Below are 68,923 nucleotides of genomic sequence, written 5' to 3' on the forward strand. Positions count from 1 at the left end.
CACTTGGGAAGTTGTCACGTGGTAAAATACCCTTGGGATGTTGCCAATTAGGAAAAATCCTTTGGGAAAGTACCTTACATCCTATTTATACAATAATTTTATTGTAGAATTCCTTTGATATTTTTCGTCGTTTTTTAATAATTCAAAATTACACGTTACTCTAGGAAGTATGCTGGTCCTGCAGTAGATGTGGAGAACTATGAAACCCAGCAGAAGGTTCCTCTTACAGCTTACGGAAAACCAGGATACTTTTCCATCCTACATAATCTTATTTGGTTAGCTTTTAAATAAAATATTTACGCGGCAATGCCATGTTACAACTTGTTGGGATACACAATGGTTTTCCATGGAAAGTAAAATTATGATATTATCTTCTTATTATTTTTGGGTTTTCCAGTATCTGAGATGTATAATTCTAACACAATGTATGTTATTGATAGAAATCTTGATCTGTTTGATTTAGGAGGTTTTGGGATCTTCACAACCCACTGCGGATCTCAGGATTGAAGACGATATTTTTAAACTTCTTACTTCTTCCATCCTTCTTCTTTCTTCTCTGGATCTTCTACTTTCATGCTCATAATGTAAGCAGCACTGGGAATTAAAAAATTTTTAAGGGACTTTTGTTGAATTCATAAGAAAAATTCTTGTAGCGTGTCTTTTCTATAAAAGTCCAAGACTGGATTTTAAGATTTTAAGATAAAAATATATTTTTTCAAACTTTTGAACAAAAAATTACACTATAGAATCCTTAATATTTACATTGCAACCCTGAAACCGGGGGTTGCAATTTTACATTGCAACCCAAGGGATGCAATCTAATTGATTGCGAATTTTTCTGCCAAGAAGTTGCGGGTTTACAACTCTGAAAACATGAATTAGATTTGATTTCTGAACTCAAAAATATGTGATACAAAACTAAAAAGACTTTTCAGTTTTTAAAACGTGAAGATGGTTGATTTTTATGTAAATTAAAATGTTACATTTTGATTAGAAGTGGAAAAATCTCCATAAAATTTGTTTAAAGGTTGAAGCAATAACATATCTGTTCATTCACGTGAGGCAATAGGAATGCAATAAATAGAGGAAGGATGTTTACATTGCCTTGTCTTCCCTATTGCCTTCCTATTGAAAAAAGAAAAATTGGTGCACCTATCAAAACCATATTTACAATCTACAATTTTACTAACGTTGCCTTCTATCACATTTATAAAGATCCCATGTTCATTGAAACTTTCCGTATATATATAATATATATCTGTTATTCTAGAATACCAAAGAATACCAAAGAAGTTTTGTCACGAAGAACGGTCTTATCTTCAACAGTTTGGCAGGAGTATACTTCATGTCGATTATATCAACAGTAGAGACATGTAAGTGTTTTCTAAGACTACTGCAGACAAACAAAATAGGAGTGTGCCTAGCTAGCCATCTTAAACTGATATATTTTCTAGTTGGTAAGCTCCGGACTAGATACTACCAGGAGTCAAGAGAAGGATTATACTCAGGACCGACCTTCCTTCTCTCATACTTCATATCGTCTATACCAGTCTCAGCCATCACATCATTCCTAGCCTCTCTCATCTTATTCAGGTACCTTGAGGAAATTTTAAAAACATTTTTAGGTTTACAGAAAAAAGATACAAAATTGTTCAAACGAAGATTATTATTACAAAATGTACTCACTTTAGGAACCTATACAATTGTACCTTTTTTATCAACAAGCCTAAAATTGGGCTCATTCATTCAGAAATTGTACGTAGATTTTAAAAATGGTCTCAATCTTGAAAATCCGATTACAAACGAGTCTGTAGACCCTTATTCCCCGTTTTTTTGAGACACTCTGTATATCGGATCAATAATGTTAAAGATATTATCGTTTTTCTAGCTTAAAACGTGTTTTATTCCCGCCACTTTTTCCGATTCATTTAAACAGAGACAACACAATTGAAAATCATAAATTTTCAAAACGAAAAAAAGGTTATCTCGTTCATTATTGATCATTCTTAATATTTTTTTGGGGAAAAAACTTATATTCAGGATTTATTTGATTGATAAAACTGTTTAGAGGATTGAAGAGTGAGATGATCTGTACCGGAGAAGAAAGTTCAACCTGTTCCCGTCTCTCTACCTACACCTACACCCAGATACAAGACCTAGAGAACTACACCACAGAGAACGCATGGTATCCCGACTTTCTTCTGTACTGGCTCGCCATCTGGGCCTGCTCCCTCCTCTCCCAGCAGCAGACGGTCAGCGTCCTGCTCATTGTGAAGAGCAGCTACAGTGCTGGACTGGTCAGCGTGTTTCTCAGCATAGTTTACCTGACCCTGGGTAGCTGTACGGTTAGATCACATACTGGCCTTCCAGAGCTGATATATCATCTTACATACATCACACAGGCCAGGGTAGTTATGGGTTAAGTGTACACCGATATGAAAATTTGTTTAAGATTGAAAAGTGTGCCCCTTAAAGTTTTTTTTGGCAATAATTATGGTGATATTATTTACTACAGGGTAATCCACAAATATGAGACTTCAGAGACGACTCTACAGAATTTATTAGTTTTTTGAAAAAGACTGTTTTTAAGACAGAAAACTAAATTCAACCCTCAGATCTTAATATTGGTTTTAGATCGATAATAAAGCTTTAGTGGGTAACCCTGTATCTAAAAGTTAAATGAAAAAAATCCGCGGTTTTTTCCGAGGCAAGGCAAAGACTCGTAACAAGCAGTTTGCAATTGTGAAGCATTAATTTTATTACTAAAAGTACATTTTATTTTCATGTTCTCAACCCATTATTTCCCATTTAGATACAGCGGAGCAATCTTGAACCGCCTTGAGTTCTATGATAAGAAAAGCTTGGTTGGGTTGGGTTGGAGAAATGAAACTACGGGACAGGAGTTCCCCTGTATCAAGGACTCCTATGGAGTTGTTTGCAGGTATTTAATATATCTACAAGTGGGAGTTCTCCTGTTTTAAGGACTCCCTATGACGTAATGGGAGATTTCGCAGATTTGTCTGTTTTCAGTGCAGGTAGATTTCCTAAATCTGATAAAACAAAATAATTTTGAAACTATCATCAGGAAATCAATATATATACTTGGCCTGTCTGTTTCTTTGTATCCAATAAACGTCAAAACGGATGAACCGATTGGGCACAAATGACCCCAGGAGGCAGGGATGCTCAGAAATTAAAATTTAGAAAATCCAGGAAAATATATAATTAAATCTGCGAACTTTTTTATTTGTTTTTGTTAATATTGTACAAAGAGAAGATGCTCACAGTTGGAGCCACAATTAAAATTTTAAATATAAGATGGCCAATTCGCGAAGCGCCCTAAAATCCAATTCATCAAAATAAAATTAAGAAATTATTGAATACGAATATATATTTTATCGTGAAATCTTTTGAATTGAAATAAGATTTAGAGGAGCAAACCATCTCTGTTGAGCTTAAATGATTTTAAAGAATTAAATCTACGCTAATGCTTTCACTGACAACATTTTCTAACATTCTAGCAGGAAATAAATTCAATTTCGTAAATTTCGTAATTTGTAAAGTTGTCTATATAATTATATAATTAAGGAATGCAAAATGTTTACTCCGAAATCGTTTCTTTAGCAAAATAAAGTTTGGATCGTCGTTTTTGCGGCGGGGTAGTTAATCTCAAATACTCTTTTCAAAACATCAGATGGAAATAAGAATATCAACAATTAACTTATATTATAAAGTTCAGGCAAAATTGACCAAATCGTCGTTTATTTAGTGATTTTTTCCTTTGATTTATTTTTTTTAAATAAGAAAGGCAACAATTAATAAGACGTCAACAAAACAGACCATATCAATTGACGTGATAACCAGAAAACTATGGAATAAGAAGACGACATCATAGTAATAATTAAGTGTATTTGATGTTGTTTAAAAGTCAAATAGTTTTACTACACACTTATTATATCGCTAATTTATGGAAATGGGTCTGTTTCCGCTACACAATTGCCTTGTCTCATACTCATTGAACTTTTAAAATATAAAACTTGATTCTAAAAGTCGACTTCCTATTACAGAGTTTTCTGGTTATCACTGTATTTAGTTTCTTTACTATTTAATAATACCCTAGATATATCAATGGAACCCATTACCTCGGAGAGAAGTATTCCTACCCTGGGACAACCCTGGAGCAACTGCTTGAACCCTGGACCAACACAGCAATCAACTTTGCGTTTCCAGCAGCTCTAGGAGTTATCAATCTAGTTCTATACCTGGTTCCCCTCCCAGCATTTATCAAAGCTAAGTTTAGAGAATAGAAAATAGAATTTTGCACTTATTAAATCTATATTTTTTGTGGTTTTGGATAAAAATAAACTTAACGTAATTTATTTAGACTTTATGAATATATTTTTTTATGAAGAGATTTGATTTGAGAGAGCTCAAGATCTAAAATAAATTTTAAGTGGTATTATGTGTGTTGCGTATTTATTTTTGATACTGTAGTATGTTTTATGTGTTTTTTTTCTATACGATATTTTGTTCAGATGAGGAATCCTTATTTAATATTTTACCGCCTTTTGACCAACAATTAAAAGGAGTGCTCGTAATAAGATAATCGACTTCTACAAATTGTACTTCTATCTGAAACGTCTGTCGCTTAGTTTTTCAAGAATTGATTTAATGATTGTGTTATAAATATAAATATATCAACTCAGGACCTAGACTTCTCTGCTGTGGGCAACAAACGTTTTTGAAAATTGTCTTATTGTAGAAACAAAAGATAGAAATAAAATTGGCGGATCGATTTTGGATTCAATTCAGATTCAGCCAATTCATCTTTTTATTTTGGAACAAACATTCCCTTTAATTTGTCAGGAAAATAGTTCAGAATTAAAATTAAGGCTGTTATCTTTTTTTAATGAACGAAACTGTTTTGATCAGAAAAAAAACAATTCAGCAAAACCTCTGGACTTTTCACAATATTTGGATTAAAAATAGATAAAGGGTATGGACCACAATTTTAAAACCCCTATACTGGAGGAGGGGGGGGGGGTTGATTTTCTAATCTTTAAAGGAATAAAGTAAAAATGTGGACCTTAACTTCACATGAAATTACGACACAATCCCTTATAATGATGACACATTTTCTAACGTAACCACATGTTACATGTTAACAAATCAATACTTATCTCTCCTTGTTCTCTATAGGACCAGGGGCAACAGAAAACATATCATTCATGTTTTTATGTTAATCGAAGAGAAATGTTTGAAATAAGAAGAAACGATTAGATCTAGTTTTCTAGGAACCAATTAGACTCAATTAGATTCCCTAGTTCTGGTTTACTACGGGACCCCTGGGCCGGGATTCTCCTGAATTGCAGAATCCGGCAGAATCATTTCAATAGTTTTATTCAGTTCTTTACAATGAAGAGATTAGTTAATTTAGTTAAAGTCCTGACCTAAAATAGTCTGGAATTCAACGACGACTCGAATTCAAAGAAATCGGTCTTATATGATTTAAAAAATGCGGCAATAAACAACTGATCAGTGTACACTGTACACTATCTTAATTCTATTCATCGATCAATTTCCAAATTATTGAAGGACTGGTTTCTAAAATACTACTGCCAATGGTTGGAAGTTTCCTTGCATAATAAAATAAGAACTTGAATAGCAAACACTTTTAAATGTCGTCTTCTGACCTGAGCCTTTTGGATGTGCACAGTGCACATCCAAAAGGCAGAGACTTCAGAGGCGACTGTACGGAATTTGTTCAGTTTTAGTTCTTGAATTCAAGGTTCCCTACAACTGAAACGTACGTTTTTTTCGCCTTACAATAATTATATATGATTAAAGAATAATAATGGAGAAATAATTTGAAACTTCAGATCGCAATGCTGAATTAGGTTTAGGTCGTCATTAAAGTTTCATCCTTTGTGGATAACACTGTACTGTATACAACAAAACCCCTGTACATTGCTGTAACAGTGTAACACTGTACTGTATACAACAAAACCCCTGTACATTGCTGTAACACTGTACTGTGTACAACAAAACCCCTGTACATTGCTGTAACCCTGTACTGTATACAACAAACCCTTGTACATTTCTGTAACACTGTACTGTATACAACAAACCCCTGTACATTGCTGTAACACTGTATTGTATACAACAAAACCCCTGTACATTGCTGTAACACTGTACTGTATACAAAAAAACCCTGTACATTGCTTTAACACAGTACTGTATACAACAAAACCCCTGTACATTGCTGTAACACTGTACTGTATACAAAAAACCCTGTACATTGCTGTAACAATGTATTGTATACAACAAAACCAATGTACATTGCTGTGACAGTGTAACAGTGTACTGTATACAACAAAACCCCTGTTCATTGCTGTAACACTGTATTGTATACAACAAACCCCTGTACATTGCTGTAACACTGTATTGTATACAACAAAACCCCTGTACATTGCTGTAACACTGTACTGTATACAAAAAAACCCTGTACATTGCTTTAACACTGTACTGTATACAACATAACCCCTGTACATTGCTGTAACACAGTACTGTATACAACAAAACCCTTGTACATTGTTGTAACAATGTATTGTATACAACAAAACCCCTGTACATTGCTGTAACACTGTACTGTATACAAAAAAAAACTGTACATTGCTGTAACACTGTATTGTATACAACAAAACCCTTATACATTGCTGTAACACTGTATTGTATACAACAAAACTCCTGCACATTGCTGTAACACTGTACTGTATACAACAAAACCCCTGTACATTGCTGTAACAGTGTACTGTAAACAACAAAACCCCTGTACATTGCTGTAACACTGTATTGTGTAAAACAAAACCACTGTACATTGCATTAACACTGTACTGTATACAACAAAACCCCTACAGTTTTACAGCAATGTACAGGGGTTTTTTTGTATACAGTACAGTGTTACAGCAATGTACAGGGGTTATGTTGTATACAGTACACTGTTACAGCAATGTACAGGGGTTTTGTTGTATACAGTACAGTGTTACAGCAATGGACAGGGGTTTTGTTGTATACAGTACAGTGTTACAGCAATGTACAGGGGTTTTGTTGTATACAATACAGTGTTACAGCAATGTATAGGGGTTTTGATGTATACAATACAGTGTTACAGCAATGTACAGGGGTTATGTTGTATACAGTACAGTGTTACAGCAATGTACAGGGGTTTTGTTGTATACAATGAATTGACATTATCGCCATAGCATAACATGACGTCGTTTAATGTCTTTGAACAGAACGGCTCTTGATCGGTATAATATTTACATGTTCAGTTCTAGTCTAGTCTAATACCGCATGCCTTTGTCCTATTAATTCAATAAATTATAAAGGCAACACTTGCGTATACCAAGCCAGTGCTTATCAAGTCTTTATATCCAGCCTGAGATTAGTAGCTGGCTTTACCGCGGCGTGTTCACGACTCTATAAAAATACAAGTTATAGCCCGGGACGACCGGGACTTATGTCTCGTTTGTGAAAAATGTTTAAAAAACTGTTTGGGAAACAGAAAAAAATAAAAATGGCAGAAGGTTCCACAAGTGTGTCTCAGGATAGAGCAAGTTCGTCCGAGCTTGATGAGAACTCATCTAACCATACGGAGAATTGGTCCCAGGAGACAGAAAACTCGTCCAAGGGACCGAAGACGATGTTCGTCCAGATTAAAGAATACCTGGACCAAGTTCAAGTATCCGAGGATCATAAACTCGATAGGTTTATTAAAGGTTGAACTAATAATATTTTATTTAGGAATGAATATAGTATTATATTATAATATAGTATTATATTGCGGGAGTTATTTAGAATAAGATGAACATTAGATAAACCATTCTCGTGAATTTTATTATTATTAAACACGAGTTTACACTCCAGAATCCATGCAGAGTTGGCACGTTAGGAAGAAAAATGCACGTTCCTCGGTCCTCCGCCGTTTACGTTTTGTTAAATGTTTAAATCGTTGAAAATCAAAAATAACAAAAGGGTCCTCTAACCTCTCAAATGTTTACAATTTTATATAAAGGGCCATATACTAAGAAAAAAGTAAGTATGCTAAGTACTGACGTGACGTAGCCAAGGAGTATGAAATAGAAGGGAGATACAACTGACGCGGCCCGCCCAGCGCCCTACCATATGATTATGCATGCTTTGCAGACAGTACTCCATTTGAATAAGAAATATTTGTTCGATGTACAATTACCACGTTTAAAATAACCTATTTCTTATTCAAATGGAGTACCCGTCTGCAAAGCATGTATAACCATATGGTAGGGCGGGCCGCGGCAGTTGTATCTCTCTTCTATTTCATACTCCTTGGACGTAGCCTTATTGTTTTCAACACTCTTGTTATGCTCAGAATAAAGTTTAGTCACAACAAAAACATTAAATTAATTCACCATTAAACTAGACCAAAATTTCTTTTCAAGAAGTCTACTTAAAGATTCTGTTGACGGGATTACAAGTGATCCTTTATAATGTCTAGAACTGTAAAACTGTACAACTCTACCGGAGTAATAGTGAGGAATTTTTAGTTAATCGTTTTTATGTTGAAAAGTGTCAAATTTTCACAATATCCTTCAAACTTCCATCAATATTAAGAAAAACTAAACTATTTCATTTATACATACAGAGCGTCCCATATCTTATTAGATTATCTCCAATCGTTCTCGGTCTAATATGATATGGGACACCCTGTACAAAAATATACAATGTTCTGTCCTCAGTTTGATTATTTGATGAGAATCAAGGATTAAATGCTGTAATAATAAGTAAATTATTCAAATAAATCTTTATTTTGAATTTCAGGATTATGTTTGGTTGGAGGAGCCTGGTTCCTGCTGGGTCATGGTTCAAGTTTACTCCGGGTACTCATTGCATTCCCATTCCCGGCGTACAGGTCTCTCAAGGCTGTTCTATCACCATCAAAGGAAGACGATATTTCATGTCTCAGGTCAATACTTTATAATATTTAAAATTCACCTTATTTAAATAATATACAATTATACAAAGAGAAGTTATCATCATTAAATCCAGCTATAATGACGGGGAAGAAAATAGGTAAGAAACCCACGGAAGAAAAATTCGTTGTACCCTCGAAGTAATTAAGATTTTGAATTAACAGTTATCCAAAAATAGATTTTTTTTTGTGCTATAAGTTTACAGATGTTGCCTCGTTCTGTTTGTGAGTAACTCAAAGAACTGTGTTTCAAGTGACCCTCCATTAAAACGTGGCGTCTCAGATTAAAAACTGTATCGTTAAAATCTCTAAGATTTTGTCGTTTTTTTAAATCTTAAAACGTAGTAAAACTGGAAAATTGTCTCTATAGAATAGACCACGTTTCACTTTTGAAAAGAAAAATAAGGATATACCATTCATTATTTAAGGGAGTGTTTGCGAATAATGAAGGGGGTATAAGCCTATACCCCCTTTCATAGTTCACGAACACTTTCCTTAAAAAAATCATTTTTTCTAGGTACTGGATAGTATTGGCTCTCTTCTCCTGTCTTGAAATAGTGCTGGATATCTTCATAAACCTTCTCCCTATACAAGGTCTATACATGAGCTTGAAACTGGTTCTTCTTCTCTGGTTTATGGCTCCGATTCAGCTTAATGGGACAGATCTTGTTTTTGAGAAGGTGAACAATACAAATTTATTTTTAAAAACAAGTTCACCGGATATTTTTTTTTCTTTTTAATTTTTAAAAGTTCACTGTAAGAAATAATACCGGTGTCACGTTAAAAAACGTCCAGGCTACTTCTTTTCAGTCTTAGACATCAAATTTCAAAATATTTAATCGATTATGGAAAATCCTACTCCATGATAATCCGACTCCTATATTATCCTTTTCCTAGAAAATGATAATACTACTCCTAGACAATCCTATTCCTAGATAGTTCTACTCCTAGATAATCCTACTCCTATAATAGATAATTCTGCTCCTATATAATCCTACTCCAATATAGTTCTACTAGTTCTTCACCTAGAAAATAATACTCCTAGTTAATCCTACTCCAATTTGGTTTTACTCCTATATAGTTCGGTCCACCTATAATTCTACTCCTAAATAACCCTACCCCTATATAATTCTACTCCTTTATAATCCTATTACTATAAAGTACTATCCTATATAATCCTACTCATATATAGTTCTACTCCTAGATAATCCTACTCCTATATAGTTCTACTCTTAGATAATCCTACTCCTATGTAATTCTACTTCTAGATAATCCTACTCCTATGTGATTTTACTCTTAGATAATCCTACTCCTAGATAAGCTTACTTCTTGATAATCCTACTCCTATATAGATCTACTCCTATATAGCTCTACCCCTAGATAGTCCTACTCCAGTAAAGTTCTACTTCTAGATAATCCTACTTCTATATAGTTATACTCCTAGATAATTTTACTCCTATATAATCCTACTCCTATATGGTTCTACTACTAGATAATCCTACTCCTATATAGTGCCACTCCTAGATAATCCTACTACAAGAAAATTTTACTCCTATATAATCCTACTCCGATATAATCCTACTCCTAGAAAATTCTACTCCTAGATAATCCTACTCCTAGATAATCCTACTACTATATAATCCTTAGGGCGGCCCTGTAAAAATTGTTCAGAGGTGCACTTAAATCCTACTCCTATATAATTCTACTCCTAGATAATCCTACTCCTATATAATTCTACTTCTAGATAATCCTACTCCTATATAATTCTACTCCTAGATAATCCTACTCCAAGATAGTTCTACTCCTATATAATCCTACTCCTAGATAATCCTATTCCTATATAGTTCTACTCCTAGATAATCCTACTCCTATATAATTCTACTCCTAGATAATCCTACTCCTATATAATCCTACTCCTATATAATCCTACTCCTAGATAATCCTACTCCTATATAATCCTACTCCTAGATAATTCTACTCCTAGATAATCCTACTCCTATATAATCCTACTCCTATATAATCCTACTCCTAGATAATCCTACTACTATATAATCCTACTCTTATATAATCCTACTCCTAGATAATTCTACTCCTATATAATCCTACTCCTATATAATCCTACTCTTATATAATCCTACTCCTATATGTTTTTACTCCTATATAATTCTACTCCTAGATAATCCTACTCCTATATAATTCTTCTCCTAGATAATCCTACTCCTATATATTTTTACTCCTAGATAATCCTACTACTATATAATCCTACTCTTATATAATCCTACTCCTAGATAATCCTACTACTATATAATCCTACTCCTAGATAATCCTACCACTGTACCGTGAGAATGAGCCCCGTCTAGATGAACTAGCAGATCTAGCAAACCTTCAAGCTTCACGTCTACTCTCTGCTACTAGGGAAACTAGGCATCTATATATTCATACAGTGAGACAAATATCATACGAAATTCAGATTTTTAAAAACATTTTAAAAACGTAATTTTAACAGAAACAATTTCAATAACAGAACCATTTAAACCGTTGGTTCCTAAAAAATAAAGTCGTCCTATTAGCTCTGATTCTCCTTTACAAATGCGCCAATAACGAATAATCGTTTTTACGAAACAAAAATTGAGATGTTGTCGTTGTTCAATATGGAAAAAAACTTTCCATACGTCTGGCTTCTCAAATAGTGGATTTCTACAGATAAGATTTGTCTCATTTCTGATGTTTAAAAATGACAAGATGGCCACATATTATTTCTAGGATAAAAACTAAACATGTTTCGTGGAACACCACACCTGAAGTATTTCAAAATTATGAACAGAATGCTAAAAATATCTCACAAATTATAATATCCCAAAGATTCTGTTCGCATTTTCAAAACAAAAGCTTTTGATTACGTAATTGTTTGTGATTTCAAAATAAAAATGTTCGTAATTGCGAAAAAAAAATGTTTGTAATTACGAAGAAAATGTTCGTAATTACCAAAAACGTTCGAAATTTAGAAAAGAATGTTTTTAATTTCGAATTTTTTTCGTATCTTTGATTTTTTGTTGCTATAATATCTAAATGATCTCTGTCTGTTTTGTTTAACGAAGAAATCGGTAATGAACGATCCATAGTATTATCCTTGCCTATGTTCAGAGGACTGGAAACTGGTGAAGAAATAATGAAGAAAGTATTCTAATCTGTTTCAGCAGTATTTACTAAAATGTATTTTATCTGAGTTTTAATTTAACATATTTTTAATCTTTTTATGTTTTTATATCTGGGGAGATGGATATTAAGAAATAATCTGAAGAACAAATAATATAAAAAATGTTTTAAGGCACTGAGTATACTAATAGTAATGTTCTTAAGGAATTAAGAACATGAGCGAAAGGTTTATAAAGAATGAATAACACGTGAGGTTTGAACGAGAAATTAAAAAATGGAGTCCAGAACTTTTTCTAAGGTAAATCTTTTCCAAAACAATAATCCGTTTCTCTGCCCCTTCAAGGGTTTAATATAAACGAGGAATCTTGATATTTCTAGACTCGATCAGATTGACAGGATTAATTGAATACTTGAAACCCATCTAACAGGCCCGTTTTCAAGATTTAATCGGGGAGAGGGTGGGGCAACTAGTTTTGGTTTACATTCAAGAAATTTAATCTCTCTTTGCTTCATTTGGGATTTAATTTAAACCCCAGACATACAAGAATAAGTGAAAATCCTGACAAAACAAAATGTAAAACACAACGTCATGATAGATATTATTTGACCGAAGGATGTCGTATTTTAAAGCCTAAATATTGGTTGGTTATTGGCTAGAGCAGACTACTAATATTTAATGCGCCAGGGGATTGGAAACTACTAATGTATACCAGGGTTACCAACTCTAGAAAATCCTTAAAAAGTTTAAAATTTCATAATCTTCTCAACCTCTGAATGATAACTACAGGTCTATTTCTCATAATTGGATTGTTTTATTAAAAGTAACATACTTAACCCTAAACAGGCTTGGGGGGGCGTTTGCCCCCACCCCCTGTAGTTTTTTGTCCTAGCACTCTCATTTTTGACACTATCTGAGATTACTCCTGGATTACCCCTTGATCTGACAACTTGTACCAACATGTTAGCATCAACTTCTCTAGGTTAGGGAGAATATATCTGCAGTATTATTTATTTCAACAATAGTAATAGATATTAGATTAAAATGTGAGAACACTGTTTGAACAATTTCATTCTCATCCTTGGCACTTCTTAGACCATAAAAACAGACCTGGAGTAGAAACAGAGATTTTCAAATCTGAGAACAAAAAATATTTCATATAGTTACTAAGGAATCAAATAATAGATATTTTTTTTCGGTAAAAAGGACAAATAAAACATTTGTTCTCCCATTTTTTAATGTCGTTTTCGGTCTAACATTCCGCACAATTTTTAAGGTTAATATGTTTCGAATCGTACTCTTAATGTAGAGTTTTTCAGGAAAATAAAGATTATTTTAAAAATATTAAAAATCCGTTTAAAACTTTTCTAATTGGGTATAAAATGCACTTATAAGTAGTTCATACCTTGAATAAATTATTTGCTGAGATTAGATAAAAAAATGATAAAAATGTGAAAATTATATATTCAAATAAATTTCTATTCAATAAATTCTACCTTGAATGAACTTTATCTCGTCAACTATTCTTCTCAGGTTGATATAATCTACTACTCCACCTATCCTCCAAACCTTGAATGTGTTCTCCAACTCATCAATCCGACTCAGCAATGTTGTACTTGATGTTGTTCTTGGTGTCTTCTCCTTCTTACTCCGTAACTAAAATATTACCGCCTTAATATTTTTTTTCAACTATGTTAAAAATGTAAAATTTAAATTAGGTTTAGTCTCTTTAATTCGACAAATATTTAACCGTTGTTTAGTTATGTGTAGTGTTTAATGTTGATCGTCGTAGATTGATGAACCTACAAATTGGCACTACAAGTGTATTTCGGGTGACCTGACCAACTATTAGAGATAATTACAGGAATTGAGTCTTTCCCACTAAGACCGATTTTCTAATCCCTTTATAATATATTTAAATATTTTAAACTATGGATTTCATTAGATCAAATAATCAAAGGTTGAAATATCAAATGGAGTGTTCGCGAAAAATGGAGGCTATGTTGTTTGGGTAAGTCGTTTTCAACAATTTTCGCCTTATAGACGCAACAAATAGAAGTAAGATTAGAAGTAGCAATCAAAAGCGTCTATTTTTCGCGAACACTCCCTTTAAAGGTTTACACCTCTAAGTTGCAAATATATGGGGATTAGAAAATTTGAGTTTGTGGCAAAGACTCTCCATAAACTAAGTTGCTTACCAAATTCATAACGATAACCGTAAAATTAATTCTTTTCCAGGTTGGATTAGCTCGTCTCCTCTCTTCTTAAACATTTCTTTATTAGCTCGTCACCTCTCATCTTAAACATTTCTGAACAAGAATCTGAAGCAAATTTTAAATTAAAACAGAAAATTCCCACAAAATAAAAACGATGAAATATCAATGAATTTACAAACTATCCTTGGAAACAGGTTTAACATTATGGATTCATTTTGACACAAGGATAAAAAAACACAAATTAACATGAAATCCTTTTGCAAAATCTTTTTAAAGATTGTAACAAATTTAAACTAGAGAAGCTAAATAAATTTCTGTCTTAAACGTTAAAGTGGAAAAAGAAAATTAAAGAAGAAAAGTTGAAAATGATTTCCAAAAGACAACCATTTTTAACAACAATAGAAATAGTGAAACTAGAAATTAGGAGATTAATTAATATATTGATAAACATGCTTCGGAATATTATTCATTAGTTCTAAATTATCTTTGTTTGCAGGTTACCACTCAAACTGAATAGAAGGATATTGAATATTTTTTTGTAGAATCATGCAGAAGAAAAAATATAAAAAACGTGAAGGAAAAATTGAAAACTGGATTTTTTCTACAACTTGGAAAACTAATGTTAATGAAGGATTGGTTAGAAATCAGTTCTATTTGCGTATTGGATCAGAATACAAAATTAAACTGAATAGAAGGATATTGAATACGGAGAGTTTCTTCAGCAACAGTTTCTCCATTTACATGAACAGTCTTCAATCTATTCCCTGCTGTGCTTAGTATCTCCAGGAGTCCTCCTTCAGTCAACTCATCACAGAATGCCAGCCATAGGTTTTCCAACATAGGGAGAGATTTTACTCCGTTCTTGAATCCGACTCCAGTGATACTAGTCCAGGATACATCCAGATATCTGAGTTTACTCCCAGGTATACTCAGTATCTCCAACAGTTCTCTATTTGATAACTCTTTACAACCATTCATGATCAGTGTTTCAAGGTTTGGAAGTGACTTAAATATCTTATCTAATCCTAACCCTGGGATACTAGTATAGGAAACATCCAGATATCGGAGTTTACTCCCAGATATACTTAGTATCTCGACTAGTTCTCCGTTTTCCAGGTTACTACAGGAAATTAGGGTCAATGACTCGAGGTTTGGAAGAGATTTTACTCCTCTCTTTATACCAACCCCTGTTATGTTAGAACAATCTAACTTCAATTCTCTCAGATTACTCCTATATCTTCTCAGTATCTTCATCAGTCCTTTATCTGACAGCTTATGCCAATCTGTCAGCTGTAACTTCACTAGGTTAGGGTAAGTACTAGGAAGACGACCAGTAATATCTCCTGTATTCTTCATACCATAAATAGTAATAGATTTTAAATTGTTATGAGAGAGTGTTGTCAGAACGATTTCATCCTGATCCTTATTTTCATCTGTATCCTCATGTCCAACAAACTCTATGCTGATAGATTCCAGCTCCTTGTGTTTCTCCACCAAATAGTTGAACACTGGACCACAACCAGGAGTAATAAGAGGATAGATTGCCAACTCTAAAAAATATATATTCACATATTTACTTTAAAGTTAACATCGACTTTTTCAACAATTTTGAAGTCCGCTCAACAACTGGGAGAAATCTGATGGAAAAAGTTCTATCAACTATTTCAATTACAATTTGTGATTTTGTTCAAAAGTTGAACACCAAGTCATGGCAGGACTATGCAGAGTTTAACTCCACTTTGAAACTAGTTGTTCCATCCAGTTCTGATTGATGGGTGACATAAACAATTTTTTTCTCAATTGCATTTAGAAGAAAAAAATTGACATAGCTAAATATTGATAAAAAATAAAAAAAACCCAACAAACTACTATGTAGTATGTATTTGCATAAATAAACTATGCATCTGGGGGGAGCACACCCCCTCCACACCCTACCCCGGTCAAGCCAATATAGAAACCTAACAAGAATAGAGTCCCAACAGTTCTGAAGCTTATTAACAAATTTTAACCATGAAGGAAAGTAAAATTGAAATGTGTATCACGGACTATCTGCTGAAGGTGTTACCTTGAATTGTACATATCTCGTCTGATAATCTTCTCAGTCTAACAGAATCAACTTCTCCGTGTATCCTCCAAATCTTAAAGGTTTTCTCTAACTCATCAATCCGTCTCCGCAAGGTTGTACTTGAAGCTCTAAGTGCTCCCTTGTCCTTCTTATTTAAATACTTGAGCACAACCATTAGATCATACACTACCATGCTCTCCAAGTTAGACAACTTATTCTCCATTCTTAACTTGTTTCTATCCTCTGAAAATAGGTGTACTATTAACATTAATATCCATTGAATAAAAACTGGCACACAGGCGGGGGGCAGTAGTCCTCTTGCTCCCTTTGACATCCCAGGGGGAGCCTGTACCCCCCTGGGATTTATGGGCAAAGGTTAAAATCAGGTGAGGTGGGTTTAAAAGAAGCTTTCCCTTTTTATCAAAATTGTGTTTTCCCCTTTGAAAATTTTCTTGCCGCTTCGCGCCATTTATTTCAAAATTTTACCTTGGTTTTTCCCTTTTATCTAAAATCTCTCCCCACCCTACTTGATAAACAACTATAGCTATATGCATTATGCAAGTGTTTGGGATGTCTTCCCATAAATACAGAGAAATACATAATAATATATACAAAAGTTTGTGGACTACAAAGGAAAGTAGTCTCAGGAGACTACTCAGGACTTCAGAGAATAATATGAAACTATACAGAGGGATACATTATATATAGTCCTTGAATCGATACTACAGTGGACTACAAAGTAGTCTCAGGAGACTACTCAGGACTTTGCAGAGAGTAAAACAGAACTATACAGAGGGATACATAATCCTTGAATAGGGACAACAATGGACTACATAGGTGACATGTACATAGTAGACTTAGTGTAGAATAACAGCATTTTTAAGGCCAGGGGGTGGGCAAAAAAAAATTCGCGCTAAATCTTGTCCACCTTTGACTGAAATCCTGTGTACGCGCCTGTGCACTATAAAGCTAATAAAAACAAACAATTTTTTTACGCGTATTTCCAAGTTTACATTTATTAATATTTTAAAGAAATGCATTTCATATCTTGCGACATGATCTGCTATACTCTGCTGTTCTTAAATCTGAAGCAGAAGCAGAAGGATGAGGAACCCTCTCCTCCCTCTTAACAAACTCTCAAACAGTGGTATATACTGTAAATGACAAACAGTAAACTAAGATGTACATTGTACAAACTCTCAAACAGTGGTATATACTGTAAATGAAAAACAGTAAACTAAGATGTTCATTGTACAAACTCTCAAACAGTGGTATATACTGTACATGACAAACAGTTAACTAAGATGTACAATGTAAAAACACTCAAACAGTGGTACATACTGTACATGACAAACAGTTAACTAAAATGTACATTGTAAAAACACTCAAACAGTGGTACATACTGTACATGAAAAACAGTAAACTAAGATGTTCATTGTACAAACTCTCAAACAGTGGTATATACTGTACATGACAAACAGTTAACTAAGATGTACAATGTAAAAACACTCAAACAGTGGTTTATACTGTACATGACAAACAGTAAACTAAGATGTACAATGTAAAAACACTCAAACAGTGGTACATACTGTACATGACAAACAGTTAACTAAAATGTACATTGTAAAAACACTCAAACAGTGGTACATACTGTACATGACAAACAGTAAACTAAGATGTACAATGTACAAACTCTCAAACAGTGGTACATACTGTACATGAAAAACAGTAAACTAAGATGTTCATTGTACAAACTTTCAAACAGTAGGATATTATGTACTCAATACACAGAAAACAGTAAAAAGAAATAATATTTTGACGCATGTCCTCCCCTGAAAAATTGCTCCTCTCCTGCAGTTCCTTGATCAAGGTAAAGTTGCTCCTCTCCTGTAGTTCCTTGATCAAGGTAAAGTTGCTCCACTCCTGTAGTTCCTTGATCAAGATATAGTTTCTCCGCTCCTGTAGATCTTTGATCAAGATATAGTTGCTTCTCTCTTGTAGTCCATTGATCAAGGTATAGTTGCTCCTCTCCTGTAGTTCCTTGATCAAGATATAGTTGCTCCTCTCCTGTAGATCTTTGATCAAGATATAGTTGCTTNGAATGAGATGTATAGTTGAACTACTAGCTCAACTATATCCTGGAATATTATGAATGAGATGTATAGTTGAACTACTAGCTCAACTATAACCTATCTTGTGTCTCATAAATTTTTTAAAAACTGTTACAAGGACTTGAACTACTAGCTCAACTATATCAACTATATAAGTGACCCTTGATTAAAAATGTTTTGTCTGAACAATATTGATGAGAATATTCTTGTACTTCTCACAGTAAACTCATTATTTCCCATTAGTTTAGATTACAGTTTCTCAACAAAAACCAAATTTATGCAGTCGTGACAATCGAAGAAATCAATGTACAGCTACATTTCGTATAACAGTTGAGAAATCAGGCTAAAACAAAAATAAATAAATCAAACAATGTAAAAATATATAATGAAATATCCTGCCTTTAGCTCCGCGATCCTGCTTTTTCTTGTCTCCAAGTTAGAGTTCAATTTCTCCAGATTCTCAGCTTCAACTTCAACATAATCTTCCTTCTTTTCAAGAGTATATTTATGGAACTTCTGAATAGTTTCCAACCCTTGGAGGAACAAAACAAAACTTTCCTCCAGCTCAATTTCCTCATTCTTCATTGATTTTAAGGAGACAAGCTCTAGATCTATGTCAGAGATGGTCTTGCTCTGGAGAGAGAGACAGTTCATCCCAGTCTCTAATTTCTCCTTCTCCTCATCCATCTTGTTCCGGAGAAGGTATATTTGCTTGGTTAGATCATTCCTCTTTGTGAGAGTTGTTTTTATCTTCTTCTGTAGATGGGTTCGGATATACTCCAGGCTTTTCAAAGATACATTGTCGGCTGAATAGTTTTTCGGCAGAGGTGTTAATTATATCCGTATATATATATAATTCCATAAGTATCAATATTTTTTATGCAGAAATGATAAATTAAGGAATCTTGTATTGTAAATAGTTTCATAAACCCCTTTGTAATTATCAAGATATAAAATCAAATTCTCAATGTATATTTCTCTACAAAATTGGGGGAACTAATTACACCCCTCCTCTTCGGACTGATACACTTGAGCCTTCCCCAGTCTCAGGTTTCTTTATCTCTTCTCCAGGCATTTTTATTCACTGATCTGAGGATAGATATATTAGAAAAGGAGACAAGAAAACCATGGAATGAAAATTTTTGAGATTTCTAAAATCCAATAAAATTTTACATTTATATTAAAATCATTAATTTTGTGTGAGAATTTGTTCCACAACTGTTGTTTTTACTTTCAATAATTTCCACAGAACAACCATTTTCAATATTCAAAATATTCAAAATGAGCAAAAGGATGTTGAATACGAAGTGCTTGTTTAACATCAGCAGATATTCTGGTTCGGGATACACGAACAGACTTTAATCTGTTTCCTGTTACACTCATTATCTCCAGGAATCCTTGGTCAGTCAGTGGTTCACACGCTAGCTCCAGGTACTCCAACATGGGGAGAGATTTGACTCCTTCCTTGAATCCAATCCCAGTTATATAAGTATAGGATAAATCTAGACTTGTGAGTTTACTCCCGGATATTCTCCGAATCTGATTCAGTCCTTCAGCTTTCAAATACATACAACCAGACAGGTTTAGATCCTCCAGCATTGGTAGATATTCTACTCTCTCCTCTAAACCAATCCCTGTAATCATCGTCCAGGAAAGATCCAGACACCTGAGCTTACTCCTAGATATTCTCAGTATTTCAATCAGTCCTTCGTCTCTTAACTCTTCGCTCCTATTCAGGTCCAAGATATCTAGATTTGGAAGAGACATTACTCCTTCCTCTAATCCAATACCTGTTGTATTAGTATTTGATATATTCAGAACTTTCAGTTTACTTCCACATATTTTTAGAACCTTCACCAGTCCTTTATCTTTCAGTTTATAACATTCAGCCAGGTTCAGTGTCTCAAGGTTTGGAAGAGATTTGACTCCTGACGCTAAACCAATCCCTTTTGTGTCGGAATCAAATAAAACTAGTTCTTTCAGACTTATCTTGGATTTACTCAGTATCTTTGTCAGTCCTTTATCTGACAAATTATACCACTGTCTCAGTTCCAGCTTTTCTAGACCAGGAAGAATACTGGTAAGATCCAATATATCTCCTGCTTTCTCCATATGAGATAGATAGATAGATCGTAGATTAGAGAATACTGCAAGTACGATTTCGTCCAGATCCACTGTAGAAATATAAACATTTAACCCTGACAGTACATCCATCATATCCACAGTAATACGGAAAGATTCTAGTTCCTGGTGCTTCTCCATTAAATCCTTGAACACTGGACCACATCCAGGAGTAGAGAGATCGAGATAATGGATTGATAAATCTAAAATACAAAAGGGTTTATTATGCTGGATAAAATAATCAAGATTTGACATATCGAAGTCAGTTCATTAATCAAAAAAGTCGTTAATTATTAATATTTTTTTTTTAAGTTTAAACAAAGCTATCTGTATCAATTAGTTCGTTTTTTCGGTCGTTTTTAGCATATATTTTCTTTTAGGGTTAAAATTTAGCATAACATAAGAAAATGATTTCTAATTCTTATTTCTTTAAGTATGACAAATTTTGACCGTGGCAAAGATATATGCGAAAAAAAGATCCCAAAACGATGCAAAAATGACCCAAAAACGATCGTGTGGTAACGATCATTTTAGATAGTTTCTTCAATTTATATTTTTATAGGATAAAGATATTGCAAAAATTAACAAAAGAAAACTTTAACATAAAACAGTTTTTAAATCCTGAAAGTTTTAATTATTTTTTCTAAAAGCAATCCAAAACTATTAACATTTCACTATCTTTCATTCTCACTGAATTTTAAGTCTTTTTTTTATACATAGACCAAGAGCGTGCACATGGATCACATGGGACTGTAAAGGTTTAACCCTATTGAATCGAATCTAATATACATACTCATTAATAAAATTTCAAGATTCTAACTTAAAGTTTTCAATATCAAATTTCTAGATTTGAAAATTTTAATTACACGTTTCTGGAGTAAAAGTTTACTATTGTATTTCTAAACCTAATGACTTTACTGTCAAAAAAATTCGAAGGTTTAACCCTATTGAATCGAAGTTAAAAATTTCATTGCTATAAGTCTTGACTTAAACAGGTTGCTGTCATATTTATGCTACCTCAATTTTCCTATTCACCTAATCTCCTTTTTAATTTAAAAATAATCTTCTGTATATAATGTTTTTAAACCTGAATATTTGAATTAAACACTTTGTTCTTCTCTAAACACTAATTCCTTATAATTACTGTTACAAAATTCGTAACTATTCAGAAGTATATGTTTTAAAATCGGAATTTACTCGGGTTGATTTAAGCTCTACCAGTTGCTAGTTTTAAATAAACTAAAACTAATAGTTTCTTTTAATTATTCAGTTTGAACTGAACTGAAACGCCTCTGGAACTAGCAAGATACAACACCGAGAAACCAAGATGTCACAAGATAAGGGGACAACGAAGAGTTTGTCCCTTTCTGTCGGCCATCCATGTTTACATAGATGAAACGTTATCTAGGAACCTAAATGATCCTAGTTATTATATTTCATAGAAGATGTTGCCTCAATACTAAATTGCTAGCATATTTGCTTATTAGCTAAAAAGATACTAACGAACCATCAATGTTCGTAGTTAGTATATTTTTTCTTAATTAATTATTACGTTCCTTCTGACACCTTGCTAATGAAGTCTCAATATTATTAAGACGAACCATCAATGTTCGCATTTATTGCTTTTCGTTCCTTCGAGTACTTCTTAATTATTCCTTATTTCACCTTGCTTATGAAGCCTCAATAATAACGAATTAACACATGTTCGCTTAAAATGTAGCCTCAATATTAACGAAGAACGTATAATGTTCCTCGTTATGAAGCTCAAAATAATTTTCTTTAATGTAAAAATGGAAACTCGCTCCCGTGTATGGTTATGCGAAAGTATACACACTGATAATTGTAGCATTTTCCAATAAGAGATAACACTCACTGTGTTTGTAGTATCTCCCAGTCAGATTTCATAAAAGTATCACTTTTATACATAATGTAGTTTTTTCTCTCGAACTGCTGCTTTACCAATACTTGAATACAAATTTACCAGCAATCCAGACATGAAAAAACGAAAATAAATGTATCTGTTAAAATTAAATCTCGAACTTAATGATTATAACTATATGTAAGAAAGTTTTGTGTTAAATCCATATTAACAATCTTGTAAACTATAATGATACATAAAATAAATATCTAGATTTTAAAAAACATTTCACTATCTGTATGCAACCTTCTGGATTTAGATCTTTAAGCTAACCTGTAATAAATATAGTAGTAAACCCCCATATTTGTAAACCTTAACATACCTGTATATATTACGTGATACATTATCTGTACCCTAACTGCGTTAGTAAATTCTGTGAAGACCTATCGGTCCTTACCATAAAACTCAAAATATAGATGAGTTGGAATAAGAACTCTGCTTGATAACGGTATTAGAGTAATAGTTCTCGAGAAGAGAGCGAGTTGTATCTCGGTTGATAGATACAGACTAAGAAATACAGAGAGTGTTGTATCTAGATTGAATACAGACTAAGGATTATTGTAGAACAGTTGTATCTCGATTGATAAATACAGACTAAGAAATACAGAAAGTGTTGTATCTGGATTGAATACAGACTAAGGTATTATTGTAGAACAGTTGTATCTCGATTGATAGACACAGATTAAGAATTACAGAGAGTGTTGTATCTGGATTGAATACAAACTATGGTATTATTGTAGAACAGTTGTATCTCGATTGATAAATAAAGACTAAGAAATACAGAGAGTGTTGTATCTGGATTAAATACAGACAGAAGGTATTATTTTAGACCATTGAGTTTTATAGTGCGTGGTATCTCGATTGACGAATACAGAGGTTGTATCTCGAGTGATAGTTACTGACAAATATAGACTATAGAGGTAGTATCTCGATTGAGATACTGATAAATCCCGAGGTTTTATCAGTATTGATACAGACTTAAAAGACCTTCTTGGACAGATCTTTGTGACATTATTTAAATAAAAATGTCTAAATATAGATAAGCTGAAAATTGTGTTTTCTGAAAAATGCTTATACCCTTAATTTAAAATATTTACATCCTGATATCTAAATGTTTAAACAACTATCTTAACATAGCAATGAAAAATACAATTTATTTCCTCCATGCATTTCACAATGTTTAACTTTTAACCACTCAGACGTCTAGACTTTTTAACCCACTTTCTAATAAAGCCTTTGCGCCTTTTAGCTAAACCAATCATAAACCAGAATTTTACGTACAATTCTGAACCAACCAATGAAACCATGTATATCAAGGAATTAGGTTATCTATATTATATTTTTCGTTATATATTGTGCGCCATTGCAACCCTTTGTGATTATTTTAGTATAAAAACTATGTATATTATATGTATTGTCACTCTATATTGGCACTTCATATTGTACACTCTATTCTCTACTCTTGTGAAATACATGCTGACAGATAAAAGTAAGTATTTTTATATAGTTCTGTCTTTATAGAGTCTATAATCAAAGAGTTTCTGGCTTTATGAGTGTTGAATTAAAGAATGTTGAATTATTGTAAATCAAATATCTAGAAACAGTTCCTAAAGATCTTAGCGTAAAGAATAAAAGTTTGACTTTTAGATAAACTCTTCGTATTTTTTTTTAAACATTGCGTAGCTGTAGTCGTTAATCTGACAATCTTATGCAATAGCTTAAATTTAAAAAAGGGTACAAGTATAAACAAGGATAAATACTCTTATAGTTGGACATTTTAACCTTAATATTCAGATTTACATCACTCTAAAAATTAAGACATTTTTTTATTATAAAAAATATATTAAAGCTTATTTTCTAGAAAAAAATCAATAAATATTAAAAGCTAGATTTTTTGCACCATAGACTTTCAATGGACAAGTCTAAATAGGTCATGTAATATTAAGCTAAATCAATTAATAAGAATGCAGATACTTTTGTATAATAGGTGTTATAACTAAAGGAGCTGGTGAAGATCTTCTATTTGAAGGGGTGTGTTGGTGGTTTGGTCCCTGTCTTTATTTTTGGTTCAAATCTTCCAATTTTTTGAGTTGCATGCCTAATTAGTCATTCTTTTCCTCTAAAATAAAAAATTGGACACTAAGTGACTAATGACCTATAATGACCTTGACAAATAGAAACTATAAACTTTATGCTTATCAAACGAAAACTAGGAACCCAGGAAATACAGTAACAGCAACGAATTGAAAATGTTTTAACTGTGACTTAATTAATTTCAAACGAAAGCTAGGAACCCAGGGAATAAAGTAGCAGCGATGAATTCAGTGTTTGACCTTCTACTGACCTTAAATTACATCCAAATTAAAATCCATTTCTTATCTGGTTCCTAGCTTTCGTTTTATACTCCTGAAGTCATTGTTGAAACATTCTCTATTTGTCAAGGTCATTAAAGGTCATTGGAGGTCATTATTGTCCAAATTTTTAAATTTAAATAGATCCCTAATTAGGCGTGCAGCCAAAACGTTTTAAGATTTTAACCAAAAATGAAGGCAGGATCCCCTCCTCATCAAATAGGACATCTCCATCTTCCCCATTATAAAATAGTGAATTCTATTGATAATTATTTAGAGAAAAGTTTGGAATCTAACCCAAATTAGATAATTGATGAAATCTATGTAAAACAACTTTCATGATAAATTTTGATAATTGGCAAATATATTGATAAAATTAATATAATGAAAATAAAAATAAGCTAGCGCGCAGGTCAGAGTATAATAAGGTAAATTTTGAGAAAAACTGTGTTTTGATGCAAAATTATATGAGAACATAAGGAGACCACAAAGAATTTTTAATGAAAATCTGAGTGCGGGTTTTTACAGAATCCCTTTAACTGTTGGCAAAAAAAATCTACCGCATTTAAAATGGATTTACCTTTTATGATCTTAATCTCGTCAGATATTCTCCTCAGCTTGGCAGAATCTACTAATCCACCTATTCTCCAAACCTTGAATGTGTTCTCTATCTTATCAACCCGTCTCCTCAAGGTTGTACTTGAAGCTCTTAGTGACATCTTGTCCTTTAAAGCTGAATAGTTTAGCACAACTTTGAAATCAGGCTCCGCCATCCTCTCCAAGTTAGACAGCATATTCTCCATTTTGAATGTAATGCTATTTTCTGGAATATAGCCTTTATTTCTTTATGATACATCTTTCGCTCCATGTTGAATATATTCGGTCAAAACGGCGTTTAAGGGACAGACATTTTGCTTACGTTATTTGATCATGCACAATTTACAAACTTGGATCTAAATTTCGATTGTATTCAAAATATGTCTTAACCTAACCTAATCCTAATAAGTACTAATAATAAATACTAATTTCGTCATGTCCAAAATTGATGGGAGGGGGGGGGGGGCAAAAATCGTTCACTAGGACAGACCCTCGCTTCGTTTTTGAGATTGTGAGGTACTTCGCGAAAAATGAAGAATTCGGTCTTTATGCTACCTAGATCGTCACAACGTGTGACTTTTGTCGACTGAGAGAAAAAACTGATCTGGATCTCATAAAATGGCGCGGCAAGACAGCAAAAACCAGTATTCAGTCTTCTTTTCTTGAATTTGTAAACTCGGACCCGATTTTATCCGTTGTCGCATTTCGCCATGACTTCCCACCGAAATCATTACATTTAGCAGAATCCTAGTTCTAATTTCTGATGTTGAATTTAGAAAACCGGTTTGGAACTTTCCAAACACAGGAGAAAAAGTGTACGCTGTGTTCTGTGCAAGTGAACATCACAAAACCGGTTTACCAGGGGCACTTTGTGTTCATTATCACAGGACTCGCAGGGGTGAAAAAACTACAGTCCCCCACTCATTAAAATTGTAAATCATTAAATATACCCCGGGCAGCCATACAAGAGAGGAAAATATCTCAAGATATTTGTAATATAAGATGTATGGGAAAAAATAACTTGATAAAAAAATATAGTTGATCATCTAATCTTCATCAATAAAATGGAATTTCCCCTATCCTTGGTAGAATTAGAGGCACAAGAAGAGATCCCTTAAATTTTGATTTTCAAAAATATTTTTTTTTTTTAATTTCTCCTCCCACCCCAAGCTTATCATAGTTTTGACATAAAAAATGACCAAATCATCTATTTAAAATTCCCGGGGGGGGGGGGGGGGGGGTTAAAAACTTCAGCAATAATTAAAATAATAACTATTACCCCAAAAACCTCCCACCCCGGTCAAAAACGTGTATGAATTAATATAATACAAGAATGCGTTTACACCCTTTGCTAATGGTGGATGTCAAAGTCTACTACAGTCAACAAGAATGGGTTCACACCCTTTGCTAATGGTAGATGTCAAAGTCTACTACAGTCAACAAGAATGGGTTCACACCCTTTGCTAATGGTAGATGTCAAAGTCTGCTACTGTCAATAAGAATGGGTTCACAACCTTTGCTAATGGTAGATGTCAAAGACTACTACAGTCAATAAGAATGGGTTCACACCCTTTGCTAATGCTAGATGTCAAAGTCTGCTACAGTCAATAAGAATGGGTTCACACCCTTTGCTAATGGTAGATGCCAAAGTCTACTACAGTCAACGAGAATATATTTCGACTTTTGCTGAATCAATATGTATTTATAAGTTCAATGAATGCATTCCTGAAAATGTTTTGATTATTTAAGTGCCGACTAATTATCTACTTGTAAATGCACAATGAATGTATATTTAGTTGAGATTTCAATATGTATACTTTGTTTCAATAAAAACGATTAAACAAAATTATCAAACATTATATTTTCAATTGGCTCATAATAAATTTTCTTTTGTTTTTATTTTAAGCTGAACCATCATACAGTATTATTTTGTATTTTGTGTTTTAAAATAAATACTATAACTATAACTAATATAACAAAAAGGATACAGTGATAACCAGAAAACTCTGTAAGAGAAACTTATGACTTTAAATAGTTCAATTAACATGAAACACATCAATTGTGCAGTGTAAACAGACAAAATTCATTTAATATGTGATTCATTACCCTTACAGTGAAGTTATTTGCTCTATAACAACATCAAATACACTTAAGTATTGCTTTCATGTCGTCTTCCTATTCTAGTTTTCTGGTTATCACTGTATATATATATATATATACGCATAGAGGTTGAGCCAGCGCCTTAACGGGGAGGGGGGGGGGCGCAAATGTGCCAGACCCCCTCCTAGGTGAGGCCAAGTCCAAATGTAAGGTAAAATCAGTGATTTTGGATTGTTTTAAAAGGAACAATACATTAACAAGGATTGGGTGAGTTTGGAACATCAAAAGATGAATAAAAGAACAAAAAAATGGGAACTATAACAGGAACATTGACCATTGAGCCAGCTTGGAACAAGCAAAAAAAAGACTACGAGTTTCATCCATGCACTAGGAACATAAGAACAATAAATAAAATACATAATCTAAAGGAACAAAAAAAGATTGTTTGGGAATTAGTAACAAAAATAAAAGATTTAGGGAAAAGGAACACAGTGTTAAGAATAGGAACAAAAATAGTAACATTAAGCAAGTTACAAGTTAGGAACAAAAATGAAAGAACTAGGAATTAAGAACAAAAATTAAACTGGGAACGTAATTCGTAAAACATGAAATAATAATCAACACAGGAAGGTACAACCTACAGGAAGGTACAGCCTACAGGTTTGTTAAGAAACAAAAAAGAAAACTTTCATATACGCAAAAAACGTAATTCATACTGTACATGAGTTAGGAACAATAGTCAACAGAAACAAAAAGAAAGCTAAAAACTAAAAGAAATTACTAGGAAAGTTTTAAGCATATAGATTAGGAACTATATTACAATTTTGGTTGAGTAAGGAACATTACTATGCATATGCAGGTTGGATAGGAACAATATTATAATATAACCTGAATAGAACTCTTCTTCTCTGTCTAGGGGTCAGCTTTCTATTTCTAGGTTTCATGGTGCGGACTCTCAGCAGACTCAGCATGAATCCATCTTGTGAAAAGTTGAATAACGTTTTTGCCCTTTTACTAAGCAATCGAACAACTTAGACAGACATATAATTGACATTAAATGAACTAGGGAAGGAGTGCAGAGCAACCATGAGCCCGCAAACTGACCTCCAAAGCCTCTTGATTCGCAGAATGACCTCCTAGCCAATCAATATCATCTCCGTGCCTTAAGCTACCTTTCCAAGTCTCCGCAACCCAAGTCTACAAATTTGCCAAAAGCCTTATTTTCTAAAAATCTTAAAGTTAACATGATCAAAAGTTTTATATTAATACATAAACAATATTTGTATTAAAAAGTCAACTTTAATTAAGATTTAAGACTTCTTGTTTTGTTTCTTTCTAAATTTCTTAAATTCATAAATATGTACATAACTAGTACAGCTTGATATTAAGATAGTCAAATGTTATATTATTTCCCAGGGGTATTATGTACAAATCTAATTAGTGTATGAGCACCAATTTGTGCTTTTATTGTTTTTAATTCAATTTTTTCACAAAAAAATGTTTAGTTTTTTAAATTGTAGGAATTTCAAGCTTAGTCCAGCATTCTTATCTCCGAAACAAATTTGTCAGAAGCCTTATTTTCTAAAAATCTTAAAATTAACATGATCAAAAGTTTTTTATTAATACATAAACAATTTGTATTAAAAGTAAACTTTAACTGAGATTTAAGACTTCTTGTTTTGTTTCTTTCTAAATTTCTCAAATTCATAAATTTGTACATAACTATTACAACTTGATATTAAGATATTCAAATGTTATATTATTTCCCAGGAGTATTATGTACGAATCTAACTAGTGTATGAGCACCAATTTGTGCTTTTATTGTTTTTATTTCAATTTTTTTCACAAAAAAAAATATTTAGTTTTTTAAATTGTAGGAATTTCAAGCTTTCATTTTCTGGAAACTGAACTTTCTAAAATCTTGAACATGACTATTATTGAAATTTTTAAAACAAGCTAAAAAACATTTAATTGGTCGACTAAAAAGTTCTCCGATCAAAATTTGAGACAAATCGGTCGAAGGATTCTTTCAGACCAAGGAGTATGAAATAGAAGGGAGATACAACTGACACTGACCGCCCTACCATGTGATTATACATTCTTTGCAAACGGTACTCCATTTGTATAAGAAATATTTGTCTGATGTACAATTACATCGTATACAATAACCTATTCTGAATATATAACCTTATAAAAAAAATTAATCAAAATTAATATAGAAAAAATTCATGATTTAAAAGTAAATAAATAAGAAAAAAGAAATGATAAAAAAAAAATGAAGACTAGATTTTATTGTCAAACAATAACAATGACATATGAGACTATAAACTACAGTAAAGTGTCAGATTAACAATAGAATAGTTAACACCGGAGATCCGGCACATTGAGCCAGGTTGGATCCGGCATATTGAACCAGGTTGGATCCGGCACATTGAACCAGGTTGGATCCGGCATATTGAACCAGGTTGGATCCGGCTATATTGAACAAGGTTGGATCCGGCATATTGAACCAGGTTGGATCCGGCATATTGAACCAGGTTGGAAACGGCATGTTGAGCCAGGTTAAATCCGGAATATTGAATCAAGGTTGGATCCGGCATATTGAAACCAAGTTGGATCCAGCATATTAAAACAGGTTAAATCCTGCATATTTAAACCAGATTGGATCCGGCATATTGAAACCAGGTTAGATCCGGCAAATTGAATCCAGGTTGGATCCAGCATATTGAATCCAGGTTGGATCCGGCATATTGAATCACCAGCATATTGAACCTAGGTTTGATCCAGCATATTGAATCCAGGTTGGATCCGGGGCATATTGAATCAGGTTGAATCCGGTATTTTGAACCCAGATTGGGTCCTGCATATTGAAATCAGATTGAAATAATTTATTGTCTTCAGGTTAACAAATCCTGTCCTCCGCCTTGAGATTTAATAATCATCATCATCCTCCAGGGATTGGAGAATGGCAGCTTGTTTACGAGCTGCCTTGGCGGCGTTGGCTGCATCTCTCTCCGCCTTGGCAGCTTCAAGCTGCTCATCTCCAGCTGCCAGTTCAGACCGGATACTGTTGATGAACGGATCAGGGATGAATCTCTCCTCATAGTGCTCCTTAACAAGGATAGATTAATCAGTGTGGAGAAATCTATATCTTTACAACCTGATGGTGTAAACCTTTAAAACTTCGATATTGACTTCTTGCTAATTCTTAGTTAATAACATAATAGGTCTACGACATGGTTGCAAAGATAAACGGTATGAAAAATTAGAATTTTATGCAAGGTTTTCAGGGGCGGACTAAACCAATATCTCAGGGGGCAGGCCATATTTATTTGGGGTCCCCTCACTGGGCCCCCCTTAAACATTGAACAACAAGCAGTTAATTTCCCATTTCTTATTTATTTTAATATTTAGAGATTTACAAATCAAAAATGCTACAGTTTTATTGAGATCGATTAAGCATAAGTATCTTATCGGTAATTAAGAAATCTACAGTTAAGTCGCTGTCCAATTTATAATTTGAATAATTTTAACTGTTAACCAATTAAAACAAATTTTCCATAATAAACATTATGGAACATTTTAGCATTTTTAATATTTTTACATATCTAATCAAAGGTAATAATGTTGGTGATTATCTATTCTTTTTTAAGCACTTACTAACAATTTAATAAATCCGTTTTATTACGTGTTCAATTAATTTTTATAGTGATAACCAGAAAACTCTAAAATAGGAAGACGACTTTTAAAAAGTATGTTAGAACGTGAACTAGTTAAACGAACATTAGACACAGCACGTGTAAAGTGTAAATAGACCCTTTCAATAAATTGTACTTTGCTTAGTTACTAGTAAAAATATTTGCTTTGTAACAACATCAAAACGCTTAAACATTATTCTCACTGTATTTTGTTTCAATCTCTACCTGCCGGTGAGGGTGCAAGGATAGCTGAACACCAGTCGGTAGAGCAGCCCGTATACTGTCTATCAGGATAGGAGCATCTATAGACCTAGGATAGAATAGAATAGGAGCATCTATAGGCCAAGGATGGAATATTATAGGAGCATCTATAGACATAGAATAGTTGGAATAGGAGCATCTATAGACCTAGGATAGAGTAGAATAGGAGCATCTATACTCTATAGACCTAGTGATAGTTGGATTGGAGAAAGTACAACCATGAAATCATTGATTTAGACCTAGGATAAAATAGAATAGGGGCATCTAGACAAAAAAAAAGAATAGGAGCATCTATAGACCCAGGATGGAATAGAATAAGAGCATCTATGGACCTAGGGTAGAATAGAAGCATTTATAGACCAAGGATAGAATAGAATAGAAGTATCTATGGACCTAGGATAGAATAGAATGGGAGCATCTATATACCTAGGATAGAATAGAATAGGAGTGTTTTTAGACCAACAATAGAATCGGAGCATCTATAGACCGAGGATAGAATAGAATAGGGACTTCCATATACTTAGGTCACTAGGATAGAATACAATTTAGACGCATCTGTATATCTATTATAAGAGAGAATAGGAGTATCAATAGACCAATTCACGAAGTCGAACCAGCAATGTAAAATAAATTTGACCATTCTCCTTCAGTTTGGTTGAATGTGCCTTGCCTTGCTCATCAATATTTTTCGTATTTTGTAAAAAATAAAACTGGCTCAAGATTTGAACTAGTAGCTCACAATGAAATCTCTATTGATCTAATCTAATTGATCACTAACCTTAGATTAACAACTTGAACGTTTCGTTCATACAAATTGAGTGAATATTCAGATTTTACTCTAGTTCCTCCAGGATGATATGTGGACATCTAAATAGGAAAAACGGATAAAATCAACAATAAAAAAGGACTTGATTGCTCGCCACAATCTCTAATTTTCGAATCTCTGAACCTTTGCAACCTGAGATGGAATTTAAAGAATTTGAGCCGCGGTTTAAATCTGCCAAAACCCGGTTTAAATTAAGCGCCGGCTTAAATCTTGAAACATTTGATACAATTTTAAGTGGAACCAACCATATTTAAGCCGCGGCTTTAATTTGAACCGCCGCTCAAATTCTTTCGATTCGGCCACTGATGATGTAAACCTTGATATTTAAAACTTTGACGGATTAATCTAAAAAAAATTGAAAGTTTAATGTAGCGAAATAAAAGGATTAGAATATTGAAGTATGAAGTGCGTTACAGTTACGAATTTTCAATGTGCCAAGCCCCACTCATCTGCGGCGGCTTAAGCTCCCAAACATAATGTGCAAGATTTCTTTGGAACAAATTCAGTAACCAAAAAAAAGAAAAGGCAATTTTTTTAAAAATGCAATATGAATATTTACCATGTATGATTTAGCTGGGGTGACCCAGGAGTTAGAAACATTAACTCCCATATTCTCCGCCAGGTTGTGTACAAAGGATTGGTAGGATTCAAGGACACCAAAGTCGTATCCTTTCATCTAAACATTATTAATTCATGATGCTTAAAGATAGATATTAAGGATTCTAAAAATATAAGTTCTCACTGACTAACTAACACTGATATTTCAAAGAACCTAGATTATTACAAAAGAATACAAACATTTTTCATTAATCTAACAAACTTTATTAAAAATAGATTAAACAATTTCAAAATCAAAAATGTTTTAAATAATATTAATATGGAGACAAGGACAAAAAGCAACAAAATATTTTTTTACGGTACTTGTTTTATGAAAATTCTCTCACATTAAGCTATGGAATTTTTTTGTTCAAATAAAATCGTCGAATTTTTTAAAAATAAACATTTCTCGCGAACCTGAATGTTAATTTCTGGGTAGGTTGGAATCTGTGGAACTGAACTGTCCAAATAATCTGGTTCAAAGGTTTTCCGATCTACTCCAGATACAGAGAGAGCTCTGCACCCGGAGATGGGTTGAGGTGAATGGACGGATCCAACTCTCCTCAAAAAGGAGGAATTCACTTTACTCCGAATAATATTAAACATTGTGGAAAGTCTTTGTGTCCAGGAGTAGGGAAATGAACGTTTGCACGCTTAGATCTTGAATCCAAGTGCGCGCATGCAGGCTTTGTGTGCTTCAATCAAATCTCCACAGTTTTCCTCACCCTGAAAACATTAAAATATTGTAATAAATTTTAATTTAATAAAACATGTGATTTAACCCAGATGGAAACAGGAGACTTTTAAACAAACATTGATTTTGATAAATGTATTTAAATTTTTTCCTGAATACAATACATTACATATGCATGATCTTTCAATACTTGAGAAGCAAAGAACAATGTGAAAAAATAAACGTATTCAAGGAACATGTTTAGACATTTCCTTTCCTTAATCATTTAATTCATGTAATTAACAAAATATTCATTGTTTTTTTTTAATAAAACGATAAAAACTAGTAGTTGGTTAAATGGGTGAGTATGTTTTAGGATCCAATATACGTTATACAGTAACTAAACATTTTTTACCTCTACCAAAATTTACAAAAGAATTACATTTTAATTTTAACCTTTCCTCGAGAAATCTTAGCCAGGATGAAAACCTAGATTTGATTAATCTTAGTGAGGATAGGAACAGAGGATAGGAACATCTATTCCGAATGAAACCATGATCTCGTTGAATCTTATTGACCAATGAAACCCTGCTCTAATAAAAATTAGTCCAGACGAAACCCTTAGTCCGGATGATCTACCTTCTCCGTGATGCACTCGTCCCTGGGTTTCCTAGTCTCCGGGCAGGCGCAGCAAGGTTTCAGCTTCTTACCTTCAGCATCTAGAACAGGTTTTAATTGTTTTTTAACGAACACAGGAACTGATCACTTTTATTTTATAATCTGCACCTTGGCGGTGTAATTTCTTTTAAAATCAATTCATAGAACGAAATATTCACGTTCTACCACATTGTCTTGCATAGTTATACGGATTAAAAAACATTAAACAAATCCTTTGTTATCACAAGCAATTACAGCATTTGTTAAAAATGATTTGTCCTCAGTGCTGTTCCATTTATAATTATTCGACCTTCAAAACATTAGATTTAAACTTTAGATCTCATGAAAAAAAATATTAAAATGCAAAGCACGTTAAATTCACGCATATTGTGTAGAACTTTTAGCTATCCATGTTCTATGATAATCATTGAATCAAGAGAACATATTTCCTTGAAAAAGTGCCCCCCCCCCCTACTCTCAAAAATATTTCCCTTAAATAGGCCAAGACAGATGTTTTAAATTTTGAGGTTTTGTTGTTTTTCTTTTTAGAGGCTCAGAAATCTCAATAATAATCTTTAAAAATAAGGTGAAAAGTATGCATTGGAGAACTAATTTTTATATGTAAGGTTATTTCACACTAGTAGGGTATCCCTTCAGCATTATGTCAATAAAAATAGATAGAATCCCTTTAACGGGAGAGGAAGGATATGTCGGACGATTTGAGGCTCAAACCTGTCCCTTCAAGACGGAAAATCGATAGGACGGATCGGACTTAATTCTCCGGGTTCGGTTCAGAGCTAGCTCTCCGGATTATTCACCTACTGGGTAGTTATCCTTCTTCTGCTGTTCATCCGACATTTTAATTTTACAATCTGAAATTGATAAATATATATTTTTAATGATCGGACTGAGATCCAAAAAAAGAAAATCCTCCGTATTTCCGCTCTACTAGATGAAGCACTTCGAACCCAATCTCAATGGCAATGAGGACGATAATAATCCACTCCAGCCTGGACCCGTGCTCATTACTCAGGTGGGTGGAGATAAGCTCCATTAGCTCGAGGCAATGACTTAACTTCTCATTCACTATTTTAGTACGTTTAGCCACCGCTAGATGGGAGCAGGTGGCCATGTAAAGATTTTCCAACCCCTCCCGGTCCCAGTAGAAGTCAGGAGTGTCCAGCAAGTCACTGGAAAGGTTGATCACGTGACGTAAGGCTAAAATTTCCCCGGTTTTCTGCAAGACCTCATGGCGCGTCATTTTCACGTTGGCGTTCTTCTTGAGGTCCTCGGATATATGCTCGATAGAGTCGATTATAGTTTCTAAACAAACAAGATGATAAGTACTATTTTTTTTATTCTCCCTCCTTTAAAGATTTTGTTTTAAGGAACTGAACAGTTGCCAAAAATTATAATTTTTTTTTGCAAATGATATTTCAAATTAGTAGTTGATAAACAGAAAATTCTTATAAATTTCATAGGTCAACAACGTCAGGTTTGAAAGATATGCCGTGCTTAGGATCCTGGATTCGGATCCGCGAAAATCCACGGATTCGGATCCAATGGTCAAAATATCAACAAAGAACTGCAAAAAAAATATCGTTTACTCCCATAATCAAAATCTGAACGGATGAAAAATGAGAGATTATCAAAAATTTCCTTTTCTCTAAAAGGTTCATAAAGCTTTAGCATAATCCACGATCCAGATCCGCATAAAAATCAAATGAATCCTAAGCAGATGATAAAATTATGACAAGGGTTCAGTTATTTTTCAGATATTCCACTCCACGTCCGAAAATATATTCTATATTTAATGACAAAATATTTTAATTCTTTGGAAGTGCTTTCAACGTTATTAAAAAGGGGTTTACTAACCTAAAGATGCTTCCCAAGCTCCCAGTTTAACACTGGCTGCAATTGCGTCCGAGAAAGTATATTTTGCGAGAACGTAGGACGGAGAATCGGGGTTCACGTAGATTATCCCCTTCTCCAGGTACGCATTCTCATTCAGAGTCGGAGTATAGTTCATCATCTCGGACTCCTCGTAGATGAGATCCTCCTCGTACCCTTCCACGGAGTAGTTCATCAGAAACTTTAGTACATTGTTTCTCTCCAGTTCAGGAACATTCCAGAAAACAACATTTCCGTCTTTGAAGAAAAATATTTCCTGAAAAAAATCATATTTTAGAAGAGGGACACTGCAAAAAGTGTGGTTTAAAACAATAATGATATTACAGGGAGTGAAAAAAACCAAATGTTAGTTAGATACTATCTTTTAGAGTCGAGTAGGAGAAGGAAACTGAATGAAAATGAATAAGATCAAAGAACAAAGTTCAAACTTTATTTCTTCCTTCAGGAATTTTTATTGAGAGCTGGAGGGGAATATCATCTGTAGCCATTTTTTATTGCTTTCTAGTATTATGCTGGTCGCCATATTGGAAACGTTTATGTAATCGATTCCTCAAATTTGTTTTTATATTCACATATGGAAATTTAAATTATAATTAATTTGTTTTAATGCAACTTATTCAAGGACCGGTTTAAAGGGGGAGGGGGTGATTTTTATACGCTACAAAATATCAAGGAATTCTTCCTTTGCTTTAGAGGGAGTAGCCGGCAATGTATGGTAGTTGAACTGAGAATGTAGTATTGTAGAGAAATTTTTTAGGATTCATTTGAGACATATTAACGTACTGAGTTTAAACGCAAAGTCGACGTTCAAAATCATCCACTTGGGTGGTGAACCCATCACTATATTGTTTGCAAAATGCAGCTAAAGCGTCAAAGGAACTTCATTCCCTATTTAAGAATAAAAAAATGTGGCGTAAAAGTCATCAATTTTCAAAATTCTCAAACCAAAAATGTCGATTTAGATTATGTAGATAAAGAACCATCAGATCAAATGAAAAACTAAGTTGTCAAGATTAAACATTGAAAAAGATGCGATCAAAGTCAAATCCAATTAAATTTTATAGTTCCAACCTTGTTTTGTTCCTCTAAGTCTGATTTGTATTTATTTGTGACGTAGAGACAGTTCCCATAAAGTTCATCAATTAGGCTTATCTCGGAGTATATTAATTGACGCTGTAAACCTTAAAAATTAAATCTTTATAAGATATGTTGACAGTGCTTTTTTTCGACAGTGCTTCATTATGATACAGATACACTCTAAAAAATCAATTCGGAAATCAAAAATGCCCGAAATTTTTCTTCTTTTGGGCTTCATTTTACGCTGAGGCTTGATTTACTACTGAAGAGATCATCAGGAATGTTGAAATTAATTTTTTCCACGCTTGATGTTTGTATTTTGAGAACAAACTACTTGTTTTTATATTTTGGTTGTTATTTTGCGGATCCTACTGTTAATAACAAAATATCAGAACAATTCAAGAAAGAATTGTGAATATTGTTGTCATAATCATAATTTAGAGTGTTAACAGTTTTGGTAGATTTTAAATAGTTTTTATTTTTACTTCTAGGGAAGTCAAATATAAAAGTTGATTTTATTTATATTAATTGCGAATTTAATTTGGCATTATTTTTAGTACATGGAGAGGGAGGGGGGGTTCATTACCTATTGTGTCCTGAAAACCCCCCCCGGAATCCATCGATTTAGTTCTGATCCAGGAGGGGCTCAACCCCCCCTGAATACACCTGACAATAGCTACCTTCTTGCAACCCAAACATGTCGAATGAGTTTGCAGCAGAGTATCCGACAACACTCCATTCATCCTTACCAGGAGTTGTTTTCTTCTTTCCTGACCTCGCTTTAAACCTAGTCGAGTACAGATATAATTTAGAATTCTCGTGATAGGACACCATCTCAAAAAACAGGAGAGAATAATTTTAAAAAAGTCTTTCAAAATTTTAATTTTAAAGATCTGTGGGGGAAAAAAGAAAAAATTGGACATCAAGAGGCAAGTTTGTTTTGTTAATTTTTATTCATGTTCTTCTTTAAACATTTTTTTTCCAATTCTGAAAATTAATCTTTGTGACAGAAACAATCTCAAGAACTGACGAGGGTCAAGCCAGACCAAAATATATTTTTAATAAATGTGGAACTGACATCTACTTTTTTACTCTACAGAGGTTTGGTCCATCACCATCACCAAATTTTAAATAAAACTCTAAAAATAACATACTTAACTTCTGTGGAAAAAATAATTATTTTCAAAAGGGGGAATGATAATCAAGAAAATATTCACTCCCGAAAAAAAACTAAAATGAAAGGTTTTCGTTTATTTTGACGGTCAATTAACCTTTCCTAGGATCATGCGAGTTCCCATGAAAAATGTGTGTCTTCTTCTTTAGACTTTGATTAAAGAGAAAAAAACAATATTTCAAAATTTGCGAATAAATATTTAAAACAAACAAAAACAGTATACTAGAATGTAAGAATCAATGAATGAAATTTCTTTTCGCGAATTACTCTCTATTTAACGATAAAAAAAATCAATAACAGCCATGATCTGACACATAAAAATGTAGACTTTTTCGTCGTATTAAGACTTTTTCATTAAAATATACAGTTCTGGTTTCATCCAATTGGACAATATAAACTGAGCAAATGAAAATAATATTTTCTTTGAATTAATTATCAAATGACTTGAAGCCAAAGTTGAAGATTATTATCGAGCCTTATCACTCAGAAGCTCAGAAAATCCTGGATAAAAAGATCTGTTGGATATCGTGCTTCAATGATTGGACATTTGATATTAAATTTAAGTCTGATCGATTTGACGTTTGGACGTTTGTTGAATACAAACAAAAAAACAAAGACAAGCATATATGTAAAGAGATCCGTCCTATTTCTAGACCACCTTCCCCTGTTATCAGTTTAGTACATGACCACTAATTTTCAACAAAACAATTTAAGGAAATTACATATGTAGAAATGTTGATTTAACATAATAGAATATAGAAGGTATGAATTGTGTGGTAAAATATGCAAAAACATTGTATTTATTTATAACTTATCATTGTAACAGTAAGAAAAAAGTATACAAATGTATTTTAGAATGTAAAATGTTTATTGCAATTATTCATTGATTTCATTTTGTTTGTCGTCTTCGGTTTTTGTAAACAACAGCATCGTCACTCGTCAGCTGTTTATTTTTAAAGTGATTTTTAATAATTTCTTATAAGTTGGACAAAAGTTGAGCTATGCTATTTAAAATCACACTACTCAGGATTTAAGTAAATTTCCCACCGTTTCAAACCTATTTTTGATTGTTACATACAATAATCTAATTTATACTAAAAAAATTGTTGGTTAATGGTAATTTCCTAGAGAACGATTTTTGGACCCCCCTCTCCCCCCGGGCCCTCCCCCCTCCCTCCTATCAAATTTGTACATGGATAACACATGTGGCCTCAGCACCCAGCCTGACCTAGCCGCAGTGCTCGTCCCAGAAATTGTCTTGACCTAATCTAACCTAAAAAATATTTTTGCTGAAAAATGAAAAATAAGTGGTCATGTACAAAATTGATACGAGGGGGTGGCGGGTCCCGTTTTAATTGTTGACTGAAACTCATTAATATCTTATTTCATTGTTATTTTTTTCAGATCAAACCCAAGGATTGATAAATTTGTTTTTGTGAAGAAGTAGGTGAACAAAATGGCAGGTATGAAACCTGACGAAAACCCCAACATATTCCATTATGCATACAGCTGTGATATATCATCCAACCTTAGTATAAAGATCGGTTCCCTAGAGGGTAATCTTCCTAAACCAGACTTTGATCAGATTATCCTGAATCCTATTCTCCGGTTTGCCGGAAGGAACTATGAGAGTCGGACCCATTACCCCTCCCTCATGGTGGAAGCAGTGGTTATGCTAGAGAACGAAGAGCTTCATATTCCCGTCCGAACCTCGTACAAACATTTTGTCAACCGTTGGTCCTGGAATCAGTGGGTTTATCTACCTATCAAGTTCTGTGATCTACCCAGAGATTCAGTTTTATGTTTCAATATCTTTGATTGTAACGGACCTAACGATACATTTTGCATAGGTAAAGTTTTTAACTTTAATTGGATGACCCCCTCACCGCCTTGCAAAGATTCTCTACTGTACCCTTGAAACCTTTATCTGAACAATAATGTGGAAGATATTGTCGTTGTTCTAGGCCTAAATTGTCTGATTCTTATAATGCCTCTATGTTTTTCAGCAATAGAAATTCCCTTTTGTAGAGAAACCACAATTGAATATTGTCAGTTTACAACATTTGCAAACATTGTTATCTAATATATTCTTGACCAGACAGAGCTTTTAAAGGTACTGCTGTGAAGATGCTATCTCATTTGGACTACTGCCGTTTGAACTATTGTTCATTTCAACTACCAAACGAGTAAATATATTGCTCATTTGAACTATTTTTTAGTTCATTTGAATTATTAAAATATTATTAATGAAATAAACAAAAAATAGTTCAAATGAACATAAAAATAGTTCAAATGAAAAAAAAATAGTTCAAATGAACAAAAAAATAGTTTAAATGAACAAAAAAAAAGTTTAAATGGACAAAAAAATAGTTCAAATGAACAAAAAAATAGTTCAAATGAACAAAAAAATAGTTTGATTTGAACTATTTTTTACCTAACCTAACCTAACCTAACCTATTTTTTTGTCCATTTGAACTATTTTTTAGTCCATTTAAACTATTTTTTTTTCATTTGAACTATTTCTTTTTTCATTTGAACTATTTCATTTGAACTATTTCATTTGAACTATTTCATTTGAACTATTTTCATGCTCATTTGAACTATTTTTATGTTCATTTGAACTATTTTTATGTTCATTTGAACTATTTTTATGTTCATTTGAACTATTTTTATGTTCATTTGAACTAGGATTGTTCCGTCAAGGATTGCTAGATATCCAGGTCTGGTCAAATCAGAGAGCTGACGGACGGATTGATGGAAATACTCCAGGCAAACTCAGAGATAAGGTAGAACTGAGAAGGTTTTAATCTTTTTTACAATATTGTTCTTTTTTTTTTGCTATTTGGAGGCGCCAAATATAAGCAAACTTCTGAAACACAAAAACTGAACAATTCAAATTCATCTTTTCATCTTCTTTTTTTCTCTTTACAACAGGGGCGTAAATAAGGATTATGTAGGGGGGTAAATTTTTTAATGTTGCCCCCCCCTAGATTTTTTTTACCCCACCCCCCTAGAAAAATATCATGATGTATATCAAATTATTCGTTTTAGTTGGGTTTGATTTGCATTTTCCACTCATTTCTGGCATTAATAAACTCCATCAAATAAAGGCTTCATTTCCTACCTTTCAGCTTTCACTTGTTTTATATTCTTCATTTTAGTCATTCATTTGACATTAACTACAAAGACCTGTAAAAAAAATTGAATTTATTTTAAGTAAAATAAAATTAGTTTTACTCTAAGAAGAAAAAGATGTAACTTTTTTAAATCTTTAGAAAAGCTACTCTGCAAAACTTTGAAAAAATATTTGTTGTTTTAAATATATTTTATCTATGTCTAGGAGAAGGAACAGTTTCATCGATTAGCAAAACTAAGTAAGAAATACCACAGCGGGAAACTACCGGCTATAGACTGGTTGGATAGGCTCACATTTTCACAGATTGAGAGAATAAATCAAAAGGATCGTTTATATATACATATATATATAATCTCTGTTTGTCTGTATGTCTATTTGTATGTTTGTCCGATCCGATCATAACTCAGGAACCCCTGGACCGATTTTTCTCAAATTTTTGTTTCAGAACTCGGGAGATCCACGGGAATGTTCTTAGTTTGATTTTGAGATTCTAAGTTGAGTGTGTCGACTTTTATCGGGAAAAATAGCTAAACTCATAAATTACGAACGACCAAGTGCGGGTAAACGGCAGAAGTAACTGTGAGTAATCTGGGCAACACTGGCATGATTTCAGAACCACAATTTATTTATTAATGTATTCAACAAATTCAACAGAAATACCGCCTTTGTCCATGGTTTTTAAATCTTGTAATACTCAATACTCAATACTGTGTTATCCATGGGAGCAATATGTTATGATTTCGCTTGCAATAGATAATATAAATATAATCATGCACACACACATAGGGTTAAGCACAAAGATGAGACTTCGGAGAAGACAACGCAGTGTATTCAGCCTCTTAAAATTTTTTGAAATTCAGGGTTTGTTTTATCATTAACTTTTTTGCCTTCTTTACCAAGTCATTTAGTAAACCTTTAAAAGACCCAAGATCAAATCATACCTTCATATTGTCAGAATAATAGCACATCAATTTGTCATTGAAGTCTCAACCTTTCTGGTTATCTGATCCGGATCCGCATTAAAATTAAATGGATCCTAAGCACTGCTGTAAACTCCGATGCTCTGTGTTTATCTAAATATATAAACTAAATTAAAACAGGATAAAGCGGATTCAGCCAAGATGTTTCTTAACATTGAGTTCCCCCAGATCATCGACATGGATATGCCGACCTCCGTCGTCTACTTCGAGGAGAACGCGGACGTGGTGGTCGAACCTCCGGAAATCACTGATATGGTGACATTTCCAGATCCCGAGATAGGTAGATACAATCAAACGAGACAAGAATAGGGGATATTTACATGTTACTCTGACCGGTCCAGGAACTAGTCTAACTGTAAAGAGAGCAAACATTGTAAACAAGGCAGTACAAAAGCGCTTGGCCGGAGCACATATTGGTTTACAAAATGGTGTTTGTTTACACTAGTTCCTGTGCTGTCCTATTACGCTAGAATGAAATAAAAACAATAAAAACAATAAAAACAATGTTTATTCACCTCTCTTTAGTTCTCTATATATCTCCTTGGGTAGATAATTTTATTGGTATTTTACGCTTGTTTTCGAATATTTGGATCAGGGTTTTTTTTTAATGTAAAAATCTAAAAATAAATACAAAGTTGTTTAAATATTTGAAAAAAGAGATATGGAAGTTAAGTTCTTTTTTTTCTCAATCCTGAATTCAATGACACATTGTTTAGGTTTAGAGAATCTAGTGGAGAAGAAACATTACAAGCTCGCTAGATCCCACCGAACCGGACTCACGGAGAGAGAGTTAAAGCCCAACCCTGAAACCAGGAACAGACTGACCGCTATTCTCAGCTCTCCTACCACTCAGGCGCTGACCAGTGAAGAGCAGGATCTGCTTTGGAGGTTCAGGTACTATCTGGCGACTAACAACAAGGCCCTCAGCAAGTTTGTCAAGTGCGTGAACTGGGAGGCGGAGTTGGAGGCGAACCAGGCGATGGAGCTGATTAGTAAATGGGCTCCAATGGACGTGGAGGATTCGTTGGAGCTTCTTGGACCCAACTTTACGTATCAACCTCTTAGAAAATATGCGGTTCTGCGTCTTTCACAGGTTCCAATCTTCTCTTTCCTCAATATTCAAACGGCTAAGACCTTTCTTTATGAAATGCGCCTTGCTTCTACAAAACAACCATATCTCAGAATTGAGTTATTTTAAAGCTATTTGATTTGATTTATTTTTAATTTCGACAATGCCCGATTTGCAACGTTACCCTTGAAACCTTAATCTGATTAAAAATGTTGAAGATAATGTCGTCGTTCTGACTAGAAATGTGTTTATTTCTGATAATTTGTCTTTTGATTCTTATAAGTAAGAAATGCTCAAGTCACTTTTGCAGATAAACCACCAATGAAAATAAACAGTTGAAATAAACAAAAACATATATATCTAATTCATGTTTCATCATACAAGCTTTGAAGGGTACTATTGTAAATTGGACATTGCCATCTTTGCATGGAGCCCGAAGGTTCACTTTAAATTACACTTACAGTCCCCTTAAATGGAGAGTCACTTTAAATTACCTTTACAGTCCCTTTAAATGTAATTTTTAGGCGTCAGATTTAGATCTTCAGCTTTACCTTCTGCAGTTGGTTCAAGCTCTCAAATATGAGAAAAGTTTCACCTCAGATGTTTTCTGCGACGACACGTTAACCTCTCAAACTGGGCTTTCAGAGGAGGGGATGAGTGAGAGTGCACAGTCCCTTCCTCCGACCAACATCTCCATAGAGGAGGAGACAGCAGGGAGTCTGTTCTTGGAGAACCAGGAGAATCTGAACCTTGCATCCTTCCTGATCTGGAGAGCTTGTAACAACTCGAGCCTAGCGAATTACCTCTACTGGTATCTGCTGATTGAGTGCGAGGAGCTGGAGGGAGGGATGAAGAAGGACGAGCTGGTCCAGTTCATGTACAAAACTGTTCTCAACAAGTTCCTTTCCTCCCTGGAGAAGGGTTCCTCCGTCCTACGGGAACGGAAACTGTTCCTGGATCGTCAGCATCAGTTCCTGGACAGAATTGTCGGGCTAGTCAAGAACGTTGCCAAGGAATCCGGGAACAGGAAGAAGAAAATTGAGAAGTTGCAATCTCTGCTGGTTGAGTCGGATTCGGAAGACTTCTCCTTCCTTCACTTTGATGCGATTCCGTTTCCGTTGGATCCCGAAATACGGATTACCGGGATTGTTCCGGAAAAGACGACTTTGTTTAAATCCTCTTTGATGCCGGCGAAGCTAACGTTCACCACTGATACCGGAGAGGAATACGTTGCCATCTTTAAACTTGGAGACGATCTTAGACAAGATCAGCTGATTTTACAGGTAGAAAAAAAAATACAAAATTAAAATGATAACTCTAAACACAGCTGATTTTCTGACAATTTTGAAACATTACGATGCTGAGTGTTGAGTGTATTTGAGTTTTAAAGTTTAAGGGAACTATATAGACAACATTTCAATTCACCCTTCGTTAAGTACCATGTCCGATTTACGCCGGTACCATTTTAAAAGCTTTGCATGATCAATAATGAATAACATAATCATGCTTTTAACCTTGAAATAGGATTACTTTCTATCGTGTGTTCTCTTTAAAGTGATTTGCGCAGGATCAACATGATATCTGTCACATAATTAATCAGTAAAATGTTCAAAGTTTACCATTGCGAATCAGGCATGCCCCTCTTTAATGGGAAGGCCGTTTAAAGCAAAGCGCGGCAGTCCCTTTACCGGAAAACCAAGGAAACCAGTTGGCGAAAAATGTTTAATGAAATTATCTCTCTTTTTCCTAGATTATAACTTTAATGGATCAACTGTTACGAAGAGAGAACCTAGATCTCAGATTAACTCCGTACCGTGTACTCGCTACCTCCTCTAAGCACGGGATGGTTGAGTTTGTGGACGCATACGCTATAGCGGAGATTCTCAGCTCCGAAGGGAGTATTCTCAGTTTCTTCCGAAAACACAACCCGTTGGAGTCAGGTCCTCACGGAGTGTCTGCAGAGTGTATGGATACCTACGTCAAGAGCTGTGCTGGATACTGCGTGATCACATACCTTCTGGGAGTAGGAGATAGACATCTAGATAACCTCATGCTCACGAGGTAGACATCTTTGTAAAAATAATCTTTTTATTATTGAATATCTAATTTTTGAAAACGGGAGGATTCTGTATATACATACAAACAATTTTGACGCAAATTGATTTATCTATGGGTTGTTGATTGATTGATTTAATAATGGATTGATTGAATAATTGGCTTTAATTTTATTTTTAACATTTTTATTTACACACATACATACATACAATTTTGACGCCGATTGATTTGTCTATTGGTTGTTAATTGATTGATTTATTAATGCATTGATAGATTGATAGATCACTTTAATTTAACAGATTTAATAAAATAAACCTATATTTTTGGACTGCCAGTAGTTCTCTACAAGGGATTTAAACATCAGCGATCTTCTTTGAATTTTCCCTTTTTAATATTAATTTATGTACAAAATATATTTGTTTATTATTAATAACAGTTTGCGTTTTTTATGGCTAAACTTCTTAACATATTTGAGGGGATGGGTCTGCGTTTTGAGGGGGAGGGGGTGATTTTTAGGAAAATCTGAACTAATCTTGAGTCTGTAAACCTATTATCTAGGTCCGGTAAATTGGTGCACATAGATTTTGGATATATTCTGGGACGGGATCCTAAACCTCTTCCTCCACCTATGAAACTAAGCAAGGAGATGATCGAAGGAATATCATGATTTGGAAAACTCATTTGATCCAAGATTAAAATATACAATCTTTTTGTTTAAATGGTGATATTTCAAACATTTACTGAGGTTATAAATCATGATATTTGGGCTCAGGGTTCGGTGGAGTTAATAGTGAGCATTATCAGCAATTCAGAAGGTATAGTTTAATCACTTCAAGTACTCTACTGTATCTAGAAACAAAAGCTGGTCAGAATTAATTAGTATTAATGAAAATTTCAACCAATAAATCCCGAAGATTAATTTGTGGTTTTTATTATTAAACGTTACAATGTAACGGCAGTAACAAGACAAAGAACAAAACGGAATGAATATATTTTATCTAACTTAAAGCATGAGGTTAAAACATATATATTTGGTTTGAACTAGGCTCAGAGCAAAGACACCATTTTGGTTCCTCTACAATAATTTGTTTAGGGAGTGTTACACGGCGTTTTTGTATCTACGACGGCAGTCTAATCTAATCCTGAATCTGTTTGGTCTGATGGTGGATGCTAGTGTACCAGATATTGCTCTAGAACCAGATAAAACTGTGAAGAAGGTTCAGGTAGGAACAGTTTCAAGTTCTCCGGGTCTAGAGATTACTCTTTACCAATTTAATTTAATTTCTTGACCAGAGCTGGAAACTTTAATATACGGACTTGGTTAAACTTATTCTCTCCTCGCGATCTCTTATTGGTCAAAGCTCCAGAGATTACCAATGACAGATGAGAATGAATTAAGCTCATTCCGACCAGGAAATGTGTTCATAAATTCCCGTCAAGCTAATGGTCTATATTTTCTCGAAAAATCAACCCCCCCCCCTTTTTTTTAAATAATTTTGTTCCCCAGAAGTTATATTTTCGACGTGCGGAACATGTTTTTTAAGGTTTTATCCGTTAAATTGGGGAAATTAAATAGTTTTTATGGGAAAATAAATAATTAAATAATTATATAAATAAATGTTTACATGAAAAACTAAGCTAGTAGATGTGTGTCTTGCTATGAGACTATTGAAGCAAGTTCTAAGCTTTGCATTAGATTTCTTTCTAATTTATGTAAAAATGACCTCAACACAGTTCTTGGCAGAAATTTATTTTCTATTGCAAATGATTGTTCTGTAAATCCTTCGGATCTTAGTAAAACAAATGAAATATTTTGATGTCCCATTGGACGATGCATTGAAAGTTCGGATTTTACAAGAACTTTTAAATACAAGAATAAATAATTTATATGTTGAAGGATTCGATGATTACGTAATAACTGAAATGATAAATATGATATGTAATAAGTAATGATATTTTTCTTTTGTCTTTTGTAAAACTATAAATTCAACCATTTATTTAAACTACACCATTTATATATATATATATATTCATATCTTTGTGTGTGAATAAATCTTTATAATAAAAAATGAATATTTAGGAATAAGTATCAAAAAGAATTTTTTAAAAAAACTTTTCTTTTGATGTCCAGCTTTTCCTTTTTTCCAGGTCACAAAAAATCATCTCTCCTTCAAAATATACAATTCCCGGCGTCATGGATTTAACTGTAAACAGACATATTTTTAGTTGATATTTTTGATCCAAAACAAAGTAACGTGTAAAATTGAATAAGTTTTTTGTTTAGGATAAATTTCGGTTGGACTTGAACGAGGAGGAGGCGGTACAGTACATGCAGAATCTGATAGACGTGTCGGCAACCGCAATAATGGCCGCCATGGTGGAACGGTTACATCAGCTGGCGCAGTATTGGAGAAAGTAATCTGTACAGTACAGTGTTGTAATATACAGTACTGCAACGTACATAGATCATTTAGGATGATTACGTATATATGTACAAAGCTAAGCATAATATTGAATATTGTTTGAGCTTGACAAGTTTGACACTAAATATAACGATAAAGTGATGATGTTAAAATGTGCAATTTTTCACCCTTGTAAACTACACACTGTGCAAGTGTGCTGTTAACACTGTATAGTGTATATAGTAAAAGAATTAATTTATCTATACAACCATGTAATTTAATTTTAACATTGATATTTATTAGTTATTAAAATGATGTCTCAAATGTCATCCATTCTATCTCTGCCTATTTTTTTTACGGGGTTCATATGGGAATATTTTGCGTGTACCACATTTAGGTTAATTTGGTTCTCTTTCTCCCTCTCGAGATTCTGTGATATCGTCAAGTAAATTTATTATTATTTATATTTATAATTTTTCAGAAAGGATGGGGGCAGGAGGAAAGGAAGTCTCCCTGGACGTGTTTGAATCCCATCTCAAGAAGCTGCTCCACATCATTGACAAGCTGCCAAAGGTGGAGAGGGAGAAAGCGGTGTTGATCCTGAGGAACTCTGCCAACCATTACTCCAACCTGACCACAGGACATCCTCTACAACCTCCACCAACATGTTCTATATTCTCAACCTTACCTTCCTGCAATCAGGTATCATTATTATTTATATAATCAGTACTAGGAGGCCCTGTTCAGTGTGTTACACTTGCAATAATATTTCCTTGATAAGTAAATCTTAAACAAATCATAAAATACCCATTTCCCTGTCGTTTTCAAAATGTCGTCTTTCTTTGTTATGCTTCTTTCCGGAGAAATTAAGAATTTTTGGAAAGTTTAATTTAATAGATATCACCTATCTTGTCTTAGCATTCAAATTTTCATTTCAAGAAGGTAGAAACGCGTTGGAAAGCTCACAAGTCCTGCAATCTTTGTCCTAATACACACTTAGTCAAGTTTTAAAAATCTTTAGATCGTCTCTCAAATATCATGTATATTGGTAAACGCTGTATCTTATCATTTTCTACTCAGTTCTCATCTTAGTTACAAGGTTTACTAACTTCTTACTTAAGTTATTTGATCCCAGCCTAAGATCATAAGATGGTTTAAATATCAAGTTTAGGTCCTTTAATTTCAGGCTCTTTCGGAGATACCAGTATCACAAGTCACAAAAACCTTCGATCTATTAAAGGATGAAGCTCTGGGAAAACAATCCCAGCACCCAGAGCAGTCTCAGTCACATCTTGAGCAGTCTCAACAGCAGCTTCAGCATCCGGAGCAGTCTCAGCAGCAACATGGGCAGTCTCAGCACCTTGAGCAGTCTCACCAGAATCTCCAAACTCATCATGCTGAGTTAGGTTCAGTTATCCTGGAGAACCAGACTGTAGAGGACGTTATCTCAGACAAATCCGAGAGTCAAGCAATCCTTGAAGAGATAGGAGGTTTAGGAGACGAGGATACAGGAGTACAGGTAGGGTAGGATACCAGGATACAAGAGTACATGAAGGATAGGATACCAGGATACAAGAGATCAGATAGGATAGAACACCAGGATACAGGAGTATAGGTAGGAAAGATTACCGGGGTACAGGAATTAATGGAGAATAGGATTCCAGGATACAAGAGTACAGGTAGGATAGTATGCAGGAGTACATGAAGGATAGGATACCAGAATACAAGAGATTAGGTAGGATAGAACACCAGGATACAGGAGTACAGGTATGATAGATTACCAGTATACAGGAGTACAGGTAGGATAGTATGCAGGAGTACATGAAGGATATAGGATACCAGAATACAAGAGATCAGGTAGGATAGAACACCAGGATGCAGGAGTACAGGTAGGATAGATTACCAGGATACAGGAGTACAGGTAGGATAGATTACCAGGGTACAGGAGTAAAGGGAGGATAGGATACCAGAATACAAGAGATCAGGTAGGATAGAACACCAGGATACAGGAGTACAGGTAGAATAGATTACCAGGGTACAGGAGTACAGAATACCAGGACACAGGAGTACAGGTAGGATTGATTACCAGGGTACAGGAGTACATGAAGGATAGGATACCAGGATACAAGAGTACAGGTAGGATGGGAATACAGGAGTACAGGCAGGATAGGATACGGAGCCAAAAGATCAAAAAACAAGTAAAAATTTAATATAAAAACTCTCTGTCAAGGATGGATTCATGGAGGATGAGGATGATTGGGATCAGCATATTCTAGAAATCCAAAACCAAGGACGGATAAATCGACCAGATCCTTCCCTCCTCTCCGATACCTCAATGCAGCCTGCACGATCTCATCCAACAGATTCTGTTTCTAACCATAATTCCGCACTTCCTAATACCTCTGTACCCATATCAAACCCAGAAAACAATTCGTCCGTCTCCGAGACTGTAAACACCAGTGTTTCTGGGTACCCGGAGTTCGAAAGAATTGAGACTGATGCTCCGAATATAGTTGAGAAGCCAGCAACTAATAATGAATGCAAACTTTGTTTTAAAAGGTAAAAGGATCAACTCTTGAGGTCATCAAAACTTTCTAAAAAATTTCTTGGGAAATTTAATTGATTTTTTCATTGTCTTTATGAATTTATGCAAATATGAAGCATTAAGTGCTTGATGCATGCTATTGATCCAATGATCAAGTTCAAAACTACCTAATTTTTTTATCGGGATCATCCAACTTCTGAAGGGCATTAAAATCCAAAAAGAACATAGAAGTATGCAAATAAGCCTTATTTTCAATGCGACATATAAAATTTAACTTGGAATTTGTTTTTTAGGATTATTTGATTAGTGATTAATTGATTTGTAGGATGAGCGATGTACCTGGAGTGACCTGTAAGGTTTGCCGGCTCCAAGTTTGCGGTCAACCCTGTCTTCTTGTGCACGAACAGGAATGCTCTCAATCCGGCGAAGTGCAGGTATTTATCTATAACAAGTCAATCAAGATGCACAATTTAATCTTTAATATTATTTTACTTATTTTTACTTTGTTCAGTATTGTAGCGGGACTACCCGGACGGATGGTAAGAAGAGTAAACAGGACTACTGGTGCAGTTTATGTAATAAATATTTTCTCACCAGCTGTACTTTGAAAACACACATGGAGGGTCACGCTAAGAACGACTGTGATAAGTGCAGCACACGGTGTGCCACCCGTCGTATCCTCGTGAGTCACATGAAGGAAGTTCATTTCATTAATATCGCGGAGAAGTACTACGCCTGTAGGTTCTGTTCAAGGAAGTTTGTGAAGAAACCGTCCTTGTGGTTTCACTACAGTACTCATGCAACCGGAACTCAGGTGGTTTGTCACAAGTGTGGAGAGTTTCTGGAGAACCAGGAGAGCATGGATAAACACACAGCAAACCATAAGAGCACGCAGTTATCATGTGACCGGTGCGGTGAGTTCTTTAGCAGAAGACAACAATACAATCTACACATTAAAACTCATGATGACTACGCATGCACACTGTGCACAAAAGCTTTTTCCTCTAAGAAGCGCTTAAGCGTACATAAAGTAAAAGAGCATACTTCCAAAGGAGAAAGAAAAGCCGGGAAGGGTGCTAATACTAATCCTCCTCAAGCTAAACCCAACGAGCAGAGAGTAGAGGAGTTGGATGGAACGAAACCCTTGAAATCCTTCAAGTGTGGGTTCTGTGTCTACGAGAACAAGAACTACAAGAAGGTGATGAGACATGAGAGGAGACACAAGAACCTCAGGAAGTTTGTCTGTGAACTCTGTGGGAACGCATTTAACACGGAGTACACTTTGAAAGAGCATACAGCATACGTTCACTCTGACGAGAGAAAGTTCAAATGCTTTAAATGTGAAAAATCGTTTAAAGCGAAAAATGCTTTAATTCGACATGAGCAGGTTCATACAGAACAGCGTCAGTTCCGTTGCCACTGTGGGAAGAGCTATAAGAGACAATCTCATCTGAACCGACATTTCTCCGCATCCTCACACGGATATTCAACCAAGCCGGATCCAACCCCGGAGTCTACCATGACGGAACCTATGCCAACCGTTGCTATTAAACCTGAATACTCGGGGATAACTGCCTCTAGTGATTTATGGATACAAGGCGAGGACGGGTTTGATAAGAAAATCTCCAGTAATCAGTGTGAGGTCAGAGCGAGTTCGAAACTCGAGGTTAAGTCTGAATCTCTTCTTGGATATCCTCCATCCTCCTCCTCCTCCTCTTCCTCTCTGGAGTACATGAAGATGACTACAAAGGTCGACTCGAGGAGGATGCAATACAACGAGAAAGTGGATGAGCTAGAAAAACTCAAATATTACAAGATACCAAAAAAGTATTCTTCTCCACAGAAGTACTCCTACTTCCCGGAGAAACCTTTGAGAACTGGTTTCCCGGAGTTAGGACCTGGAGCCGAAACTTACAGAGATCCGTCCAGGAACAATCATCTTCAATCTTCCAAGTATCAGTATGATAATCCTGTGAGTAAACCCCACTATCCTCCTGTCCACAATAATCAGAGACATTTTCAGTCGGATCTCCAGGATAGAGGAAACCATACTAGCTCAGACAGGATTGTTCAAAACTTCCAGGATAAGTTCCACACTTCGGAGTATCCGGACAAAAATATCCCAGAGATGGATAGAGATTTCTTTGATCGATATCCAGGTAATCATGACAAGATGGACTACTCTTCTTCTTTACCGGAGAAAACATATCAGGACTTTTCGGACGACAAGAATTACATACTTCCTGTGGACTTGGAGGAGAGACAAATATCTCAGGCTGGTGGGACGGAGAAATCTTTCCTCCCGCTGGATGATCGATTCTTCCAGAGCAGTATCCGTGATCTAGGATATACTCAGGGGTTGGAGCAAAGATTGGGAGGACCGGTAAATCTTGTAGATCTCCGTCCTGACTCTGTGTTCCCAGAGTCCGGACCTGCAGATCTGACCATTACATCTAAGGACGTATCCAACAATAGATCAGATTCAAGAGATTACTTCTCCGGAGTTCATCCCTCCCTCACCTCCTCTTCCAGGCATTCCTTTAATAAACCCCGTCCATCCAGTCCGCACAGCTCAGGGTCCCGAATGTACCCAGAGTCACAACGCAACCATTTCATGTCTCCCCGATCCCAACCCGACCCTTACCGATCCTCCGAGTTGTTCCGTCCTTCGCACTCTGATACACGGAACCAGGGGAACAACAACGAGCTGGAGGTACTTGAGGAGAACTCTTATAGGTCCCTACATGATCTAGGATACTCCAGACAGCAGCAGAATCACTACTATGATCAGATAGATCCCTACGTGCTCCTGCCAAGGGGTGGAGGAGATCTGGAGGATAATTACGACAAGAGACATAAATATTATAGACAGGATAAATATCCTAGGACGGAGGAGTTAAATCTTCTCAATACTAGACAAGACGGAGGGATTCTTCCTCCTCTTCTAGCTCTGAACACGTCCCTGCCGCCCGGACACAACCCTGCTCCTTCTCCTCCCAGCATGAAACTTGATTATATCTGTAGTCCTAATGATAATCTGTCTTCCCAGTATATGCCAGATGCAACTTTAGATTATTATTAATCTTTTCAACCATTGTTAATCAATTTTCAAAAGTAACGTATTTTTAATTGACTCTTAATTTTCTCAAGCCCCTCCTCGTTTTTAACATTTCTCAAGCCCCTCCTCGTTTTTAACATTTCTCAAGCCCCTCCTCGTTTTTAACATTTCTCAAGCCCCTCCTCGTTTTTAACAGAAATTTCGAAGTTGTTTTTACCACGAATTGTTTCTACAAAAATTGTTTGCGGATATTATCTATTGATACTTTATTAACGGTGTAAATGGTAGCACCGCTTTTAATTGGAGGTTTTCATGGATTAATTCAGGTTAGGTTGAAATTAAGTTATAATTAGATCTTGTAGATCTCACTATTTTACACTATAAACCAATCCCAAAATTGCCGAAGTTTAAGTCTATAATATGTAAAGGATTTATTAAAATGTATATTATGTAAAGGATTTATTAAAGCAATTAATTCACCAAAAATATAAACATTACTCTTTAATTATCTTTATAATCTTTGTGAATATACGGGATAAAATTTTTTTACTTAATTAAAATTCATTATTTTATTATTAATCAGCTATACAGGTTTTATGGTGAACTTAATTTGCCTTCATAAGAAACAAAATCTTCCAAGTAATTATGTTATAATTTATTGTTAAAGTCAAATTTTGATTTTGATTTTAATTTCATAATTACTTAAAGTTTTTAAGGAATATTAATGAACAAGAATGTAAATGATTTTACTAGAATAAGAGGTGAAAGGGTTGAAGAATTTGTTCTACGGATAACAGCTTTACCCCGACTTCAAGTGAAGAAATAAGACTATTTTGCAAACCAAAATTCGAATCAAATAAGTCGATCTAATTTCGAATTAAGGGATTAGAAATTAATTAAACCATGAAACGTTTTTACGCGAGTTTGAAGATACTGCTAAATGTCGTCTTCAACATTGATTTATGAAATCGCAATTTTTTTTTGTAATTTATCCTAGTCCTTAAGTTCAAATAAAACAATAAACCCATTAACGATTTGCGTAACAGATGTCAACAATTAAGTCATTTATGTATTAATGTGAATAAGAATTATGTATATCGTAAATAATGATGAATGATATTAAATATAAATGTTATTTATGTACTGTTAGAGAATGGTTATGTTATATTATACAATTTCATGTTTTCACTAAATTCTTATCCTTTGTGGGGTAATCCTTTCATCTTTCCTCTTTTATGTACATCTTTAATTCATCATGACCATACTGTTTTGTCACAAAGTAAAAGTAATGTTAGCTAACTGGTCATGTTTGATGATTATTTAAAACTTATCTCCGTTATTATGTATGTAAAAGTTTACTTTTTATATTGAATTATGTTATTTTTGAATTGAATAAGAAATTTACTTTTTTCAGAATATGTCCTTCTATTATTTGGGAAACTAGACCTGGGGATCTAGTTAGGATCCAGATTCTCCTGTTCTGCTTGAAGAGTATCCGGAGTTCCTGACCTAAGTACCTGGTTAAACCAGATTCTCAAGGTCTTAAGAGTACCTGGAGTTTGGCCTTAGGATCTAGTGAAACCACCATTCTCCGGATCCAAGGATATGATGTAGTTTTAAAACCAGATTCTCCAGATCTGAAGTGTACCTGGAGTAGTGATTAGACATATAGGAGTACCTGGAGATTTCATCAGGCATATAGGAGTACCTGGAGATTTCATCAGGCATATAGGAGTACCTGGAGATTTCATCAGACATATAGGAGTACCTGGAGATTTCATCATTCTGTATTTCTCAAGGTATGTAACTAAGCTAGTTATGGTTTAGTGAGCATCAAATCTGAACTCAAAATATTATTCTTAGATTAGGTAAAAAATTTGTCACTATTATTCACAAATAAACATTTTTTAAATATTGATTAATCCTTAGTAAAATATTATCCAACCTGCTGTTATGACATTCTTCTTAATCTATATAATAAATCTCTTCGCTCATATGTCAGCTACTGCTGGCCAAACGGCTGGACCAAATTGGCTGAAATTTTTTAAGGAAACCCAGGGGGTAACATAGGCTAAAAAAAATTCTAAAATCGAATTGTTTTTTTGAAAATTCTTTTCACGGGCAACGCCGGGCACTCCAGCTAGTTTTATAATAAAACAAACAAATTGTTGATAAGTTCGTGTGTTTCATTTATTTTTATTTTTAAAAGTTGAGGTGTGCACTGTGTAAGGGGTTACAATGGGAAATATTGCCCTGCGGAGTAAGATTAAAACCAAGTTCTCCAACAAGTTCTCCAGGTCTAAGAATAAACCTGAGATTCCGTCTCCTGGAGTTAAGGATGAAAAGGAGTGTGTGTCGTTGTTGGAGAGGATGACAGATGATGATTTCATGTATTTTCTAAAGGTAAATATAGAATCGAAAATCAATAAATAAAATGTTTTTCAAATTATTTTTTGAAATTTAAAATCGCTTTCATAGTTGTATCCAATTTTCTAGCGTCACACAATAATCTTTTACAAAAGGCTGAATAATATATTGTTTCGAAATGTTTAATTAAAGCAAAACAACTTTTCACAAGTTTTTTTTTACACTTGTTATTGATTTTGATTATGCAATTTCGCAGAAGATTTTCTTGTTATTGTTTTAAGTAATACATCTTTTAAATTGTTAAGAACATATCTTGTATCAAATCATAAGCTATGTTGCGACATGTTGTTTAATAAGGTATAATGAAGACGACAGAGAATCAGTCATATGTTTTCAAGCTATCGCTGTATTGCTCAAATTTTATAATTTTAAGGAGGAACAGAGAGTCGAACAAAACGCCGACCATAGGCTCAATCCTTATTGTTTCAGTTTCTGTCAAAGAAGGATAAGATGGCTCTAAGAATTGTAAACACAACAATGTTGAGAAGAATAAATGAGCTGGAGAATACCTTCAAGGTGTGGAGGCCGGTTCATGGAGTAGATGCCATCAAGCTGAGAAGATTAGCAGATGAAATACAGATTGTTCAAGGTATTTTTACTAATATTTTATAATAAAATAAATTTCAAAGCTGTGCATGCAGTATGTATTACAAAAAATAAATAAAATGTCGGAATTAAATTTCAAATTTAACAATTATAATTATTCTTGATTATAAATCACTATTATTTTCTGGTAATTTTGCCAAATTTCTGACACTTTTTGCATCTCAAAAATTAAACTAATACATAGAAATTTACTTACGTTATTCTAATCTTCCATTTTACAAATGATTCTGAGTTTGAACTATCAAAAGCTAACACCTTTACAGGGTGTAAAGATTTAGGGATTAGAAAATTTGAGTTTGTACCAAAAACTTAATTCCTTTAACTTAAACTTAAATTGAACAGTATGTTCATATTTTGCTATAGATCCTTTGCATGGTTATTTATATTTCTTGTTTGATTCAGATTTGGAGATTTCTGTTTTTCCTTTGGCTGGTTGTGGTCCAGTATTTAAGTATTTGACGGAGAAACACCAGGAACTGAAAACCATCAACATTGATGCGGTTTACAGTTTGTCTTCTTTCGTGGAGGACGAGGATGAAATCCTTCTGTCCGTATTCTCCGTAATAAACATGAGAACTGTATATATTACTGGGATCAGGATGACTACTGGAGAAGTATTAGATCAGCTCCGGGTATGTATTCCGAACCTGGAAAAACTAAACCTTGTCAAATGTTCTGCGCTAACAGATCTTGGAATCTATGAGATACTAAGAATCTCTGGAACTAGCCTAAGAGAGTTGAGTTTAGCAAAATCTTGTTTAACCGGAATAAAGTTAAAAAACAAGGAAGTATCTCTGGTAAACCTGGAGAAGCTGGACTTACAAGGTTGTTCTTATCTCACCAACATCGGACTCTGGAATATTATTAGAATATACGGAGAAAACCTGAAAGAGTTGAACTTGTCTGAAACTGTCATCACGGGAATATTTCCAGAACAAGGACGGATTTGTCTCCCAAACCTTGAAAAGTTGAACTTACACAAGTGTTCTCGGTTTACAGATAAAGGGTTGGAGCGGATCCTGAGTATGTGTGGAAGTAATCTCAGAGAACTTGATTTATCTGAAACTGGTTTAGTCGAGTGTTCTTTTGAGTCGGATACAGTAGAGCCTCCTAATATCGAAATATTAAACCTATCAAGGTGTTCAAAACTGACTTACGGAGGCTTCTCTAGGATTTTGAAACTCTGCCAGAATTCTCTGAGAGCATTGTATTTGCAGGAAACTGGAACCACCAGAGCAGGGTTCCAGGACGGGTTTGACTTCCTTCCTCTTTTAGAGAAACTTAGTTTGAAATCCTGGCATAATCTAAGAATGTCAGGACTCAACGAAATACTGAGAATTTCAGGATCTAGTTTAATAGAATTGGATTTATCCGAGATTAAAACTACAGGGATCGGGTTCAGCTCCGGGTTGAATTCTCTCCCAAATTTAGAAAAGCTGATTCTAGGTCACCAGTCTACTCTGGAGGACCAAGGAATCCGGGAGATTTTAAAAACTGTCGGAGACAAACTCAAACAATTAAATATCTCCGCAACGAATATTTCCGGAGTTGGATTCAACCATGGATCCATATGTTTCCCAAATCTGGAGATTCTAACCCTAGAGTACTGCTTCAACCTGACGGATAAAGGTCTCCCAGACCTGCTCAGTATCTCTGGGAGTAAACTGAGAGAACTGTATCTCTCTGGGAGTAGAATAACAGGGAAAGGTTTGAAGAAGAAGCTGAGACCTTTACCGAACCTGGAGATACTAGGACTGATTGACTGTCGGACCATGACAAAACGAGGACTGAAGGAGATTATGAAGGTGTACGGATCTACGGTAAAGTCTGTTTATGTTCACGGAGCAAAAATGTCCCCGGAGCAGTTTGAAAAGGTTCAAAGAAGATACGCAAGTGTTCAAAGTATGACTTACAGACAGTTCTATTCTGAAGTTCAAGGAAACCCTGTTTTCTGATAAATTTTAGAAACATAAACTTTTCCCTTCTCCCGCTTTAAACTAAAACAAGCTCTCACGCAAAAGCCTCACGAGATTTTGCCAAATAATGAAAGCTAAAAAGAAGCGCTTTGAAGCATAAAACTAATTATGTTTAAGTCTACTAAAAAGTATAATTTGTATGGTAAGGTCAAACCAAGCGTTTAATCCTGCCGACACTTCAAAGTCGGCTCGGTCTGATGATGCATAACTTTCATACAGTGGCCGGCGATTATATCAATACAATTAATACGACATTACATTAATAATGCTTTGATCCCTAACAAATTTTTTAAATTACAAGTTAAAAAATAATTAGCAGCTGTTAACAACTTCTTTTTGTTTACATGTTTAAAAGATTGGTAGAAAGTTAAAATAGAATTATAAAGTTGTCTTCATTGTATTGATATATTCGACGACGGCTGTAGTTAGTTTTCATCTTTACATCTTCGGCTAATACAGATTTTGACCAATCTTCATAGGTTTCCCAAATTCAAAATTTTCTACTAATTACAGATTGTCTTTTGTAATAATTGAACCACGCAAAAAACTAATTCTGAAATTCTAAAGGTTTTGTAGTTTTTAATTATTAGTATTATGTAGATATTAAGGTATTTAATGTCTATAATGTCTTTATAATTATTTTAGCTTCGAAACCAAGCTTTGCCTGAAAATTTAAATTTCCCTAAAATAGTCAACCTACTCAATTTATAATCTTTGAACCAAGCTAAGAACGTTTTCATTGGTTTACCGAGTGCCTCAATCAAAGGAATTGAGTTCATGCAATAAACTCAGATTTTCTATTTTCTCTATATTTACATCCCAATGTTGTAGCACCTTTCCAACTATACCTTAAATCAAAAAATTAAGATTGAAATAGCAAAGGTTTACACCATCAGGTTACAAAGATAAAGGGATTACAAAATTTGAGTTTGTTGCTAACATTCAATTTCTTTTAGACATTTTCTTAGTTATGATCGGACAAACAAACATACACCAAAACATTAAACAGAGATTATATATATATAGATTTAGGTATTTTTTTACTCTAAATGTCAATTTTTGTATCAATGTTATGTTGCTACATTTTGTTCAATTTTAGCGCGAGGACGTTTATTCTTCATATTTATCTTTTATAGTGAATACTCAACCTATCTTGCTCAACAAAAAGTACGAAACAAATAATACCTCAATAGATAAACAAGCCGAAGCTTCTTATGAATAAGTATTCGAGAAAAAAAATTGTGTTTATGTCTAAAATCTTGTTAATGTTTAACTTTAAGGAACAAATCTGATTGAAATTTGAACGAACCTGGACAATTTGTATAAAAAAGAATTGACAGCTTTCTTAAAAGTTTATAATTTTTAATCTTGCTTTTTTATATGCGCAGTTTTTTACAAAATAATAGAGAATTGTTTACTTGTTGTTGATATTTAACTAAACTGTGATTGATATTTAGAATATTTACAGACTGGAGACTTTTTATTATATTTATATAAATACTGTTAATTAAATTTTGTATAAATTTAGTTCTTTAGTTTTTTATTGTTAACTTTTAAGATTTGATTGAAAATAAAAAAGGAGAAAAAGATATTTTGATTTAGACGTTGAATCTCTTTACAGGTCTCAAACACTAACCCTGTAATCTTGATTATGCATTTTTGAAAAGGAGCTTTTAGAGAACTTCCCCTTCGACAGTTAGATATTAAAGCTTAATTTTTTCAATTTAACGAGTTGTGCCTTTTTATATTCATTTTTTATATACAGTATGGCTGAAAACTGGAGAATAGGAAGACGACCTTTAAGCAATATTGAAGTGCATTTGATGTTGTTTTAAAGAAAATTATTAAATCACTTATTAAATGAAATGGGTCTGTTTACAATGCACATTGGCTGTGTTTAGTTTTCATTAGACTATTTAATTTTTAATTGTTGGGTCTGTGGAGAAAAGTAAATATTTAATTCTCTTTAAATAACCTCAGAATAAAAGTAATGATTTTAATTTATGTTTTAATTAATTTATGTATAATGCCGCAACGAACGAAAAACACAAAGTTAAGTCTTCTAGGAAGAAATGTCGAAGAACCTCGAAAAAATACAGGTTGTGGAAAAAAATACTTTTAAAGAAAAGAATTATTTCAGGTTCATAGGAGGCTAATTGACTTCAACTTTTTACGATGAACTTTCAGTTTTTAGTTTTTTATTGCCAAAGTGAATAAATACCTAAGTGGGCCAAACTTCTTGTTGGATGACGATAATTTCTGGCCCGACTCGTCTTTATTCTGTGTTTTTCACTAAAGTATTTATTCACTTGTTTTTTTTGGCGCTGGACGCACTGGCAGGTTCTTGTACTTGCGGTTTATGCCACATGAAAAATTGTTTAATGCTGATAAGGTTAAATTGTTTTGACAAGGTTGGATGTTGGGACGAGTTTAGATCAGTTCTTCTCCAGGTCTAGATACATATATTGCCAGGAGTCCTCTCTAATCTCAGCAGGGAGGATCAGGATTCTCTTCTAGCTCTTCATATATACAGGAGATATTCTAGTTCTTCATATATACAGGAGATATTCTAGTTCTTTATATATACAGGAGATATTCTAGTTCTTTATATATATGGGAGATATTCTAGTTCTTCATATATACAGGAGATATTCTAGTTCTTTATATATACAGGAGATATTAGGTCTGCATATATACAGGAGATATTCTACAGTAATAGGCGATTTCAGTTTTCATTTATACCAAGCTGTTAAACATCATGAATACACATAAAAGTATAAGTCAAAAGAATCTGTCAAACCAAAAAACCTCTATTTGATTACTTGCAAACTTGTAACTTGAAAAAACCTTGTAAATAATCAAAATAAAATAAAATAGACGTCTTCGTTGTATTGATATAATTGCCTACCATTGTAGTTCTTCGTGCAAATAATTCGTTTTTATTCTTAATCTTTCCACAGAACAGCTAGCGTTTACAAAAAAACATTTATTAAAGTCTCATCCTTGGTGGGTAACCCTATCCGTATCAAGTATCTACCTTCATATTTAGATGTTTTTGGCACCAGGGTGTACAGTTTTACCTCTCGAAAATAGAAGACTTGAGACGAATCTTGAGTCCCAGATCGTCCTTTAACTCTCATAGAAGACTTGAGACGAATCTTAAAGAGTCCCAGGTCGTCATCTAACTCTCATTCTTTATATACAACTCTGTTTCATTTATTTGTACAGTGTTATCCACAAATAATGAGACTTGATATGATTGTGTTGGATCTAAAAAGTTCCATGGTAGTCATTTATGTCTCAACTTTATAAATAAACCTGTATGAATTGTAAAAAACAGGGTTACCCACAAAGGATGAGACCTCAGAGACGACTGTACGGAAGTAACGATGACTCCTTATATTTAAGATTCCCTGCAACCGTGAATTTTTTTATTTCTTTGCTCAATCATTAAAAAGAACATAATGAGACTATTCATGGCAGAATTCTAAGCGTTATATTTGAAGTGTTTCAGGTCGTCCTTACAGTCTCATCTTTTGTGCTTAACCCTGTCTAACTAAGTGACTAAAATATGATTGAACTAAGAAGATACCCTGCTGAGATGTCAAGTATATTTAATATCCGTATCATTGACTTCCCGCCTCTCTTTTTATTATCTAAAATAATCCTGATATCCGTCCTTTTGTATTCCATGTCCTCAAACTCGACTTAAGGGGGGGAGGGAGGAGGGGGACGTCCCCCCAGGAAAAAGTTGGGGAGCAGCGAGAGAAATGGGTCATCTTTTCTCAGCTGCTCCTTTAACTTGATATTTAAGGTTTGATTTTTTAAATTTTGTCTTATCACTCTGTTCATTTTCAAAGAAAATTCTTAAATGGTGCACCACACTTTCCCCTCCCAACCTTTAACATGTCACAGTGTTCACAGTAAAAATATATAAACCTTGATACACTTCCAGGGGGGGGGGGGAAGCTTTTTGCCAGGAGGATAACAAATTTCATTCAATTATTTCCTTCCCCCCTGAAAATATTAAAAGCTGTCCCTGTCTGTCCTCATATTTGTTGTCTCCTTGCTTGATCCAACGGAATTGAGTCTTTGTCACTAACTCAAGTTAAATAATCCATATATATATTTGCAACCTGATGGTGTAAAACTTTGATATTTCAAACTTAGATTATTTAATTTAAAAGAATTTATGGTTTGAATTGAGTTGCAAAGAAAGGGATTGATCAGAGTTTACGACAAATCTCAATTCCTTTTCCAAAAACTTCGTTAATCTTTGACTTTTTCATTCTTCCCATCTGATAGTTTACTTCTCTATTCTCTAGATATTGTTCCTCGCTTTATATATATTTGATTACAGGAGATTATTGAATGTATGGGAGTATCTAGGTACCCCGGAGGGTACAGGGAGGAGATTATCAATCATAAACACCCAACCTGGAGATGGATCTAAGGAAGATAAATCAGGAACCACCATATCTTTGTTTTCAAAATAAATGTACTGCAGTTTCTAGTAGGAATATAAACAAAACTTGATAATTTACATGATTAATGAAAATTAATTAATTAACTACATAGATTTTAGATACACGTTTATTTTTATAATAGTACGTGTAATTCTTAAATTGTTAGGATCCTCCCCTCTCTTCCTCTTTTCCTGATTCCCTTTACCCTCTCTATCAAACATATTTCATTGTGTAAGACCTGACCTATGAATGTCAGACTGAACGACGGCTCTTTATGTCACGTCTGAGTCTCTGGCTTTACTGTATTTACATTTACCACTTTAACTCATTTATGCTTTTCTTTAGACCTTTACATGTAACTATAAAGCACTAGTTTTTAGCTTTGGAGTTAGAAAATCAATTGGCAAAATTCTCATCGATTTTCGCTTGAGAGCTGGCAACATTTAAATTACAGTGTATAAAAAAAACTTTTTATAAAAGCAAAACTATATGGGTTCCCGGTTCCAAGGATGGATCAAGGTTTTAGAAATAAGGCACGATATTAATAAGATATAACTGCATAAGAAATAGCTTGTGTTTAAAACCTTGAATTGCATGCACCAAGGTATTATTAGATATAGGCGGAGTTAACAAACCAGGATGATAGAACACTGATAGAACCGACTGGGCCAATTTCCAGACCCCGCCCCCTCATTAGATGATTCAAGGATTTTTTTAGTTAAATACAGGGTTACCCACAAAGGATGCGACTCAAGAGACGGTTGTACGGAAATTATTCGATCTTCTATTTTATATTCCAGCTTCCCCTCAGCTGTAAACTTAATTTTTTCTTTGGCAAATTATTTAGCAGGCCATTTGTATGGTATAACGCTTAATCATCAGATAGGTCATCATTAACATCTTATCCTTTGTGGGTAACCCTGTATAATGATAGATAGATAGCAATCATTCCATGACGAACATAGACACACGTTAGTGAATTATGAACCGTAAACTAGAGTTTAAAGTTTATCGTGAGATTGGGTAGACAAGGGGCGAGGGGGGGGGGTAAAGGTCAAACTACTACACGTGTGCTTACTATACTTAGCACAAAGCATATTTTAACAGTCTTTTGGAGCGCACCAGGGAGATGTTAACACCCGCAGCCCCCCTCCCGTCTTCACCCCTCCCCTTCTTCAACTCTTGGCTGAACCTCCTTTAAATGTTCTCCTTCTCCTTCAAATGAGAATTGTGTACACAATAACCTTCATAATGTGTGTTACATACAGTACACAAACACAATTGTTCACACTGACACCCAGTTGTTAATAAGTATACATACATTTTTAGACATATACCCATAAGATGAGACTACTTTTTACTTTAATCTCATTAAATTCAACGAACTAAAAGTTGAATTTGGTCTTCTGCCTAAAACATAGGAAACCAGAATTCCAAGAAAAAGTTCAAAATTCTGAACAGTTATCTCTGAACAGTTATCTCTTAACAGTTATCTCTGAACAGTTATCTCTGAAGTCTGATACTTTGTGATTAACCCTAGCTGTATAAACTCTACAAGAAGTTCAGTTGAATGTTCAATGTACATAATTCAGGGGAAATTAGTTCCAAAACTAACACTTGGCCCATTTTTAACACTGAGTGTTAGAAATGGGCCAAATCTGCAAAGTTATCTTTTTCAAGCGTATCTTTAAATCCAAGTCGAGTTAAACAAAACTACACCATACATTTAATAAAAATGGTTAAAAATATTTATTAAATCAAGAAATGTCAACTTTTAACTAATGATAATGTGTGAGAAATAAAAACTGGTATCATTATATGTACGCAGAGAATACGCAACAGCAATTAACTTTCCTTGCCTTTTTACCTTGATTTCAAGTAGCACCCCATTTAAATAGTTTTATGTCTGATTCACAGGTCGGTCTAACCTTTTTTCAAGATAAAATACTCGATTGTGAATATTCCAAACTGGTATAAATATTAAGATACCGCAGGAGTAAGTTCCAACTCTGGATAAATAAAGAAACTGGAGTACATTCCAACTCTTGATAGATAAAGAAACTGGTGTAAGTTCCAACTCTGGATAGATAAAGAAACTGGAATAAGTTCCAACTCTGGATAGATAAAGAAACTGGAATAAGTTCCAACTCTGAATGGATAAAGAAACTGAAGTAAGTTCCAACTCTGGATAGATAAAGAAACTGGAGTAAGTTCCAACTCTGGATAGATAAAGAAACTGGAGTAAGTTCCAACTCTGGATAGATAAAGAAACTGGAATAAGTTCCAACTCTGGATAGATAAAAAACTGGAATAAGTTCCAACTCTGGATAGATAAAGAAACTGAAGTAAGTTCCAACTCTGTATAGATAAAGATACTGGAGTAAGTTCCAACTCTGCATAGATAAAGATACTGGAGTAAGTTCCAGCCCTGTAAAATGCAGATACTGAGTAGTCTCTAATCTTGTAGATATACAATACAGATGTTGAATCACCGCGATCTAATCAGGGCGAGATGCATTCGGTTTCTTCTATTTGAAATCCGCTAAATTAATCACGTGTTACGGTGTTGGTGTCTATAATTCTACAATCTTTAAACTTACGATTTTGTCATTGTATAATTTTTCGTTCAAAACGCGTATGCCGACCAAAAAAAGTAAGAAAGTAAAAAAATTGAAAATTGTTGGTTTAATAGACCAAATTGTGATCGAAAATCGCAGTTCTCTGGGATCAGGACCAAACCCTTAAATCCGCGTGGAATTAGCTCCATAGTTAAATCGAGATACTGAAGTAAGCTCCAATCCTGCATAGATAAAGATACTGGAGTAAGCTTTAACCTTATATAGATACAGATACTGGAGTAAACTACAGGCCAAATTAGATAAATTTGGTCAAGCTCCAAACCATGAAATAGAAAAAGACACTGGAGTTCACTCCCAACCAGAATAGATACAGATACGGGAGCAAGCTCCCAACCAGAATAGATACAGATACTGGAGCAAGCTCCCAACCAGAATAGATACAGATACTGGAGCAAGCTCCAAGCCTCAAATGATATCCCGGGGTTCAAGATTGTAAGATAAATATCATAATGCTAGGACTGGAGATCGTATCTGCTCTTCACCTACTGTAGACCTATACCGGAGAATATTAAAACCTTCTGATATTATCTTTTTATGGCTATATGATAGGTACATGATAGGGCATTGTAATACAAATACAATTAGAGATTAATAGGGTGATCAAAAATAATCTAGAATACAGGGTGGTTCAAAGAAACCCTGATACTCAGATAAACCTGAACATTTAAACAAGCAATGTTTTTTTAAGACAGAGAAATATGCTTATCTATCAACTCATCAATGTACTTAAAAATGTAAAATTCTCTTTTTCTATTTCATAAATCCGCAATTAACTTTTTTAGAGAAATCACAAATAAAAATAATCAATTTTAAGCTAGAAAAGAAGAATATCTATTTATATTTGATCAGACAAAGGTTCAAAGGGTACTACTGTGAATCAGGCAATAGCATGCCATTTTTTGACTGATAGATGCTCTGAATTACGTCTATACACTATACAGTCCCTTTAAAGTTAACAGCTATCTAACTTTAAATAATTATGGTTTTTCTCTCTGAACTCATAGAGTAGTAAACTTGTATTAATGGTTAAAAACAGTGCTTAAACGAGTTTAAAAATCTACCAAAATACCTAATGAAGAAAACGCATATAATTTTAGTGCTATTTAATTTGTTCTTATAGTAAACAAAATATGCATTATATTTATTGTACACTTTAAAACACGTTGTTATTATTATCGGAGTTATCAGTGTTTTCAATGTTACATAATACAGTGTTCACTCAAAGAAAATGGGACTTCACATTCAAAAAAGAAAATATAAATTCCTTGATTTTAACGTCTAATTTCGCCGTCATGAATTTCTGATAAATTAAGTTGCAAAGAAAGGGGTTGTATACGTAATTTTATGTGACCCTCCATCTTAGAAATTGTGCGGTTGACATCACACGGTTTCTTTTAGGAAGGCACTCAATTTTCACCGGTAAAAATAGAATATATCCGTCGTCCTTAATCTGTCAAAGGTTAATTAGATCGACCCCCACCCCCACTCTATATATAAACACACATCTACACAGTTTGTTTTTAATCTTTGTGAAGAAACAATCTCAAGGAATAATAATTGTCTTAACACATTTTTTTTTAAAGTGAATATTTGCAAATTATCTTTTTTCCATCTCATAATCTGAGTTCGTTTCCCTTATGTCCATTTGACAGCCCAAATTTTTATTTTGAATAATCTTTTTTGTTTGTTTATCTTCTTGTGATTTTTTAATTTNGAAAACAATCCTCACAAAGGATGAGGCTGTAAAGACGACCTAAAACTTTAAATTCCACCTCTGTATTGTCCATTTTCAACCCTGTAGGTAGATATGTAAAACTAAAAATAAATTTAAATAATTTAAATGATAAAATTAATACATTTATGTATGCAAAATTGGAATTTTCTCCTTAACCCCGGGCTTTTAAAACTATGCTTTAATTCCTACTCTATTTCAGATGCTAACAACAGTTTGGAAATTCCATATTCAAGTAACAAATATATGAAAAGCCAAAATTTGAAGACGGCTTTTAACTCTGTTTCTAGATTACGTAAATTCTGGGGGTTTTGGTACTTTACTGAACATTTCTCCAAGCAGTCCTTTACCAAATACATATAACTGATAAAGTAATATGTTCCAGCAATTTATAATACTAAGTTTTTAGGTCGCTTCGCGCCTATCTTCTAACTTTTAACTACGGCTAATTCTGTGAGCATCTTCTCTTAGTACAGCGCTGAAAACTTTAGAATGGTGGATATCGGGATTAATGCTTGATCCTCTCTTTTTGATCATCTCAAGATTAACATAATCTTGCAAGATTATCTTAAAAGTGTATGAAAAACGATAAAATTCAAATTAATATTTAATCATCTGAGAAACTGTAGCAGCCGATCAGAGAAAAGCGGGCAACCAATGAGAGAACAGAAATATTCTCATTGATTCTCATTGGAGAAAACATTTAACGGATATCCAAGGAGAGAGAAAAAGAGTGGATTAGGACAAAAATGAAAAGTTTCCACAGTGGATATTCGGATCAAGAAGTCAGGATTAAAGTTTATCCATTCTAAAGTTCCCAGCTCAGTATAATTTTTTTTAATTTGCGGATTTCATAATATTTTTTAGCGCATTTTAAAAATTTTACAAACCTAAATATTTTAAGATAAACAAATTTTAAGATTACATATTTAAAGTCTGATTGGCCATAAACCTTCCCTGGGGCCACGTGAGGTTCCATACAAAATTTGGGCCTGATCGGTTCAGCCGTTTTGACGTTTATTGGATACAAACAACAGACAGACAGACAAGCTAAATTTATATTTAGATGTAAAGGCAATCTTAAACTTGTCCAAAAAGCCATTAAACATTTGGAAATTTGGGAAAATTCACATTTCTTAGGTTGGGGAAAGTTTCAACTTGGGAAATTGTACATTAGAAGCTTGTAACTTAAATTTACATTAAAGCGGTTGTAACTTGGGAAAATGTATATTGGGGAAAGTTTAAAAAAACGAGATGAACGTGTTGACATCAACCTGAAAGGCGGATCTTGTTACAAAACATAATTTAGAAATAAGAT

At 34.1% G+C, this 68,923-nt stretch overlaps 10 protein-coding genes and 1 long non-coding RNA gene across 20 annotated transcripts in view; 5 read left to right on the plus strand and 6 right to left on the minus strand.

The window, feature by feature from the left end:
- Positions 1–4,372, plus strand: part of LOC111711976 (ATP-binding cassette sub-family G member 5-like) — a 22,712-nt gene extending 18,340 nt beyond the window's left edge. The window contains 7 exon segments of the mRNA XM_023486480.1: positions 165–275; positions 464–584; positions 1,271–1,373; positions 1,455–1,593; positions 2,069–2,407; positions 2,813–2,941; positions 4,121–4,372. Coding sequence (XP_023342248.1) covers positions 165–275; positions 464–584; positions 1,271–1,373; positions 1,455–1,593; positions 2,069–2,407; positions 2,813–2,941; positions 4,121–4,307 — 1,129 coding nt within the window. The 3' untranslated portion in view covers positions 4,308–4,372.
- A 2,935-nt stretch (positions 4,373–7,307) lies between these two features.
- Positions 7,308–12,262, plus strand: LOC111712225 (receptor expression-enhancing protein 5). Of its 2 annotated transcripts, none has more exons than XM_023486789.1 (5): positions 7,308–7,778; positions 8,857–9,001; positions 9,525–9,687; positions 11,328–11,431; positions 12,152–12,262. In XM_023486789.1, exons 1-5 carry the CDS (start codon positions 7,538–7,540, stop codon positions 12,192–12,194), a joined length of 696 nt encoding a protein of 231 aa, XP_023342557.1. In that variant the 5' UTR covers positions 7,308–7,537; the 3' UTR covers positions 12,195–12,262. The 2 variants fall into 2 exon arrangements, with proteins under 2 accessions (XP_023342557.1, XP_023342566.1); XM_023486798.1 differs by having other exon boundaries at positions 7,325–7,778; positions 11,328–11,422.
- An 896-nt stretch (positions 12,263–13,158) lies between these two features.
- On the minus strand, positions 13,159–14,622 carry LOC111712238 (uncharacterized). The gene is made up of 3 exons (XR_002767412.1): positions 14,360–14,622; positions 13,658–13,817; positions 13,159–13,271 (listed from the first exon to the last, which is right to left on the minus strand). It is a non-coding gene; the product is annotated as an uncharacterized LOC111712238 (long non-coding RNA).
- A 338-nt stretch (positions 14,623–14,960) lies between these two features.
- On the minus strand, positions 14,961–18,529 carry LOC111712217 (uncharacterized). Its single transcript, XM_023486778.1, has 2 exons — positions 16,443–18,529; positions 14,961–15,927 (listed from the first exon to the last, which is right to left on the minus strand). The coding sequence occupies exons 1-2, from the start codon at positions 16,774–16,776 to the stop codon at positions 15,044–15,046; spliced, it is 1,218 nt and encodes a 405-aa protein (XP_023342546.1). The 5' UTR covers positions 16,777–18,529; the 3' UTR covers positions 14,961–15,043.
- Positions 18,530–18,854: 325 nt separating this feature from the next.
- LOC111712091 (uncharacterized) lies at positions 18,855–19,708 on the minus strand. Its single transcript, XM_023486612.1, has 3 exons — positions 19,562–19,708; positions 18,953–19,359; positions 18,855–18,896 (listed from the first exon to the last, which is right to left on the minus strand). Exons 1-3 carry the CDS (start codon positions 19,626–19,628, stop codon positions 18,855–18,857), a joined length of 516 nt encoding a protein of 171 aa, XP_023342380.1. The 5' UTR covers positions 19,629–19,708.
- Positions 19,709–19,740: 32 nt separating this feature from the next.
- LOC111712244 (EIN3-binding F-box protein 1) lies at positions 19,741–25,962 on the minus strand. Its single transcript, XM_023486816.1, has 2 exons — positions 25,524–25,962; positions 19,741–20,877 (listed from the first exon to the last, which is right to left on the minus strand). The coding sequence occupies exons 1-2, from the start codon at positions 25,744–25,746 to the stop codon at positions 19,814–19,816; spliced, it is 1,287 nt and encodes a 428-aa protein (XP_023342584.1). The 5' UTR covers positions 25,747–25,962; the 3' UTR covers positions 19,741–19,813.
- Positions 25,963–29,912: 3,950 nt separating this feature from the next.
- LOC111712142 (uncharacterized) lies at positions 29,913–33,727 on the minus strand. Of its 3 annotated transcripts, none has more exons than XM_023486699.1 (6): positions 33,440–33,727; positions 32,985–33,101; positions 32,378–32,466; positions 31,564–31,648; positions 30,535–30,751; positions 29,913–30,171 (listed from the first exon to the last, which is right to left on the minus strand). In XM_023486699.1, exons 1-5 carry the CDS (start codon positions 33,626–33,628, stop codon positions 30,572–30,574), a joined length of 660 nt encoding a protein of 219 aa, XP_023342467.1. In that variant the 5' UTR covers positions 33,629–33,727; the 3' UTR covers positions 29,913–30,171; positions 30,535–30,571. The 3 variants fall into 3 exon arrangements, with proteins under 3 accessions (XP_023342467.1, XP_023342458.1, XP_023342450.1); XM_023486690.1 differs by having other exon boundaries at positions 29,913–30,393; XM_023486682.1 differs by having other exon boundaries at positions 29,913–30,751.
- Positions 33,728–35,225: 1,498 nt separating this feature from the next.
- LOC111712133 (required for meiotic nuclear division protein 1 homolog) lies at positions 35,226–38,189 on the minus strand. Its single transcript, XM_023486670.1, has 4 exons — positions 38,021–38,189; positions 37,335–37,444; positions 36,228–36,519; positions 35,226–35,675 (listed from the first exon to the last, which is right to left on the minus strand). Exons 1-4 carry the CDS (start codon positions 38,172–38,174, stop codon positions 35,248–35,250), a joined length of 984 nt encoding a protein of 327 aa, XP_023342438.1. The 5' UTR covers positions 38,175–38,189; the 3' UTR covers positions 35,226–35,247.
- Positions 38,190–39,922: 1,733 nt separating this feature from the next.
- On the plus strand, positions 39,923–48,640 carry LOC111712101 (phosphatidylinositol 3-kinase catalytic subunit type 3). Its single transcript, XM_023486622.1, has 11 exons — positions 39,923–40,364; positions 41,203–41,300; positions 41,855–41,974; positions 42,751–42,910; positions 43,347–43,723; positions 44,224–44,982; positions 45,450–45,760; positions 46,313–46,410; positions 46,527–46,569; positions 46,848–46,977; positions 48,039–48,640. Exons 1-11 carry the CDS (start codon positions 39,971–39,973, stop codon positions 48,171–48,173), a joined length of 2,625 nt encoding a protein of 874 aa, XP_023342390.1. The 5' UTR covers positions 39,923–39,970; the 3' UTR covers positions 48,174–48,640.
- LOC111712161 (uncharacterized) lies at positions 48,640–54,750 on the plus strand. Of its 6 annotated transcripts, none has more exons than XM_023486716.1 (6): positions 48,640–48,858; positions 49,343–49,675; positions 50,387–50,715; positions 51,027–51,135; positions 51,213–53,815; positions 54,468–54,750. In XM_023486716.1, exons 1-5 carry the CDS (start codon positions 48,643–48,645, stop codon positions 53,781–53,783), a joined length of 3,558 nt encoding a protein of 1,185 aa, XP_023342484.1. In that variant the 5' UTR covers positions 48,640–48,642; the 3' UTR covers positions 53,784–53,815; positions 54,468–54,750. The 6 variants fall into 6 exon arrangements, with proteins under 6 accessions (XP_023342484.1, XP_023342492.1, XP_023342498.1 ...); XM_023486724.1 differs by having other exon boundaries at positions 54,476–54,750; XM_023486730.1 differs by lacking the exon at positions 54,468–54,750 and adding an exon at positions 54,086–54,264.
- A 427-nt stretch (positions 54,751–55,177) lies between these two features.
- LOC111712205 (F-box/LRR-repeat protein 4) lies at positions 55,178–58,776 on the plus strand. Of its 2 annotated transcripts, none has more exons than XM_023486754.1 (4): positions 55,178–55,558; positions 55,966–56,162; positions 56,616–56,775; positions 57,195–58,776. In XM_023486754.1, exons 2-4 carry the CDS (start codon positions 55,998–56,000, stop codon positions 58,745–58,747), a joined length of 1,878 nt encoding a protein of 625 aa, XP_023342522.1. In that variant the 5' UTR covers positions 55,178–55,558; positions 55,966–55,997; the 3' UTR covers positions 58,748–58,776. The 2 variants fall into 2 exon arrangements, with proteins under 2 accessions (XP_023342522.1, XP_023342533.1); XM_023486765.1 differs by having other exon boundaries at positions 55,969–56,162.
- The last annotated feature ends 10,147 nt before the right edge of the window (positions 58,777–68,923 follow it).

The sequence above is a fragment of the Eurytemora carolleeae genome, unplaced genomic scaffold (assembly GCF_000591075.1).
Source record: "Eurytemora carolleeae unplaced genomic scaffold, Eaff_2.0 scaffold110, whole genome shotgun sequence".
Classification (NCBI taxonomy): Eukaryota; Metazoa; Arthropoda; class Copepoda; order Calanoida; family Temoridae; genus Eurytemora; species Eurytemora carolleeae.

What these genes read in the sequence shown, in the direction of transcription:
- LOC111712225 (XM_023486789.1), top strand. Translation starts at nt 7,538, where the DNA reads ATGTTTAAAAAACTGTTTGGGAAACAGAAAAAAATAAAAATGGCAGAA. An exon ending in GACGATATTTCATGTCTCAG is followed by an intron (nt 9,002 to 9,524) that starts GTCAATACTTTA and finishes CATTTTTTCTAG; the next exon opens with GTACTGGATAGTATTGGCTC. An exon ending in CAGATCTTGTTTTTGAGAAG is followed by an intron (nt 9,688 to 11,327) that starts GTGAACAATACA and finishes TCCTACTCCTAG; the next exon opens with ATAATCCTACCACTGTACCG.
- LOC111712217 (XM_023486778.1), bottom strand. Translation starts at nt 16,776, where the DNA reads ATGTCAAAGGGAGCAAGAGGACTACTGCCCCCCGCCTGTGTGCCAGTT. An exon ending in CGAGATATGTACAATTCAAG is followed by an intron (nt 15,928 to 16,442) that starts GTAACACCTTCA and finishes TATATTTTTTAG; the next exon opens with AGTTGGCAATCTATCCTCTT.
- LOC111712091 (XM_023486612.1), bottom strand. Translation starts at nt 19,628, where the DNA reads ATGCCTGGAGAAGAGATAAAGAAACCTGAGACTGGGGAAGGCTCAAGT. An exon ending in TGTATCAGTCCGAAGAGGAG is followed by an intron (nt 19,360 to 19,561) that starts GGGTGTAATTAG and finishes AAAACTATTCAG; the next exon opens with CCGACAATGTATCTTTGAAA. An exon ending in GCAGGATCGCGGAGCTAAAG is followed by an intron (nt 18,897 to 18,952) that starts GCAGGATATTTC and finishes TTTTTGTTTTAG; the next exon opens with CCTGATTTCTCAACTGTTAT.
- LOC111712244 (XM_023486816.1), bottom strand. Translation starts at nt 25,746, where the DNA reads ATGGAGAATATGCTGTCTAACTTGGAGAGGATGGCGGAGCCTGATTTC. An exon ending in CGAGATTAAGATCATAAAAG is followed by an intron (nt 20,878 to 25,523) that starts GTAAATCCATTT and finishes TTTGTATTTTAG; the next exon opens with ATTTATCAATCCATTATCTC.
- LOC111712142 (XM_023486699.1), bottom strand. Translation starts at nt 33,628, where the DNA reads ATGTTTAATATTATTCGGAGTAAAGTGAATTCCTCCTTTTTGAGGAGA. An exon ending in CCCCAGCTAAATCATACATG is followed by an intron (nt 32,467 to 32,984) that starts GTAAATATTCAT and finishes TTTCCTATTTAG; the next exon opens with ATGTCCACATATCATCCTGG. An exon ending in CCTTGCACCCTCACCGGCAG is followed by an intron (nt 30,752 to 31,563) that starts GTAGAGATTGAA and finishes ATCCTTGTTAAG; the next exon opens with GAGCACTATGAGGAGAGATT.
- LOC111712133 (XM_023486670.1), bottom strand. Translation starts at nt 38,174, where the DNA reads ATGGTGTCCTATCACGAGAATTCTAAATTATATCTGTACTCGACTAGG. An exon ending in ACTTAGAGGAACAAAACAAG is followed by an intron (nt 36,520 to 37,334) that starts GTTGGAACTATA and finishes GATTTTTTTCAG; the next exon opens with GAAATATTTTTCTTCAAAGA. An exon ending in AGCTTGGGAAGCATCTTTAG is followed by an intron (nt 35,676 to 36,227) that starts GTTAGTAAACCC and finishes TTGTTTGTTTAG; the next exon opens with AAACTATAATCGACTCTATC.
- LOC111712101 (XM_023486622.1), top strand. Translation starts at nt 39,971, where the DNA reads ATGGCAGGTATGAAACCTGACGAAAACCCCAACATATTCCATTATGCA. An exon ending in ATTTCCAGATCCCGAGATAG is followed by an intron (nt 42,911 to 43,346) that starts GTAGATACAATC and finishes CACATTGTTTAG; the next exon opens with GTTTAGAGAATCTAGTGGAG. An exon ending in AAGATCAGCTGATTTTACAG is followed by an intron (nt 44,983 to 45,449) that starts GTAGAAAAAAAA and finishes TCTTTTTCCTAG; the next exon opens with ATTATAACTTTAATGGATCA.
- LOC111712161 (XM_023486716.1), top strand. Translation starts at nt 48,643, where the DNA reads ATGGGGGCAGGAGGAAAGGAAGTCTCCCTGGACGTGTTTGAATCCCAT. An exon ending in CCTTACCTTCCTGCAATCAG is followed by an intron (nt 48,859 to 49,342) that starts GTATCATTATTA and finishes CTTTAATTTCAG; the next exon opens with GCTCTTTCGGAGATACCAGT. An exon ending in ACGAGGATACAGGAGTACAG is followed by an intron (nt 49,676 to 50,386) that starts GTAGGGTAGGAT and finishes CTCTCTGTCAAG; the next exon opens with GATGGATTCATGGAGGATGA.
- LOC111712205 (XM_023486754.1), top strand. Translation starts at nt 55,998, where the DNA reads ATGGGAAATATTGCCCTGCGGAGTAAGATTAAAACCAAGTTCTCCAAC. An exon ending in ATTTCATGTATTTTCTAAAG is followed by an intron (nt 56,163 to 56,615) that starts GTAAATATAGAA and finishes TTATTGTTTCAG; the next exon opens with TTTCTGTCAAAGAAGGATAA. An exon ending in TGAAATACAGATTGTTCAAG is followed by an intron (nt 56,776 to 57,194) that starts GTATTTTTACTA and finishes TGTTTGATTCAG; the next exon opens with ATTTGGAGATTTCTGTTTTT.